The following is a 72089-nucleotide window of genomic DNA, read 5'->3' as shown; positions in this document are numbered from 1 at the left end:
GAGTCCAATCATAAATGGCCTGAACTTTAACAGGGTCCATCTCGATAGTAGAAAATAAAGCCTACCTTGCCTCAGAGAAATTCCCCAAAGGAATAGGCAGCCCCCCACATATAATGACTTTGAGTAAAGATGAAAGTCACAAACGCAGAAATGAAACAGGTTTCAGCAAAGGGAGGCCAGACTAACTAAATAGACAGAGGATAGGAAAGGTAACTTTGCGATCAGCACAAAAACCTACAAAAGACCACGCAGAGTGTGCAAAAAAGACCTCCGCACCGACTCACGGTGCGGAGGGGCCACTCTGCATCCCAGAGCTTCCAGCTAGCAAGACAAAATCATGATAACCAGCTGGACAAGAAAACCGTGAACAAATAATGACTATCAGGAACTTAGCTTCTGCAGGAGAAGGCAGATCACCAGAGAGATCCAGGAGCGAACTGAACCAATGCAAAAACATTGACAGCTGGCATGGAGTAACGATCTGAGAGGAGTTAAATAGAGCAGCCAACCAAAGGATAACCCACGTCACCTGTGTAAGGAACCTCAGAAGCAGCAGCTTCACTCATAGCCACCAGAGGGAGCCCATGGACAGAACTCGCCAAAGTACCGTTCACGACCACAGGAGGGAGTTCGACAACAGAATTCACAACAGCTGCCCACACTCTGCGTCCACCTTCATTGGCTGAGAAATGGCGCTTTTCACGTCATTGAAACGCGACTTTGGCGCGAAAGTCGCGTACCGCATGGTCGACCCCACACAGGGATCGGGTCGAGTTTCATGAAACCCGACTTTGCCAAAAGTCGGCGACTTATGAAAACGAACGATCCGTTTCGCTCAACCCTATTAACAAGTACTTAACGAGAGCCTGAAGATCGAAGTTCAGGACAGGAAAGCAGGAGAACAGCAAGGAGCGGCAGACACCGTTAGTATGCCCCAACCCAACTAGTAGGCCAAATGTAGTGTAATATTAATAATTACTTAACGAGAGCCTGAAAATGGAAGTTCAGGACAGGAAACAAGGAGAACAGCAAGGAGCGGCAGACACCGTTAGTAGGCCCCAACCCAACTAGTAGGCCAAATGCAGTGTAATATTAACAACTACTTAACGAGAGCCTGAAAATGGAAGTTCAGTACAGGAAACCAGGAGAACAGCAAGGAGCAGCAGACACCGTTAGTAGGCCCCAACCAAACTAGTAGGCCAAATGCAGTGTAATATTAACAACTACTTAACGAGAGCCTGAAAATGGAAGTTCAGAACAGGAAACCAGGAGAACAGCAAGGAGCGGCAGACAAAGGTTAGTAGGCCCCAACCTAACTAGTAGGCCAAATGCAGTGTTATATTAACAACTACTTAATGAGAGCCTGAAAATGGAAGCTCAGGAAAGGCAACCAGGAGAACACCTTGGAGTGGCAGAAACTGTTAGTAGGCCCCAACCAAACTAGTAGCCCCACTGCAGTTGTTACATTTAACAACTATTTAACAAGAGCCTGAAGATAGAAGCTCTGGAAGGGCAACCAGGAGAACACCTTGGAGTGGCAGACACTGTTAGTAGGCCCCAACCAAACTAGTAGCCCCACTACAGTTGTTCCATTTAACAACTATTTAACAAGAGCCTGAAGATAGAAGCTCAGGAAAGGCAACCAGGAGAACACCTTGGAGCGGCAGACACTGTTAGTAGGCCCCAAACAAACTAGTAGCCCCATTGCAGTTGTTCCATTTAACAACTATTTAACAAGAGCCTGAAGATAGAAGCTCAGGAAAGGCAACCAGGAGAACACCTTGGAGCGGCAGAGACTGTTAGTAGGCCCCAACCAAACTAGTAGCCCCACTGCAGTTGTTCCATTTAAAAACTGCTTAATGAGAGCCTGAAAATGGAAGCTCAGGAAAGGCAACCAGGATAACACCTTGGAGCGGCAAACACAGTTAGTAGGCCCCAACCAAACTAGTAGCCCCACTGCAGTTGTTCCATTTAACAACTATTTAACAAGAGCCTGAAGATAGAAGCTCAGGAAAGGCAACCAGGAGAAAACCTTGGAGAGGCAGACACTGTTAGTAGGCCCCCAAAAAACTAGTAGCCCCACTGCATTTGTTCCATTTAACAACTATTTAACAAGAGCCAGAAGATAGAAGCTCAGGAAAGGCAACCAGGAGAACACCTTGGAGCAGCAGACACTGTTAGTAGGCCCCAACCAAACTAGTAACCCCACTGTGCAGTTGTTCCATTTAACAACTATTTAACAAGAGCCTGAAGATAGAAGCTCAGGAAAGCAACCAGGAGAACACCTTGGAGCGGCAGACACTGTTAGTAGGCCTCTAAAAAACTAGTGACCCCACTGCATTTCTTCCATTTAACAACTATTAAACAAGAGCCTGAAGATAGAAGCTCAGGAAAGGCAACCAGGAGAACACCTTGGAGCGGCAGACACTGTTAGTAGGCCCCAACCAAACTAGTAGCCCCACTGCAGTTGTTCCATTTAACAACTATTTAACAGGAGCCTGAAGATGGAAGCTCAGGAAAGGCAACCAGGAGAACACCTTGGAGTGGCAGACACTGTTAGTAGGCCCCAAAAAAACTCATAGCCCCACTGCATTTGTTCCATTTAACAACTAAACAACTATTTAACAAGAGCCTGAAGATAGAAGCTCAGGAAAGGCAACCAGGAGAACACCTTGGAGCGGCAGACACTGTTAGTAGGCCCCAACTAAACTAGTAGCCCCACTGCAGTTTTAAAATTCCGATAGGCTGAAAACCTGATAATTGCAGGTCCTTTTTGTTAAGAGGACAGCTGTATTGAGTGGCGCAGCCAGACACTGCTAGTAGGCCTTACATCACAAAGTTGGCTCTATGCAGGTTTAAAAAAGGTTACATTGGTACACGGTCAGCATTGGTGTGGTCAGTGGAGGACAATTGAAAGGAGGGACCGCATACAGACTTAGTAGGCCTAAAATAAAAAAAGTAGGCTCAATGCAGTTTGAATTATCTTGCAGGGGTACACAGGCAGCATTGGTGTTGTCAGTGGAGGACTATTGGAAAGAGGGACCGCAGACAGACTTAGTATGCCTAAAATAAAAAAGTAGGCTCAATGCAGTTTCAATTATCTTGCAGGGGTACAGAGGCAGCATTGGTGTGGTCAGTGGAGGACTATTGGAAGGAGGAACCGCAGACAGACTTAGTAGGCCTAAAATATAAAATTAGGCTTAATGCAGTTTCAATTATCTTGCAGGGGTACACAGGCAGCATTGGTGTGGTCAGTGGAGGACTATTGGAAGGAGGGACCGCAGACAGACTTAGTAGGCCTAACATAAAAAAGTAGGCTCAATGCAGTTTCAATTATCTTGCAGGTGTACACAGGCAGCATTGGTGTGGTCAGCGGAGGACTATTGGAAGGAGGGACCGCAGACAGACTTAGTAGGCCTAAAATAAAAAAAGGTGGCTCTATGCACTTTTAAATAGGTTCCAGGGGTACACAGGCAGCATTGGTGTGGTCAGTGGAGGACTATTGGAAGGAGGGACCGCAGACAGACTTAATAGACCTAAAATAAAAAATTTGGCTCTATTCACTTTTAAATAGGTTCCAGGGGTACACAGGCAGCATTGGTGTGGTCAGCGGAGGACTATTGGAAGGAGGGACCGCAGACAGACTTAGTAGGCCTAACATAAAAAAGTAGGCTCAATGCAGTTTCAATTATCTTGCAGGGGTACACAGGCAGCATTGGTGTGGTCAGTGGAGGACTATTGGAAGGAGGGACAGCAGACAGACTTAGTAGGCCTAAAATAAAAAAGGAGGCTCTATGCACTTTTAAATAGGTTCCAGGGGTAAACAGGCAGTATTGGTGTGGTCAGCGGAGGACAATTGGAAGGAGTGTCTGACACAGTTAGTACTCCAAAATAATACATAGATGTTTATGTCTCGCAAAAAATAAAACAAACAAAAAAAAAGGGTGGCATACTTAGGTACAGGGGTGGGCTCTTCTGCTGACTTTCAGACATTGTTATTTGGTGCAAAGTATTTACTGATGTAAATGAAGGACAGGGCCACTGAATATTTTAAGTAGCATCATACATGTCAAAATATTGGTATTGTCAGTGCCAGGCATTGAAGGATTTCACCGCATAGACTAAACAGCGGTGGAGCAGTGGCAGATAATTTTGCAAGTGGTAGAGCACAGTTTGCGCTGGGGGGTGGGGGGCACTCTCTCATAGGAAAGAGAAGGAGATCCAGCTCAACGAAATAGTGAAAAATCCATAGTTTATTTCACTTAAAATATAGTGAAAGGACAAAACATCAGCATACAAAAAAATATTTTAAAACCAAGGTCAACGCGTTTCCGGTGACTAAGCACCCTTAATCATGATTAAGGGTGCTTAGTCACCGGAAACGCGTTGACCTTGGTTTTAAAATATTTTTTTGTATGCTGATGTTTTGTCCTTTCACTATATTTTAAGTGAAATAAACTATGGATTTTTCACTATTTCGTTGAGCTGGATCTCCTTCTCTTTCCTGTTCGTCTACGCCCTGACACAGCGGTTCCGTGCTCCGAGCTCTTGGGAATGTCGGTATGATGAGCTGGATTTTGTTTTTTCCGGCACTCTCTCATGCCCGGCGGTACTGGTCCATGGCCCCTAATGTTACATCGGTGTGTCTGACGTTGGGTGCGCACCACCACCGCCAGAGACACTTCATTGTACTATGAGGGACCCGATGCCAGTGCCGTCGACCAAAAGTGGGCACACCCACCTCTTCAGAAAAACGGCACTCTCACGGGTGCTTTCGCCAAGTGGTGAGACCACGGCCCCGGGGGGGGAGTCAGTCCATTTAGGGAGGTGTAAACATGTCGTATGCTGGACATACAGCAGCTGCAAAAGGAGAAATTGGAACACTCAGTAAGACCATTCCAAAAGCAAGACCTTTTTAAAGGAAAGCTAGGTGTCAGCCAGGAAAGGTGGGGCAAAATAATTAGAAATCCATGAGTGGTTCATTTTAATGAAGGTTAGATCATCAACATTTTGGGTAGCCAGACAAGTCCTTTTTTCGGTCAGTATTGAACCAGCAGCACTGAATACTTTTTCTGATAGCTCACTAGCTGCTGGGCAAGCAAGCTCCTGCAATGCATATTCTGCCAATTCAGGCCAGGTGTCTATTTTGGATGCCCAGTAATCAAATGGGAATGACGGATGAGGGAGAACATTGATAGGTGAGGAAAAATAGTTAGTAACCATACTGGACAAATATTGTCTCCTGTCACTTTGAACTGATGCTGCAGTACCTGTCCTGTCTGCTGTCATTGCAAAATCACTCCACAACCTGGTCAGAAAACCCCTCTGTCCAATGCCATTTCTGATTTGTGCACCTCTAACACCTCTGCCCTGTTGCCCTCTGCAGCTCGTGTGAGAACCAACACTGGTGCTGTGTGCTGGGAATGCCTGAATCAAACGGTCAACAAGAGTTGCTTGTTTGGTTGCCAATATTTGTTCAAGATTCTCATGTGGCATGATGTTTTGCAGTTTCCCCTCATAGCGTGGATCCAGGAGGCAGGCCAACCAGTAGTCGTCATCGGTCATCATTTTTATAATGCGGGGGTCCCTTTTTAGAATACGCAAGGCATAATCCGCCATGTGGGCCAATGTTCCAGTTGTCAATTCGCTGCTTGTGCTGGGTTGAGGAGCACTTTCGGGCAAATCAACATCACTTGTCTCCCTCAAAAACCCTGAACCTGGCCTTGCAATGCCACCAGTTTCTATTGCCCCCTGAGAAGCTTCCTCATCCAAAAAATACTCATCCCCATCATCCTCCTCGTCTTCCTCCTCTTCGCCCGCCACCTCGTCCATTAGACTTCCCTGACCAGACAATGGCTGACTGTCATCATGGCTTCCCTCGTCCTCGGCTGCAGACGCCTGCTCCTTTAAGTGTCTCAAACTTTGTATCAGCAGACGCATTAGGGGGATGCTAGTGCCAGGCAAACAGGATCATGAGGTGCATTAAAAGAGGTCTTGATACACATGATGAGAGCATTATACTGCCTCTGTACAAATCCCTTGTTAGACCGCACATGGAGTACTGTGTCCAGTTTTGGGCACCGGTGCTCAGGAAGGATATAATGGAACTAGAGAGAGTACAAAGGAGGGCAACAAAATTAATAAAGGGGATGGGAGAACTACAATACCTAGATAGATTAGCGAAATTAGGATTATTTAGTCTAGAAAAAAGATGACTGAGGGGCGATCTAACAACCATGTATAAGTATATAAGGGGACAATACAAATATCTCGCTGAGGATTTGTTTATACCAAGGAAGGTGACGGGCACAAGGGGGCATTCTTTGCGTCTGGAGGAGAGAAGGTTTTTCCACCAACATAGAAGAGGATTCTTTACTGTTAGGGCAGTGAGAATCTGGAATTGCTTGCCTGAGGAGGTGGTGATGGCGAACTCAGTCGAGGGGTTCAAGAGAGGCCTGGATGTCTTTCTGGAGCAGAACAATATTGTATCATACAATTATTAGGTTCTGTAGAAGGACATAAATCTGGGGATTTATTATGATGGAATATAGGCTGAACTTGATGGACAAATGTCTTTTTTCGGCCTTACTAACTATGTTACTATGTTCATGCTTATTATGGCGTTGTCTGCACTAACCAGCCGTGTGCATTCCTCAAAACACTGAAGGACTTGACAGAGGTCTTGTAGCTTCGAACACTGCACACCTGACAACTCCATGTCTGCCATCCAACTGCCTGCCCGTGTTTGTGTATCCTCCCACAAATACACACCTCTGTTTACACAGTCTCTGAAGCATGTGCAGTGTGGAGTTCCACCTTGTTGCAACGTCGATGATTAGGCGATGCTGGGGAAGGTTCAAAGATCACTGATGTTTCTGCATACGGCTGGAGTGTACGAGCGAACGGCGGATGTTCGAGCAAAGTCTGCGCACCTTCAGGAGCAGGTCGGGCAACCCCGGATAACTTTTCAGGAAGCACTGCACCACCAGGTTTAAGGTGTGAGCCAGGCAAGGAATGTGTTTCAGTTGTGAAAGGGCTATGGCAGCCATAAAATTACTTCCGTTATCACTCACTACCTTGCCTACCTCAAGATGTACACTGCCCAGCCATGACTGAGTTTCTTGCTGCAAGAACTCTGACAGAACTTCCGCGGTGTGTCTGTTGTCGCCCAAACACTTCATTGCCAACACAGCCTGCTGACGCTTGCCACTAGCTGTTCCATAATGGGACACCGTGTGCAACAGTGGCAGCTGCGGATGGAGTGGTCGTGCGACTGCGGTCTGTGGACAAGCTCTCGCTTCTGCTGGAGGATGAGGAGGAGGAGGAGGAGGGGGGCCAACGCCTCCAGCCAACTGTTTCCTAGACCGTGGGCTAGGCAGAACTGTCCCAATATGGTTGTCCCCTGTGGTCCCTGCATCCACCACATTAACCCAGTGTGCCGTGATGGACACGTAACGCCCCTTGCCATGCCTACTGGTCCATGCATCTGTTGTCAGGTGCACCTTTCTACTCACAGATTGCATGAGTGCATGGACAATGCCGTCTTTTACATGCTGGTGGAGGGCTGGGATGGCTTTTCTCGAAAAGAAGTGTCGACTGGGTAGCTCGTAGCATGGTACAGAATAGTCCATCAGGGCTTTGAAAGCTTCGCTTTCAACTAACCGGTAGGGCATCAACTCTAATGAGATTAGTCTAGCAATGTGGGCATTCAAACCCTGTGTACGCGGATGAGAGGATGAGTACTTCCTTTTCCTAACGAGAGTCTCATGTAGGGTGAGCTGGACTGGAGAGCTGCATATGGTGGAACTAGCAGGGGTGCCGGTGGACATGGCAGACTGAGAGAGGGTTGGTGATGGTATTCTTGCTGTTGGCCTACGTACAGTGTTTCCTACCAAGAACCTGGTGATTCCCTGACTGCTTTGGCCTTGCGACGAAACCTCCACATTTGCTGCAGGTGGTGTGGTAAACGGTGGGCTTACAGTGAGGGAAGGGATGTAGCGTTGCTGACTAGCTTCATTGTGAGAGGGTGTAACAACGTTAAGGGACATTTGGTAGTTAGTCCAGGCTTGCAAGTGCATGGTGTTTAAATGTCTACGCATGCAACTTGTATTTAGATTTTTAACATTCTGACCTCTGCTGAAGGTCCTTGAGCATTTCTTACAAATGACTTTGTACTGATCATTTGGATCTTGGTTAAAAAAATACCAGACTGCACTTTTCCTACTATCGGATACCTTTTCAGGCATTGCACACTGAGCTACTTTAACCAGATGGCCACGCTGTCCTACAACTGGTTTTGGTTTTGCCACATGTTTTTGGCCAGATACGGGCCTGCCAGATAGAACCTGTTGCAATGTTGATGCCTGCTGCGGCTCCTCCTCCGCTTCAGAGCTACTGCCTGCTGCACCCTGTTCCCCCAATGGCTGCCAATCGGGGTCAACAACTGGGTCATCTATGACCTCCTCTTCTATGTCCTGTGCACCTTCCTCTGTGTCACCGTGTAAGCCGGTGGTATAGCGTTCGTGACGGGGCACCATAGTCTCATCAGGGTCATATTCTGGATCAGTACACTGCGAGGGCAATGTTGTGATCTGAATCAAAGGAACAGCAGAATAATCTGGCTGTGGCTGTGCATCTGTGCACTCCATGTCCGATTCATCTTGTAATGGGCATGGCCTTTTAACAATTTTCCTTTCTAACCCAGGAACGGTATGTGTAAAGAGCTCCATGGAGTAACCCGACTGACACATCCTTCTCTGTTGTTCTGGGTGAAGAACGCAAGGAAGCGACTTGTCCCTGACCCGGAACATCCACTGACGACGCGCTGCTTTTACATTTTGCACTTTCCGAAGAGGAGGCAAAAGAGCTAGAGGCAGAGTCAGCAAGGAAAGCCACAACTTGTTCCTGCTGCTCAGGCTTTAAAAGCGGTTTTCCTACTCCCAGAAAAGGGAGCGTTCGAGTCCTTCTGTAGCCAGATGATGACGGTGGCTGAACAACTCGAGACTTAGGTGCTATATTGCTTTTTCCACGACCACTTGATGCTCCACCACCACTACCATCATTACCAGCTGGTAAAAAAAACCACCCACGGCCACGACCTCTTCCACCAGACTTCCTCATTCTTGGAAATATGTAACCAAGCTAACAAACGGTATTTGGTACTGTAAAACCAGTTACAAGGTGGACGCAAACTTGTTGTGAATTTAAATCTCCCTTTATAGGTGTGTGAGACTGCAGGGAAAATCAGACCCACTGTATTACAGTACACAGTTTCAGTGGCTGACAGCGGCTGACAGATATGCCACTAACAGGACTGACGCAGATGCACACACTGGAAATAAAAATCTCCCCTTCTTTTTTTTATATGGAAGACTAGTGAATAAATCTGGCCCAATGTATTACAGTATATTTTCTGTGGCAGAAAATGACAGAGAGATACCACAGACTGGACTGGCACAGATGCACTGATTTGCCAATATTAATCTCCCCTTTCTGTTTTTTTATGGAAGACTAGTGAATAAATCTGACCCACTGTTTTACACTATTGTTTCTGTGGCAGAAAATTACTGACAGATACAACAGACTGGACTGGCACAGATGCACTGATTGGCAATATAAATCTCCCTTTTTAGGGGTGGGACAGTGCAGAAAAATACAGGCCCACTGTTTCACACTACACAGTTTCAGGGGCAGAAAGTGGCTTGAAGAGATATATATATATATATAAGGACTGTACTACAATTACTATCTCCCTACAGTAATCTCAGAAAAGTATGGCAGGCAGCAATAACAAGGAGTGGACTGCTGCACACGAAAGTGTGGACAAACAAACAAGATAGCTGTGCAGAAAGGAAGGAGCAACAGGATTTGTGCTTTGAAAAAAGCAGTTGGTTTGCACAGCGGCGTACACACAGCAATGCAGCTATCAGGGAGCCTTTTAGGGCAGCCCAATGAGCTACAGCGCTGAGGGAAAAAAAATGTAGCCTCCACTGTCCCTGCAAACAAAGGTGGTGTTGGACAGTGCAAATCGCTACAGCACAAGCGGTTTGGGGGTTAATGGACCCTGCCTAACGCTATCCCTGCTTCTGACGAAGCGGCAGCAACCTCTTCCTATGCTCAGATCAGCAGCAGTAAGATGGAGGTCAGCGGGAACGCCTCTTTATAGCCCCTGTGACGCCGCAGACAGCAAGCCAATCACTGCAATGCCCTTCTGTAAGATGGTGGGGACCAGGACCTATGTCATCACGCTGCCCACACTCTGCGTCCACCTTCATTGGCTGAGAAATGGCGCTGAACGCGTCATTAAAACGCGACTTTGACGCGAAGGTCGCTGACCGCGTGGCCGACCCCGCACAGGGGTCGGGTCGGGTTTCATGAAACCCGACTGTGCCAAAAGTCGGCGACTTATGAAAATGACCGATCCGTTTCGCTCAACCCTAATTATTGGTAATTGCAGAATTGAAGATTATGAATAGCGAAAAACACAACAGACACAGTTAAATTGAAGAATAAAAAAACATCTGTAAAGCTCACAGAACTTCCGACACGTGCCCCCTCAACTCTTTTCAATAAAGTTACACTTAAATGTTATTTATGATAAACTGTATAACACATTTGATTTGTATTTTCTTACAAACAAGCTGTTAATTATAATTTTATATTTGTATTTGGAAAGAATAAAATAAAGAGAACTCATGAGACAGAGGCAAAAAAATCTCCCAAGACTCACGTCACCTGGCACCTTGCCGTTTATTACCATATAAATATCCGGCCATAAAACCATTGTGGTTCATATTAATCTTGTGTGACGACCACATAACGTGACGGTGATGATCACTTTTTCCTCTGGGACATTTCTACACAAGAGAACTAATATTCACAGATTCTGCACTAGATTTCCTGATGAATAATGATAAATATCTGCTGTAAGTATTAGCAGGAAATCTCCAGATATCATCCAGACTGACGGCGGCGGAAGATTCTTTTACTTCTGGGACTTGAAAAAATAAGTAAATGTCTTTTCGTTTTCTGATTGAAAATTGTATGAAGCTTCACACTTCACATATAATTCTGCTCTGATTGTTCATATTCTTGACCTTTCACAGTTACTTTGGTATTTTTCTAACCAATATACACAACATTGTATAATAAATGTTTTTGTTTTCATATTTCTCACCTTAAAAATTGCATCGTTTCGTAGCTTGTTCATTCTGAAATGCAGGAAAGCAATTTGACAGCGGTCACTGAGTTTTTTATTTTAGGATTTCAAGGCAGCCAAGGTTTCAGAATTTCACTGTTCTTTCTTTTCTTGGTGATTTACTGTGGGACGATATGTGGGAACCTCCTAATCATCACCCTGGTGTCCACCAGCAAGAACCTCCACACTCCAATGTACTTCTTCATCTCACAACTGTCCGTCAGTGACATTTTGGTCATCACCGATATTGTCCCCTACTTGCTCCACATTCTACTGAATAATGGGGGGAGCATTAGTCTTATTGAATGCATCACTCAGTTTTATTTTTTAGGCGCCTCTGAATCATCTGAATGTTTTCTTCTCGCTATGATGTCTTATGACCGATATGTGGCCATCTGTAATCCTCTACGTTACTCCAACATCATGACAGATAGACATTGTGGGATATTATCTGTTACCTGTTGGCTGTTTGGATTTTCTTTTCTTTTATAATACAAACCGCAAAACTCAATTTTTGTGGAGCAAATATCATTGACCATTTATTCTGTGACCTTGTCCCCTTACTTGAACTTGCCTGCTCTGATGTCTTCATTATTCACTTGGAAATGTATCTTTTGTCTATTTTAATTGTATTTGTCCCATCCACAATCATTGTAATATCTTATACTTATATTGTGTTAGCAGTGTTAAAGATCTCGTCCAGCACCGGTAGACAGAAAGCCTTCTCCACCTGTAGCTCCCACCTCATTGTGGTCTCCTTATATTATTGGACCATGTTCACTATTTATATAGTCCCAACAAAAGGCCGATCACTGACCGTGAGCAAGATCCTATCTCTGCTATATACTGTGTTTACTCCTTTGGTTAACCCCATTATATATAGTCTAAGAAATAGAGACATTCGGAAAGCCATACAGGAAACACGTGCTAAGCTCATGATATAGGGCATTTTTAATAGAACATTACGTATTATCAATAAGATAGATTGATAGATAATAGATAATTAGTACTAGATAGATAATAAATAGAGACAGGAGCTTCTCACAAAATTAGAATATCATCAAAAAGTGAATTTATTTCAGTTCTTCAGCACAAAAAGTGAAGCTCGTATATAATAGAGTCATTACAAACACAGTGATCTATTTCAATTGTTTATTTCTGTAAATGTTGATGATTATGGCTTACAGCCAATGAAAAACCAAAAGTTATTATCTCAGTAAATTAGAATACTTTATAACACCAGTTTGCAAAATGATTTTAAAATATGAAATGTTGGCCTACTGAAATGTATGTTCAGTAAATGCACTCGATACTTGGACAGGGAACGTTTGCATCAATTACTGCATCAATGCGGCGTGGCATGGAGGCGATCAGCCTGTGGCACTGCTGAGGTGTTACGGAGTCCCAGGCTGGTTTGATAGGATCCTTCAGATTATCTGCATTGTTGCGTCTGGTGTCTCTCTTCTTCCTCTTGACAATACCACATAGATTCTCTTTGGGGTTATGGCCAGGAAGTTTGCTGAAAATCAAGGACAGTGATACTGTTTTTTTAAGCCACATATTGGTACTTATTGCAGCGCTGATTGGTGCCAAGTCCTGCTGGACAGTTAAATTTCCATCTCTTGTGAGTTCATGGCAAATTAACTCACTTCACCCATGTGATGTCAGCGTGAGAGGCATTGGAAATTTTCCCACAGCGTAAGTGCTGACGTCAGAAAGGTGAAGTGAGTTCATTGGCTGTAAAATCGCAGGACCTGTCAGATGGCATCACGAGCAGTAGAACTTTCTCACACTCGCAGTGTCGTTAGATAGGAAATGGGAGTTCACAGAGAGACACTGAGCACACAGTGCTCAGTGTGTCTGCTGGATGACAGGCTGCATGGTCACATCATGTAACCATGCAGCCTGCCATTTAGATGTAGCAGAGCTGAACACATCATGGTACAAATTGATTAGCAGCATCCTTACGGAAAGGTGAGAAATATTGTGCTAGGTGTCAAGTTCCCGCCGCTGCACAGGGGAATCTCGAACCATGTCCTCAAACCATATCCATCCTCACCAGGAAAATTGGTCCCAGGTTCTTGCTCAAGCTGATGCTGACCGTCTGGTTACTGCTGCCGTCTCAGGTTCAGCTATTGTAACCAGTATTAATCAAAGGCGATCAGATTATCCCGGGACTAATTCCTGTTTTTTGTCAGCTGAGCATGCACATGGGATGACCTCTCATTGGAGATCAGGGGTCATATGCTCTGGTCTTGATGCAGCCCTGATTGGACCACTGGGAAAGTCCCGGAAGGACGTTGCTATAAAAGGTTTGCATGGCCACTCGCCTATGCGCTAGTATAAATCTAAAATTGTGTATGTGTGGATGTGTGTATGCAATCTGATGAAAGATCCTAATTGATCCCCTTCCTTAGCATTGTTGTCTGAGTGTGGGAGATTGGAGCTAACTAGCGCCAGATTCTGCCATCCAGCATGATGCACGACAGTACAGCGTCTGTAGCAGCACCCGTCTGAGCGGCACCGTGTGCAAATAGTGCACTTTCATGGCCCCAGCTTAGGGTGGTTAGTAGCATTCCCCAGAGCGGTGCTGTGCGCATGTACAGCATTAAATATTTTCTTTAGTTTCTCACTGGCACCGCAGTTGCAGAGCCGAACACTAATGGGTCTGGAGGAACTCTAAACCTGTGTCCTTGGGTCAGGGTCCTGTGACCAAAACAACAGAGTTCACTCTGCAGTATTGCAGCCCTGTGATGCAACAGGGTGCACCTTCTACATACCGAATGAAGTTAACCCGCGTATGTTCATGTTATGCCGCCATATACTGTCCATCATTACCAAGCAGCAGGTGTCATCTCTGCACAGTGGACCCCAGGCTGCGAACGCACCTTATACCCTTCTTTATATTGTTTGGTGCGTTCCACCAGCCCTAACATATTGTTGTTTGTTTCTTTAAGTCTTTTGCAGATGACGAGGGCATCGGAGGAATGGGTGAGGTCCTATGTATGGTTTAATTAAGATTATTAAAGGAGTCTGTGTCATTCTTTCAATTAAAGGACTTTTTTCTGGGTGTCTGTGTTTTCTTACAATGGTGATCAGTCTGTGGCACTGCTGAAGTGTTATGGAAGCCCAGGTTGGATCTGGTGTCTCACATTTTCCTCTTGACAATACCACATAGATTGTCTATGGGGTTAAGGTCAGGCAAATTTGCTGGCCAATCAAGCTCTGTGATGCTGCTGATTTTAAGCCAGGTTTTGGTACTTTTGGCAGTGTGGACAGGTGCCAAGTCCTCCTGGAAAATTAAATTTCCATCTTCAAATGACTTATCGGCAAAGGGAAACATGAAGTACTCTAAAATTTTCTTGGTAGACGGCTGTGCTGACTTTAGTCTTGATAAAACACAGTGGACCTACACCAGCAGATGACATGGCTCCCCAAACCATCACTGATTGTGAAAACTTCAAACTAGACCTCCAGCAGCTTGGATTGTGGCCTCTCCATTCTTCCTCCTGACTCTGGGACCTTGATTATCAAAATTTACTTTCACCAGAAAACAAGATCTTGGACCACTGACAACAGTCCAGTTCTTTTTCTCCTTGGCTCAGGTAAGATGCTTTAGGAATTGTCTATTGGTCATGAGCGGCCTGACACAAGGAATGCAACACTTGTAGCTCTTTTCCTGGATACGTCTGTGTGTGGTGGCTCCAGCAGCAGTTGTCTCCTTGTGATTCTCCTCCAATTTCTTGAATAGCCTTTTCTTAACAATCCTGTCAAGGCTGCTGTTATCCCGCTTGTTTGTGCACCTTTTTCGATGACACTTTTTCCTTCCACTCAACTTTCCAGTAATATACTTGGATACAGCACTCTGTGAACAGCCGGCTTCTTTACCAATGACCTTTTGTGGCTTACCCTCCTTGTGGAGTGTGTCAATTACTGCCTTCTGGACATCTGTCATGTCAGCGGGTTTCGCCATGATTGTGGAGTCTACTTAAAAAGAATAAGGGACCTTTTAAAATGCTTTGGAAGCCTTTGCAGGTTTTTTTTTTAATAATTATTCTAATTTACTGAGATAAGACTTACTGAGACTTGCATTAATAAAGCAGATCACTTCTGCCATATCAGTGGTGAGGTGACTTTTGAGTCACAAAAGCAAAACTTGACTCATATGGTTAAGAAAGCTTGCAACCTGTGTTTTGGCTGCAAAATAGGAAATCAGGACAAGATTTTGGCTCCACATACATGCTGTAGTCGATGTTCATCACATCTCACTGGGAAAACACAATCAACGCCTTTTGCAATTTCCGATGGTATGGAGAGAGCCAACTGACCATGCTACCAATTGTTACTTCTGCACGGTGCCTTAAAATGGGTAAGGAATTTCTAAGAAAAAGAAGTGGACTATGCATCCAGCACTTGTCGAACCACAGAAAATTCTGTTACCTCCATTGCAAATCAAGTTGGGTCTCATGGAGAACTTTGTAAAGGCAATGGACAAAATGCAGAGGCATTCAGGTATCTCATTTGTAAATTTCCAAGGTTGAGTGAAGCAAAGATAAAGGAAGGAGTCTTCATTGGTCCTCGGATTCATGAGCTTCTGCAAGATGAAGAGTTTCACCGTTTACTGCTTGGCAAGGAAAAGGCTGCATGGGTAGCATTCCAATTAGTGGCAACACATTTCCTTGGAAACACCAAGTCAGAAAACTATATAAAGCTGGTGGAAAATCTTCTTCAGGCATTTCATAATCTTATTAACAGTTTTCATATTTGAATTCAGCACTTCAAAATCTTTAAGAAATGGCTAATTTGATTTCTGAAACAGACAATTTTTGAAATGTTGTTGCCTAGTGTAATAGATAATACATACTAGATAGATAATAGAAAGATAGATAGATAATAAATAGATAATATATAATAAATGATAGATAGATAGATAGATAGATAATAGAAAGATAGATAGATAGATAGATAGATAGATAGATAGATAATAAATAGATAATATATAATAAATGATAGATAGATAGATAGATAATAGAAAGATAGATAGATAATAAATAGATAATATATAATAAATGATAGATAGATAGATAGATAATAGAAAGATAGATAGATAATAAATAGATAATATATAATAAATGATAGATAGATAGATAATATATAGATAGATAGATAGATAGATAATAGAAAGATAGATAGATAATAAATAGATAATATATAATAAATGATAGATAGATAGATAGATAATAGATAATAGAAAGATAGATAGATAATAAATAGATAATATATAATAAATGATAGATAGATAGGATAGATAGATAGATAGATAATAGATAATAGAAAGATAGATAGATGATAAATAGATAATATATAATAAATGATAGATAGATAGATAGATAGATAAATAATAGAAAGATAGATAGATAATAAATAGATAATATATAATAAATGATAGATAGATAGATAGATAGATAGATAGATAGATAGATAGATAGATAGATAGATAGATAGATAGATAGATAGATAGATGTGATAGATAAAAAAGGGACTGGAAGCAGCACACCAAAAATTGGTATATAAAGTGTTTTTTAATGGCTCATTAATGCAACATTTTTGTTCAGAAATGTGAACCTTTCTCCAGCTTGTTCACATTCCCGTACTGAAACGTCCCCGTAATGGACCATTAAAAACAATTTTTACGCTAATTTTTAGGTTATGTGCACACGTAAGGATTTCTGGCAGAAATTTTCCTGACAAAAACCAAACATTTCTGCCAGAAATCCACATGCGTTTTTTTTTTTTCGCGTTTTTGATGCGATTTTTGGGGGTTTTTTTGCGCGTTTTTGTTGCATTTTTTTTTCCGTTTTTTTCCAAATGCATAGAATAGCGAGTAAAATGCAAAAAAATGCAAAATTAATGAACATGCTGCTTTTTTTTTACCGCGATGCGTTTTTTTTTGCGGAAAAAAACGCATCATGTGCACAAAAATTGCAGAATGAATTCTGAATGATAGGGTGCATAATGCATGCATTTTTAATGAGTTTTTATAGCGATTTTCATCGCGAAAAAACGCGAAAAAACTGCAAAAAAACCTGAACGTGTGCACGTACCCCTAGTGTGCTGCTTCCAGTTGCTATTCTAATCTGGGTGGTTTGGTTGTTGCCAATTTAATTGCAGCCAATGAACATGCTGGGCTGGCTTGCCAATCACAGTAATAAGTAATGCCGACGCTATCTGTGGTGTGTTATCACTGTGCTGGCTGGCCTTCCAGCGTCATAGGGACTATTTAAAGGCTACCGGCGACATCTTGCACACATTGCAGCAAAGAGAGAGCGTAGTTTAAGCATAGTGAAAATAAAAGCAGTGTAGCGAGAGTGAGGCTATGAGCACACGTTCAGGATTTCTTGCAGAAATTTCCTGAGAAAAACCTGAAATTTTCTGCAAGAAATCTGCATGTGGCTTTTTTTGCATTTTTTTGTGCGTTTTTACAGTGTTATTGGTGCGTTTTTGGTGTGTGTTTTTTTGCGGATTTTTACGAACATTTCCCAATGCATTATATAGTGGGAAATCCGCAAAAAATCCGCAAAATTTATGAACATGCTGCGTTTTTTCCCGCGATGCGTTTTTTTTTGCGGAAAAAAACGCATCATGTGCACCAAAAATTGCGGAATTCATTCTAAATGATGGGATGCTTAATGTATGCTGTGTTTTTGTATATTTTTATAGCGAAAAATGCAAAAAAAAAAAACACGAAAAATCAGCAACGTGTGCACACAGCCTGATAGGAGTTTATACTGAGCATTTATTCATTTTAAAAAGCTCTTTTAAGAGCTAAAGACTAGCAAGATTACTTTTTTTGTTTGTTAGCTGGGGATTTAGTAGTGAGAGATTTAATAGCAGGGAGGGAAGGAGGGAAAGGGGGTGGGTGAAAGGCAGGTAACTGGGTGTTGTCATCCTTGGAAGCACATGCGGCAGTTCTCTGCTATTTTCCACTTAACATATCTAATATTTGTCTAATAGTTGTGCGACTGGCACAATACGGGTAGAGATAATCATAAGTAACAATTAAGCAGGGACAATAATCTTCATTACTCTGCATTTGCAATGTTATTACAAGCCGACTGAAAAAAATCTTAGTTTTTTATTGTTCTAAAAAATAGCATATCTTTATCTAACAGTTGTGGTGCGACTGGTGCAATACAGGTAGAGATAATTGGACCTGACAATTTTGCAAGGGCAAAATTCCTCATTATTCAGCATTAGCAGGGTAATAGCAAGTTGATTGAAAAAAAATGTAGTTTTTTTATTGTTTTAAAAAATAACGTATCTTTACCTACCAGCAAGATGATCTTTAAAAAAATAGAAACACATTGCTAGATACAGTGAATTTGTACATAAGACTTTTATAGGTAGTTGGGAAAAATAAATCCAGTATTTTTTGGTTTCATAAGAATAACGCAATCGAGATACGAAAGGGTGACGTTAAGGGACGTGAATGTGGTGGTGATCGCCAAGCTCGTGTGACACATCAGAAGGTGACTGTATCTCATTTTATGTTCCTGTTAAAATTTGGTCAGCACGCTACACTATTAACTAACCCTGTCAAGTGCGAAGATGGTGTGGGTTGGATAACAGGCAAAGGCTCCAGTGTGTTGACAAGAAGCACCGCAAAGTCTTCCACATGGTCCAGTCTCAGTAGCCAAGAGGCTGGACCTTTGAATCCTCAACCTGGTCTTTATTTCTCCTACCATCAAGAGTCCCAGGAGAAAAATGACCCCAATGCTGGCCACTCTGAGGAACTGTTTACGTTCCTCTGTAATTTGTCAGGCATCTCACCATGCACCATTAAAGTGGGTCATCAGGAGGTGGAGAGCAGTGATGCCCAAATAATTGAGCACTAACGGCCACGAGAAAGCCACGTTGGGTAAGGTCAATTCATGTCTGAAGATGTGGAGGATAATCATGATGCACGGTTGCCATCAGGTCAGCATCAAATCGCAGCTCAGAAGGAGGATCAGATTGAGGAATTGGAAGCCAATGTGGTTTATGATGAGGCCACTGATTCAACCTGGCATGGTGGAATGCCTAGCGAGCACAGCAGTGCAGAGATGGATGGATCCATAGCAAGAAACCAGTCAAGAAGAGGCAATGGTTTGCACAGAGGTAGAACTCGGTCAACTGTTCCACAGATCCCATCTACTCGGCTAGATAACAGGCCAAGGGTGCATTTTTCCCCTGTATGGCAGTTTTTTCTGAAAGCCCTTCAGATAAAACAACTGTAATTTTCAGCATCTGCCAAACCAAACTAAGAAGAGGCAAGAACACTGCCAAACTGAGCACCACCAGAATGAAAAGCACATGGCTGCCAAGTACCTCAGTAGGTGGGTGGAACGCCTGGGTACCAAATCTGTGTCTAAGGGTAAAACAACGGCTCCTTCCTCTTTGTTATGGCCTTTCCAATCTACTGAGCATGAAGCAGGCTCTGATGCTTAATGCCTACAAGCAGCAGTTGCACACACACAACAGTTAACAACTGCTTTCACTTCATTTGTCCCAGCGCAGCGTTCAGTTGTCCCCAGACATTTACTAGAAAGCAGAAATATCCAGCCTGTATTCTGCTCCATTTGCTTGTTGGCACTGCAGAATACAGCCAAAAACTTTTTGTATTTGAATGCTAAAAGTTCATCTATTTAAAACTTTTAATTGTCCGTCACATGGATCACAAATAATTGCCCTCAAAATTCTGCCATTTCTTTCCTCCATTTAAATTGTGTTGCAGTGTGTAAGTGAAGTTATTGACACCAGTTTGCTGGTAAAAAATAGTTACCTACAGGCCAGCTATTTAAAACTGTGGTTTGTCCGTCATATGGATCACAGTTAAGTTTGCTCCAAATTCAGCCATTTGTAGTGAACGTTGAAAATATTGTCTTCTATTTAAAATAAGCACGGCATGTGGCAAAGGATGGGAACTGGACATGATCGTGATGGTGCTGATGCATGCAGTGGCCGAGGCCATGGACAAGCTGAAATTGTGCCACAACAAACACCCACATCTTTTCACCCAACCTTAATGTCCCAATTACTAGGGGACTGCAGCACACCACTACTGAACCCAGAGTAGTGTCAAAATATTGTTGGTTGGATAGCGATAATGCTTCCAGTTACTTTGCCACCACCACCACCTTTCTTTCACATTGTCAATTTTCAGTAGCCGTAAGTCTGGACCGCATATTCCTCACGATAATCCTCCTTCTTCCACCATGCTGAGTTCCCAGAGACAACTGATCCAACACTTGGACACTCCGAAAAGCTGTACACTTTTTTTTTTCCTTTTGAGATTTGGGCCTCTTGCCCGGTCCACTTGAACTGAGGCAAGAGGAGATCGCATGTAGCGATGCCCAAATATTTGAGTAACCATGGTCGCATGAAGACAACGATGGGAAAGTGTCACAAGAGGTGTACGATGATGAGACACAACTGCCAGAAAAACAGGAGTTTGACAAGGGTGCAGATGTGGAAGTCGAGGTGGTGGATGATATAGTAACTGACCCAACCTGGCAGGAGGATATGCAGCATGAGGACAGCAGCACACAGGGGGAGGGAGGTGAAGCACCCCAACAGGCAGTAAGAAGCACTGTGCTGGCCGCAGACAGAAGGCAGGCAACCATTCCCCGTAACACCAACATGAAGGAAGTTGCCAGTTCAAGCGTTAGGTCTTAGGTTGTTTTTAAAGACTCTGACGATAACCCCAAAAAGGCCATTTGCACCACCTACCAGGCCAGCATCAGTAGGGCCAGCAAAACTACCAGCCTGACCACCACCAGCATGATCAGGCACATGGCAGAAAAGCACATGACTTTGTGGGCCAAAGCCCAGAGCCCATGAACAGTGTCTGTTGGTGACACCACTGCTTCTTCCGTTGTTGGGTGTGCAAGCCAATCCTCTGTCCATGGTACATGCAAAGATGCTTTCTGCCCTGCACCTGTCAGTGCATATACTCACCTAGCACCATGATCAAGCACGTCCACATCCTTGTCCCAGCACAGCGTTAAGTTGTCCATATCCCAGTCCTTGGAATACAAGCGCAAATACGCAGTCAACACCCCACAGGCACATTACTAAATTCCCTCATTTTGTGACTGCCTGCTCTCAAAATGATGCCTTTTAGGCTTGTGAAGATGGAAGCGTTCCAAAACCTGATGGTGGTTTCCATCCCTAGGTACTCGGTCTCCAGCCGCCACTATTTCTTTTGGTGTGTTGACCCAGCATTACACAAGCACATATCTCACAACGTTACCCGTGCCCTTAACAATGCAGTTAATGGGAAAGTCCACCTAACCATGGACACATAGACAAGTGCTTGTGGGCAGGGACTGTAAATCTCACTGATGAAACACATAGTACAAGCCAGGACCAAATTGGACCTTGGGATAGAACAAGTCGTCCCAACACAGATATTGCAGGCTGTAGGTTGCAACCACAGTTAACAGGTCCTGCACCTCCTCCTCCTCTTCATCCTCCATCTCTGAAATGACCACATCAGTCTCAAGATGGAAGCACTGCAGCACTGCCTCTGCCAAGCGGCAACAGGCTTTGCTGAAGATAATATGCTTAGGTGACAAACCACACAATGCTGAAGAGTTGTGAACAGCTCAGAAAGAGCAGGCAGATCTGTGTCTGACACTGCTGAACCTACAGCCAAGCATTGTCATGTGTGACAATGTCCGGAACCTGGTGGTGGCTCTGAGACGAGGCAAGCTCACACATGTACCAAACCTGGCCCATGAGCATTACCTCGTGGTTTAGCGGTTTCTCAAAAGCTACCCGGAGCTATTGGATCTGCTTGTCAAAGTACGCCGCCTGTGTGCCCATTTTAGAAAGTCAGCTGCAACTTCCGCCGCCCTTGCCGTGCTTCAGCAGCATATGTAGCTTCTGGCTCACCGACTGGTGTGTTAAGCGTTGGAACTCTATTCTGCGGATTATACTGCAGATGTTGGGAAGGATTTGTGAGCAGAAGAAGGCAGTTGTTGAATATCAGCATCAACAAGGCTGTCGGAATTCAGTTCAGACTCCACACATAAGACTTCAGGAGTGGCAATGGTTGTCAGGAAAATGTACCATCGTCCAAAACTTTGAGGACTCCACCAAGATGGTGAGCGGCGATGATGCCATAATTAGCGTTACCTTCTCACTTCTCTGTGTTCTGAAATGCTCACTGCTCACAATCAAAGAGGATGGATAGCAGGCAGAGCACAATGAGATGGAGCAAGTAACCATAGAGGGTGATTAAACACAGCCCAGCCTCATCTCATCCCAACATGGATTGGTGACAATGAAGAAGAGGAGGAAGAATAGGTGCTAGTTTCATGCACTATAGATGTAAATACCTGCACAGCTGTCATACCTTCTGTTCATTGTGGATGGCTTGCAGACTGGGATTAGGAGGAGTAGGAGTGTATGCTCAGTTGTCCTCTTGATGAGGACACGGAAGTCTTGCCTCTTAGGAGTCTGGCACGCATGACTGAGTTTATGTTATGCTGCCTTTCCTGTGACACTCGCATTATCAAAATTTTGGGTGACAGTCATTACTGATTGTTGACACTTTTAGAACCAAGTAGAACTTTCTATCTCTTTTTCCCAACACGGAGAGGTCTACCAAAATGGGGCAGTGCCAGAGGCGCCATGTTGGGGAATTTTTTTTAAAAATTCCCAATTGAAAACTCTGGCGGCAGAGGACACAGTTCATTGGACAACCAAGGAAAACAGGCGAGAAAGACACAACTCCAATCCAGCAGAGGTAGGGTAACACTGTCATAGTTTTCAAAAGTTTTCTCAGACTGTCCCATTACAGTGGCCCTGAGGTGCGGGGTACTCTCACAAAGAGTGCAAAGTTTGGGAAGATGTTGAGGGAGTACCTTGCTGGCCATACCAACGTCCTCCGTGATTCCTCTGTTCCAAATAATTATTGGGTATCCAAGCGGGACATGTGTCATTAACTGGGTATCTACGTCTTGGAGGTCCTGGCCTGCCCTGCCGTTCGTGTAATTATAACTGATAAGCGCATCCACCTGTCAACTGAAAATTCACCTGTCTCTTATAAAATTGAACAAGGGCTGGATTGGGCCAGATTTCTCAACACCACCAAATGATAGAAATGTAACATAAACTCAAATCCAGTGTCTTTTTTTGGAGGTCTGTTCCCATGCACCGCTTCACACTTACACATGGGTACACACTGCCTGATTTTGGCTATTTGCTGTTGTCCTCCTCCTTCTCCTTGTCCTCACCTTACACCACCATATCAAAAGTTAAAAGTTTTTTTATGATGCCCGTAAAAACAATTTTTATACTGTATGCTCATGTATATCCCCCAAGGGTAAATGTTTGTCAGCCTATGCACTTACTGCATGGGCATTACAAGTATAGGAGACCTGCTTCTTTCTAATGGGAACATTTTTGTCTGAAGCCCTCCACTATGTCTCTTCCAAGGGCATTAGAGTAACTCAAAATTTTTGGCAGCCCTTGCATTCAGCTGTTGCTTCACTGCATAGGCAAACACTATGGGAGACCTACTTCCTAATAATGGGAACATTTTTGTCATGAGGCCTTCCTCTATGTCTTTTCCAAGGGCATTGGAGTACCTCCAAATTTTTTGGCAGCCCTTGCATTCACTGCATAGGAAGATACTATGGGAGACCCACTTCCTAATAATGGGAATATTTTTTTCATGATGCCCTCCTCTACATCTCTTCCAAAGGGCATTGGAGTAGGTCCAAATTTTTGGCAGCCCTTGCATTCACTGCATGGCAAATTCTATGGGAGACTCATTTCCTAATAATGGGAACATTGTTTTCAGAAGGCCCTCCTGTACGTCTCTTCAAAGGGTTATTGTGGTGCGTCCAAATTTTGGGCAGTCCTGCACTCACTGCATGAGCAATAACAGTATAGGAAACTAACTGTTTAGTCATTTGAACAAAGCATAGCCTGCTGATGGCTATCTACGAATAGTGAGGGCCAAATGCTGGCCCTTTAAGAATAGTAAAGGCCGCTTGATGGCCCTATAAAAATAGGCCTTTTGACTTTCAGAATCCCTCCTTTATAAATGAAACAGGATGATGTGTCACACACCACATGGCTAGATGAGGTTGTAAAATGTTAAAAAGACATTTCCCAGTGAATGCATTTGTCTTGGTTGAAAGCAATGCTAAAGTTCAAACATGCATAAAAAAACTCTACGTGTGTTAGGTCTCGAGTTCCCGCTTCCGCACAGGGGGAATCTCGAGCCATCTCCGCTGCGGTCTCCCATTCTTATCCAGCCGCAGTGGAGTCTGCTCAGCAGGGACGTCGGTCCCAGCGTCTTGCTCGGTCTCACTCTGTACAGAGAGTTACTGCTGCTTCTTCAGCTTCTGCCATTAAAGTCAGTGCTGGTCAGCAGCGAGCGGACTACTCTGGGACTAAGTCCTTGTCTGCACACACTGAGCATGCCCAGGGCAAGATCTCCCGTTGGAGATCGAGGGTCATGTGCTCAGGCTCTGCAGCACATTCCATTGGTCCTCTTGGCAGGTCTTGGAAGGGCAAAGTTTCTGTGGCCACTTCCTGTGCTGCAACTATATAAACTGTGCATGACCGCACGGCCATGCGCTAGTGTACAATTGTTAATGTGTGTATGTTGTGAGTGCAAGTCGTCCTTGGATACCCCTACCCTATTGAATGTCTGTTCGCGGAAGGTATATGGTTGCTATCTAGCGCCCGACTTATCCTACAGCACTAATCACACATTACAGCGTCCAGTTGCTGTGACCGCCAGTACAGCGCCGTGCACTTGCTCTGCGCTTTCCTTACCCAAGCCTGGGTGGTTAGTGGCGTTCGTCAGTGCGGCACCGCATGCACTGTTGTGCCCTAATATTATTATTTAGTTTCCTTACACACCCAGTTGCGGTGTTATGCCAACAAGGGTCTAATCGGACTTCAATTCTAGTTGGGGTTGAGTTCGCTGACTACTTGCTCGCGCTCTATGTGCGGTACCGCGGTCCTGTGACGCAACAGGATCGCTTCCTTCATGCTGGGTGAAGTTTAACCCACGTGTGTATACTTATGAGTACCGCCATATAGTCCGTCATTACTTGGCAGCAGGTTCCATCTCTGCACGGTGGACCCTGGGCTGCGAACGCACCATAATCTATCTGTCTTATTTGGTGCGTTCCGCTAGCCCTAACATTACACTAGCGCCAGGGTCTGGCTAGTAATGACAGACAAACAGCAATCCTTGCGGGATATCCAGCAGCTGGAGGGTAGGTTGGCGGCTCTTGAGAGCGCAACCTCAGCTGTGGATGTTACCGCAGTTGCTGTACAGGCTGCTAGCGTGGCTGCAGCAACCCTGTCCATTGCCACCCCTGCTCCGAAATTTTCTCGCCTTCCGCTGCCAGAAAAATTTTCTGGTGATAGCAAATTTTGTAAGGGATTTGTGAGTCAGTGCTCTATTCACCTCGAGCTCCTGGCTGCACGTTTTCCCACAGAGCGGGCTAAGGTGGGATTTATAGTGTCTCTCTTGTCGGACAGGGCGTTGGAATGGGCTACGCCGCTGTGGGAGCGTGGCGATCATGTGGTGCAGAGTGCTCCACTGTTTCTGAGCACTCTGAAACAGGTCTTTTTAGGACCTCAAGTCACCCATGATACTGCGCTCCAACTGCTGGCATTAACTCAGGGTGAGTCCTTCGTCAGTCATTTTGCCGTCCAATTCCGCACTTTAGCTTCTGAGCTGGATTGGTCGGATAAAGCTCTTATCCCCATATTTTGGAGGGGCCTGGCTGACCACGTTAAGGATGCTCTGGCCACTAGGGAGATTCCTGCCACACTGGAGGAGTTAATAACTGTCTCCACTCGAATTGACCTCCGTTTTAACGAGTGGAGGTTAGAGCGAGCCCAGTGTAGGCAGAGGTTTCGGCTGGCTCCTACCTTCGCCAAACCTCTGGAATCTCCGGTCCTGGTTCCTGAGTCACATGAGGCCAGGGAAGTGTCAAAAGCGGGATCTAAGTCCCGGACCACTTGTGCACTCAAGGTCTGTCATGTTTGCCAGCAGTCAGGACATCTAGCCACCAGATGTTCTCAGCGGTCGAGGAAACGTCAGCGTCTAGTGGTAGTATGTGGAGGTGCACTAGACACGGCGACGTTTGCCTCTAAATTGTCCTTTAAGGGGACAATTACTATAGGCTCATTCTCCCACTCGGTAGAGCTCTGCGTGGATTCTGGGGCGGAGGGCAATTTTATGTCTTCTGCTTTCGCCCAACGTCATGCAATTCCCCTGGTTATGCTAGCTCAACCAGTAACGGTACGAATGGTGAATGGGTCGACACTGCCCTCACAGATAACACACCAGACCATCCCTTTTACTCTGTCCATGTCGCCATCTCATCAGGAGATTATATCTCTGCTCGTCATTCCTGAGGGAATTGATGAGGTCCTGTTGGGAATACCTTGGCTACGGTACCACTCTCCTCATATCGAGTGGTCCTCTGGCAGAATCCTGGGATGGGGTGAATCTTGTGGGGGTAGGTGTCAGAGGGAGTGCGTTCAGGTTTCTACTACTGAGGTACCCGCAGATCTTTCCTCTCTCCCCAAGCAGTATTGGTCTTATGCAGACGTGTTCTCCAAAAAGGCGGCGGAGACCCTTCCGCCCCATCGCCCCTATGACTGTCCTATTGATCTCTTGCCTGGTGCTGAGCCTCCCCGGGGTCGAGTCTATCAGCTATCTCTCCCGGAGATGGAGGCAATGTCACAGTACATCCAGGAAAATCTGGCAAGAGGATTCATTAGGAAGTCAGTGTCACCTGCTAGGGCAGGGTTCTTCTTCATGCAGAAGAAGAATGGGGAATTGCGTCCATGCATAGACTACAGGGGTCTTAATGCCATCACCATTAAAAATAAGTATCCTTTGCCCTTGATATCTGAGCTCTTCGATAGGCTTCGGGGAGCAAGGGTATTTACTAAACTAGATCTGCGGGGTGCTTACAACCTGATTCGCATCCGTGAGGGGGACGAATGGAAGACGGCTTTTAACACCAGGGATGGGCACTATGAATATCTGGTGATGCCCTTCGGGCTCTGTAATGCCCCAGCCGTTTTCCAAGACTTTGTGAACGATATCTTCCGGGATATGCTTTCCACCTCGGTCGTAGTCTATCTGGATGATATTCTCATCTACTCTCCAGATATTGACTTCCACCGGAGAGATGTTTGCAAAGTCTTCGACCTCCTACGGGCAAACTCCCTCTATGCCAAGTTGGAGAAGTGTATGTTTGAGCAGGAGTCCTTATCTTTCCTGGGCTACATCATCGCTGCCCAGGGATTGGCTATGGATCCTGCCAAACTACAGGCTGTGATGGACTGGCAGGAACCCCATTCTCTTAAAGCGGTGCAGCGCTTTATGGGGTTCATTAATTATTATCGCCAGTTCATTCCGCACTTCTCAACTTTGGTAGCTCCCTTGGTTGCCCTCACCAAGAAGGGGGCGAATCCCAAATTGTGGTCTGAGGAGGTCTCCAAGGCCTTTAACTCTATAAAGTCACACTTCGCTAGCGCTCCCATCCTACATCGCCCCGATGTTGATAAGCCATTTATCATGGAGGTGGATGCCTCTTCTGTTGGTGCTGGAGCAGTCCTCTTCCAAAAGGATGCTCAAGGTCGGAAGCATCCCTGCTTCTTTTTCTCCAAGACCTTCTCACCAGCAGAGAGGAATTATTCCATCGGGGACAGGGAGTTGCTAGCCATGAAGTTGGCTTTCTCGGAGTGGAGACATCTCTTGGAGGGAGCACGTTTTCCCTTCCAAGTCTTCACAGACCATAAAAATTTTGTGTACCTGCAGACAGCCCAGCGGTAGAATTCTCGCCAGGCCAGATGGTCCTTATTCTTCTCCCGGTTTCATTTCACCCTCCATTTTCTTTCTGGCGAGAAGAACATTCGGGCCGACGCTCTCTCTCGCTCCGTTGTGTCATCTGCGGAGGAGGAGGAGGAGCCTCGGCTTATTGTCCCCACCGAGAGCTTGAGAACTGTGGCCCCGGTTTCGCTAGAGTCTGTGCCCTCGGGCAAGACCTTTGTTCCATCCAGTTTGCGACCAGAGGTTCTCTCTTGGGCACACTCCTCCAGGGTGGGTGGACATTTTGGTACCAAAAGGACATCTGAGTTACTGGCGAGGACATACTTGTGGCCGCATATGGCTCGTGATGTCACAGAGTATGTTCGGGCGTGTGTCTCTTGCACCAAGAACAAGACTCCTCGGCAACGGCCAGCTGGTTTGCTTTATCCTCTGCCGGTGGCGGACAGGCCCTGGGAGATGGTCGGGATGGACTTTGTGGTGGGCTTACCCAAGTCTCGTAACTGCACCATTATCTGGGTGATCACCGACCATTTTTCCAAAATGGTGCACTTGGTGCCTCTTCCACGGCTACCTTCTGCACGGGCGTTGGCTGTCTTGTTCGTTAAGCATATCTTTCGCCTACACGGTATGCCAGACAAAATTGTTAGTGACCGGGGTCCCCAGTTTGCCTCTCGATTCTGGAGAGAGCTTTGTCGTCTACTCAGTATTGAGTTGAATCTCTTTTCGGCATATCATCCCGAGACGAATGGGTTGGTAGAGAGGGCCAACCAGACCTTGGTCACATATTTACGACATTTTGTTTCTGCCAGGCAGGATGACTGGGCATCCTTGCTACCGTGGGCAGAGTTTGCACTTAACAATGCCGTAGCCGACTCCACCGGTCAGACTCCATTCCTCCTAAATTACGGCCAGCATCCGCATGTTTCTGTGCCCATGCCTGTGTCTTCTGCTGACCCCAGGGTGGCAGACTGGGCTGTGGAGGCACGGGACATTTGGGACCGCACGCAGGATGCCATTCGGGCCTCCAAGGAGAGAATGAGGTCCTCCGCCGATGTTCATCGGCGCCCCGCTCCGACCTTTGCTCCTGGCGACTTGGTGTGGCTCTCCGCCCGTCACATCAGGCTGCGAGTTGAGTCCACTAAGTTTGCTCCTCGCTACTTGGGTCCCTTCAAGGTTCTCGAACAGGTTAATCCTGTGGTCTACCGTTTGGCTCTTCCTCCACGCTTGGGTATCACCGACAACTTTCATGTGTCCCTCTTGAAACCCGTATACATGTCCCGGTTTTCCGAGTCATCTGCCGGGACATCGGGTTCGTCTACGGACGATTACGAGGTGAACGCTATTTTGGGGTGCAAGGTGGTACGCGGCAAAAAGTTATATCTGGTGGATTGGAAGGGTTATGGCCCAGAGGACAGGTCATGGGAGCCTGCTGAAAACATTCGAGCCCCACAGCTCATTGCTGCCTTCGAGCGTACCGAGGCCCAAGGAGGGGGGGGGGGCCCTAGGAGGGGGGGTAATGTTAGGTCTCGAGTTCCCGCTTCTGCACAGGGGGAATCTCGAGCCATCTCCGCTGCGGTCTCCCATTCTTATCCAGCCGCAGTGGAGTCTGCTCAGCAGGGACGTCGGTCCCAGCGTCTTGCTCAGTCTCAATCTGTGCAGAGAGTTACTGGTGCTTCTTCAGCTTCTGCCATTAAAGCCAGTGCTGGTCAGCAGCGAGCGGACTTCTCTGGGACTAAGTCCTTGTCTACACAAACTGAGCATGCCCAGGGCAAGATCTCCCGTTGGAGGTCGAGGGTCATGTGCTCAGGCTCTGCAGCACATTCCATTGGTCCTCTTGGCAGGTCTTGGAAGGGCAAAGTTTCTGTGGCCACTTCCTGTGCTGCAACTATATAAACTGCGCATGACCGCACGGCCATGCGCTAGTGTACAATTGTTAATGTGTGTATGTTGTGAGTGCAAGTCGTCCTTGGATACCCCTACCCTATTGAATGTCTGTTCGCGGAAGGTGTATGGTTGCTATCTAGCGCCCGACTTATCCTACAGCACTAATCACACATTACAGCTACCAGTTGCTGTGACCGCCAGTACGGCGCCGTGCACTTCCTCTGTGATTTCCTTACCCAAGCCTGGGTGGTTAGTGGCGTTCGTCAGTGCGGCACCGCATGCACTCTTGTGCTTTAATATTATGATTTAGTTTCCTTACACACCCAGTTGCGGTGTGGTGCCAGCAAGGGTCTAATCGGACTTCAATCCTAGTTGGGGTTGAGTTCGCTGACTACTTGCTCGCGCTCTATGTGCGGTACCGCGGTCCTGTGACGCAACAGGATCGCTTCCTTCACGCTGGGTGAAGTTTAACCCACGTGTGTATACTTATGAGTACCGCCATATAGTCCGTCATTACTTGGCAGCAGGTTCCTTCTCTGCACGGTGGACCCCGGGCTGCGAACGCACCATACTCTATCTGTCTTATTATTTGGTGCGTTCCGCTAGCCCTAACAACGTGTGAACATAGCTCAAGGCGTTGAGGAGCTTGTTTGTTTTTGGTTATTTATTTTAATTTATATAAAAATCATTACCCTGGACCTTAACATATTTCACAGGAAAATCTATTTTAGTTTCATTTTTTTATGTTTTATCGTGAGTCTGTAAAAGTGGCGTTAGACTCTGACAACATTGTTCACAGCAGTGACCTGGGAGTTGGAAATGCGTCCAGGGTTCTTCCCCATGCTGTTCCCATTTCTTTTGAGCACTGTTCCCATTGATGTCCGCAATTTATAGTCCATCTGCAGTTCAGGGGGAACCACCGGAATTATGCTCGAGTTTCCCATAGATTAACAATGGGCTCGTTGCTCGGGTCGAGCACCTGATCATTCCAATTTGCTCATCTTAAGAAACAAGCACCCGAGCATTTTAGTTCTTGCCCATCACTACCATCCACCCATCCACAGGACCAAATGCTAAACACATTGACAGATTGCTAGCCCTGGAAATTTTGCCGTTTGATTATTGGGATCTGAGTCTTTCCATGACCTCTTGACTGTGGCAGCCCCACGATACTTGATTCAAAGCAAACACTATTTTTACCAGTGTGCTGTCCCCGTGTCACATAAGCACGTGTTACACAATATCAGCTGAGCTCTGGCCAACACAGTCACAGGTAAGGTCCACCTAACCACAGACACATGGACAAGTTCATGTGGACAGGAACGATACATTTCCCTGATGGGAACCATGGGCCACACTAAGAATAACTGCCCCATCTTCCATCGCATTCCACTTCTTGTCTCTCCTCCTCCTCATCCTCAGTGGAACTTGCCTCCCCATCACATCTCAGCTGGGAAATCTGCAGCACTGCCTTGGGGAAGCAGCAGCACGCTCTGCCGAAGCTCATCTGTTTAGGTGATAAAGCTCAGAATGCATCTGAGCTGTTGATATGGATATAAGAACAAAACAATCAGTGGCTCTTCCCGCTGAACCTCCAACCAGGTCTGGTTGTGTGCTATCTTGGGTGTAACTTGGTGGCGGCTTTAAAGATTGGCAAACTGGTATACATTCCGTGCATGGCATACGTGCTGAACTCCATTTTATAGCGGTACTTAAAAACATACCATGACTTGCATGACCTACTTGCCAAGGTACACCTTGTCAGGATACATTTCCCAAGGTAATCTCAGGCTTTCTCAGGTCTAGGTTTTCTGCAGCAATGCTTTAGTTTGTCATGCCACCGACTAATTTATGACCTGCCCACATGCTGGAATTCGACCTTCCATATGTTGGCAAGGCTTAGTGAATAGAGATGAGTGAATATTTCAATGTTCAGTTCAGATTATGATCACCAAATTTGCAATATTCGCCGATTAATTTGACAAATATGCTTCAAACATAACCAAACACCATTCCTATCATATAGCAGAAAAAGAAAAAAATATATACCAACTCACCTGTCGGCATGTGTTGTGGGTGGGGAAGCACGGATATCGTGTAGTCATCACGTGAGCAAGCAATCCAAAAAAGAGAAAAAAATCCAGCTTCCAAAAACTTACAAATTTATTAAGGATAAAAGGCAAAGTCCAGTCCAATCCAATAAATTACATAGTGAACAGTAGCAAGCAACGAGTTTCGAACAATGGTATGTTCTTTCTCAAAGCTAGCTTTGAGAAAGAACATACCATTGTTCGAAATGCGTTGCTTGCTACTCTTCACTATGTAATTTATTGGACTGGACTGGACTTTGCCTTTTATCCTTAATAAATTTGTAAGTTTTTGGAAGCTGGATTTTTTTCTCTTTTTTGGATTACCATTCCTGTCAGTGGGAGTCAAAAACAAATACATGTACAACACCTTATAAAGGCCTCAAATGCTGCCAAAACACATGAAATGAGGTAGACACCAGGAAATGGCCTCAATTCACCCACAGTACAAACTGTAGCATGGCACTGCAGCCATCAACCAGGTATGAGGCATCTGGGTCTGGGCCAGCATTAAAAGCTTTTAATTGAAAGCCTGCAACACCTTTACCTGCTTTCATGCTGAGCCACACTCATACGGCACAAATATCAATTTTGTAGACTACCATTGTCAGAAAAAATTAACGAGAGAAACACGAGGTGTTGAGTCCAAGGAAGTGGAGGCCTGATGGTCTTGGAGGCCTACTGCTGCAGTCAACACGCATGAAGGAGACCCAACCAGGAGGCAAAGTTTTCAGTTTAAATAAGAAGGGTGAGAAGGTGTTGGGAACAGAGGAGAGCATTGAAAGTGTTGAACAGCTGCTTAGCTTTAGGAGATAGGGAGTGTATGAGAGATGAGATATAGGTTTGTTTTGCTGCAGTGAGTGTGGACTTGAAAAAGGGGGGACTGTTAGAATGTGAAAAAATGCTCTTTAGAATGGAAACTTTTCCATCTCCGCTCACCAACCCTGCAAGGCCCCCTAAGTTCTTTAGTCAGGATGGGGTGCCAGGGTTGCCTGTTGATTGTGCAAGCTTTGCTATGTGGAAGGGGGCAACCGATTCAAGATCTGCAGCTGCTGTTATGTTATATGAGGTGGCAGCAGCATATGCATCCTGTGAGGAACCTATGTGGAAGAATGGACAGAAAGTGAGTGGAAATCAAAGTGTTTGAAATTTCTGCGAGGGTGTGCAAGTTTGTAGAATGAAAATTGCACACTTGGAAAGGAGAGGGGAGAGAATGTGAGTAGGTAATTGCCTGATGGGGAGAGGTGGGTTAGAAAGGTTAGATAGAGAACAGATGCAGGTGAATATGAGGTCCAGTATGTGGCAAACTGGTGAGTTGCTGCGGAGGATCATTGAGCACGGCCCAAGAAGGAAGTGAGTATAAGAAGCTTATAGACAGCTGAGTGGGAAGTGTTAATGGGGATGTTATAGTTCTGTCAGCAGAAAGGCAGTAAAGTAGCCAGGTGATGAAGTGGTTAAAAAAGGGGGTGGATGGCTCTGAGGGATGGTAAATGGCAGCCATTTGGATGTTGGAGGGGGAGTAGATGTGGACAGAATGCACTTCGAAAAGAATGAGCGTAACGGAGGGTGAAGGTGGAATTGTGGTGAAGGAGCAGTTATGTGACCTTTTTGCTGGGGAGCTGGTTATGAGAAAAATGGAATCCACCATAAGAAAGTGCAGCTGGAAAGGCTATGTCAGAGGGGATGAGCCAGGCCTCGATGATGCCAAAGAAGGAAAGTTTGTTAGTGATGAAAAGATCATGGATGTATGAATGTTTTCTGCAGACTAGGCAGTCTGTTAGAGGGACTGTGGGAGTGGGGGCAGGATGAATGGGTACAAAGCTAGAAAGGTTACAGAAATGAATGATTGTGGATGGGAGGTAGAAGTGAAGAGGACAAACTTTTGGAGAGATATCACTGAAAGTGAGGAGAGAGAGTGTTAGTAAGTGGGAGCAGGACAGAGCATGAGTAGAATGTGTTCAGAGACAAAGGATTTCATGTTGAGGAACAGGTCTGAGGAGGAGGTGAGATTAATGCGGAGGATGCTGGGCTGGAAGACCAGTTCATCACTATATGGAGGAATTATTACAAAGGAATAAAGGAACATCAAGATTTCTGGAGATGGACATGTAATCTTGGATTGTTGTTATTGTCAACAATTTTCGTTCTCAAGTCTTCAGACAGTTCTCTTCTCTTTCTGCATTCTTAGAGTGGCACGTGCAGACACGCAGTGCAAATACTGAGTCAACTACTCTTTGTATTTGGTTTTAGGTGTGATTTTTATATTTACCAAACCTGTTACCACGGGTGAGTTTGAAAGAGCATCGCCTGCTTGAAACAAGGTTTTTTACCCACAACTAATGGAAAGATGCCAACAGTGAAACGATTACCAATCTGTCTTTTTTACTCTTTTATTTTGTGTGTTTCTCCAATGCACACAATGGAAATAAATATATGTATAACAAAATATGTGTAATTGCAATAATTTTCCAGGAAAAATCCTTTGTTCTCTGAAACAATTTCAATGATGTCAACACTTTTGGCCATGACTTTTGACCGGTATCTATATATATCTACAGTATTGGTCAAAAGTAAGGTCGCATCTTTTAAGGAAGAGTTTTATCATTGTTAATGAAATGTGCACCTTCTAAATTCAGACTGAAGGCAACAAAACCACAACGAAACATAGTCATGCCTATATATATATATATATATATATATATATATATATATACATACACATATATGTATAGCTCATGCATACAATCAATTAAAGCAGTGCTACTCAGACTTTTAGATGAAAACATTACATAAATAATTGTAAATATTTGTACCTAACCATACCTCAAAAGACAATAACACAAGAGACAAGGGAGCAATTAACAAACAGTTCATAGATTTATTATCCATAGCCCCTTGGCTCCATATTGTATATATAATGTTGATCCTTCATAGGTTTATTTGGAACATAGCTGCTGACTGCATTGGGCGTCATTCTGCTGTACATACAAATTATTGAACTTTTCAATGAACATTGTTGAAAATCACAAAAAGACCATTGGTTTTGTTCAATAACAAATATATAAGCAATAACATGGAAACACCTGATGTAAGTACAGAAGGATGAACAGCTTAGGAAAATTCATGTCTACTGTCAATGGGAAATGGATTGTCGACTGGGTAGCTCGTAGCGTGGTACAGCGTAGTCCATCAGGGCTTTGAAAGCTTCGCTTTCAACTAATCGGTAGGGCATCATCTCTAAGGAGATTAGTTAATATATAGGGGAACAACCTGACTGCGGCCACAGATTTCAATAGACATGCATACAGGTTGAATTCTCTCATTTTATAGCTATTAGATATTTTTGTTTATCCTCCTATTAACATTAACAAAAAGCATTTTATGGTCAATAGACCTAAAAATGTCTGTCTGTAGTCTATAAGGAAGGAAGAAAGTCAGAGAATCCCATGCGTCAGAATCATAAGGACCAACACATAATTGAACGATACAAATCTGCATTTTTGTAAGTTTGCTTATGTTATTATCTCCAATTTACTTTATAAACTTTATGTCTGTGCTTAATATACAGGGGAACAACCTGACTGCGGCCACAGATTTTTTCCTCTTAGGGTTCCAAGGCAGCCCATCTATCAGAATATTCTTGTTCTGCTTTTTCCTGGTGGTTTACTGTGGGACGATATGTGGGAACCTCCTGATCATCACCCTGGTGTCCACCAGCAAGAACCTCCGCACTCCAATGTACTTCTTCATCTCACAACTGTCTATGAATGACATCTTCTTAAGTACGCACATTGCCCCCAACATGCTTCATATTCTAATAAATAATGGTGGGACCATTACTATTTCTGGTTGCATTTGTCAGTTTTATTTCTTCAGTACTGCAGAAGCCTCTGAATGTTTCCTCCTCACGGTGATGTCCTATGACAGATACGTGGCCATCTGTAATCCCCTCCGTTATACCTCTATAATGACAGCTGAATATTGTGCTAAATTATCTGCTACTTGTTGGTTGATCGGTTTTTCAATTATATTATTCGACATTTTTACAATATCAAAGCTGAAGTTCTGTGGACCCAACACCATAGACCATTTCTTCTGTGACCTTCTTCCCTTACAAGAAATGTCCTGCTCCGACATTTTTATTCTTCGATTAGAAATTTTCTTCCTTAGCATAATATCAGTTATCATACCAACAATAATAATCATTTTATCATATTTTAATATTATTGTCACAATCTTAAGGACCCCGTCCAGCACCGGTAGACAGAAAGCCTTCTCCACCTGTAGCTCCCACCTCACTGTGGTCTCCATATATTACTGGACCATGTTCGGTGTTTATGTGTTTCCAGTGAAAGTGGAAACCTTGAGCATCAGTAAGGTCCTATCTCTGGTATACACGGTGTTTACTCCATTGATCAATCCTATGATATACAGTCTAAGAAATAAAGACATTCATAAAGCTTTGAAAAATACAATTCGAAAACTTAAACATGTAGTGACCAGGCTAGGCGCTGGCCACTCTGTTTAGACAAGTCTCAGAGGCTCCTTGGTTTTAACTCTTCCAACCTTATGCTTGGATCTCGCTTTGCTGCCGGTGCCCGAAAACTGCGTCTGTGGAACATGAGAATAGCACTCCAGATAGACGACCAAAGCTCAGCAGAAAAATCATATATCTTCCACAGAGGAAAGGTATTAAAAACAACGTTTAGGAAGTTTCTTAACCATTGACATCTTTTACATGAATTAAAACACTGTTTATGATCAATTTAAAAAATATTATTTTTTCATTGTTATTATTTTTTTCTCTTTAACAAAATAGATGATAATTGAGAAATACATTTTGTGCATTTTTTAATTTTGAGTCCAGTAATTTCACCCCATATAGTTTTAAAAAAATGAAGAAAATAAACAATTTAATTATCTGTCTGTGACATAATGTATGTCTCATTATGTGTAGGGATTTGTTTCCTATTGGTGTAATTTGTCGTATGTTTACATCACGATCTATTAACATATTTCTAGGAAAAAGTACATATTTACTGTATAAATTGATTTATATATATATATATATATATATATATGCTGTATATGCATACTTTTTTATAAAGAAAAAAAAATATATATATATAAGTATTAAAAAAGTATGTTACTCTCATAGTAACATAGTTAGTAAGGTTGAAAAAAGACATCCAGTTCAGCCTATATTCCATCATAATAAATCCCCAGATCTACGTCCTTCTACAGAACCTAATAATTGTATGATACAATATTGTTCTGCTCCAGGAAGACATCCAGGCCTCTCTTGAACCCCTCGACTGAGTTCGCCATCACCACCTCCTCAGGCAAGCAATTCCAGATTCTCACTGCCCTAACAGTAAAGAATCCTCTTCTATGTTGGTGGAAAAACCTTCTCTCCTCCAGACGCAAAGAATGCCCCCTTGTGCCCGTCACCTTCCTTGGTATAAACAAATCCTCAGCGAGATATTTGTATTGTCCCCTTATATACTTATACATGGTTATTAGATCGCCCCTCAGTCGTCTTTTTTCTAGACTAAATAATCCTAATTTCGCTAATCTATCTGGGTATTGTAGTTCTCCCATCCCCTTTATTAATTTTGTTGCCCTCCTTTGTACTCTCTCTAGTTCCATTATATCCTTCCTGAGCACCGGTGCCCAAAACTGGACACAGTACTCCATGTGCGGTCTAACTAGGGATTTGTACAGAGGCAGTATAATGCTCTCATCATGTGTATCCAGACCTCTTTTAATGCACCCCATGATCCTGTTTGCCTTGGCAGCTGCTGCCTGGCACTGGCTGCTCCAGGTAAGTTTATCATTAACTAGGATCCCCAAGTCCTTCTCCCTGTCAGATTTACCCAGTCGTTTCCCGTTCAGTGTGTAATGGTACTCTCGTGCTGGAAATTGTGCTGACAGAACTTTTTTGTTGTAATTTTGCATACACGACCTCAATCTAATATATAAAGCTGAATGTGTGTGTGTGTGTGTGTATGTATGTATGTATGTCCGGGATTGGCATCTGCACCGTCGCAGCTACAGCCACAAAATTTTGCACAGTCACACGTCTGGACCCCGAGAGCGTCATAGGCTATGTTGTGAGGTGAAATTTTAACCCCGCGCTTTCCAATTCACCAAACAATTTTGCCCTTATCTACATAATGGGGAAAAAGTGAAACGAAAAGTGTTGGAGGCGTCGCAGCTACAGCCACAAAATTTTGCACAGTCACACGTCTGGACCCCGAGATCATTATAGGCTATGTTGTGAGATGAAATTTTAACCCCGCGCTTTCCAATTCACCAAACAATTTTGCCCCTATCTACATAATGGGAAAAAGTGAAAGGAAAAGTGTTGGAGGCAAACTGACAGCTGCCAGATGTGAACAAGGGGGACTTAAAGAATGAGAGCGATGGCGCCAAAGAGTATATACCGTACAGTTGCTAAGGTGGGGCCCCGACATGGGATACTCACCACACACAGGGATATGAACACACACAAAATGCGCCACACACTACCACGTGCTTGAACACATATCACCCTCAGCACACATTTCACCACACATACACCAACCTCGCCACATAAAAGTCGAAACACAAAAGTCGCCGCTCAAAACTCGCCACGTGCAAAACTCACCACATGCAAAACTAGGCTCACGCAAAACTCGCCACACGTGCAAAACTCACCTCATGGGAAAACTCGCCACTCGCAAAACTTGCACCTGCGGAAAAATTGCCACATGCACAAAATTTGCAACACGTGCAAAAGTTGCCTCACACAAAACTTGCACATACTCAAAAGGCACCACACATAAAACTCACCACGCGCAAAACTTGCCATGCGCAAAATTTGCTGCACACAACTTGCTACACTAACCTGTCACATGCAACTCGACACACAAAAAGTTGCTACACGCATGTCGCCACACGAAACTCATCTCACAAAAGTCGCTACATGCATGTCTCCACACGCAACTCAACACACACAACTTGACACACGAAACTCGCCCTAAAACACACACAAGTCTGGTATTATCCTTCAAAAATAAAAATCTGATTAACCCCTTCACCCCAAAGCCTGTTTTCACCTAAGTGACAGGGCCAATTTTTACAATTCTGACCACTGTCAATTTATGAGGTCATAACTCTGAAACGCTTCAAAGGATCCTGGTGATTCTGACACTGTTTTCTCGTGACATATTGTACTTCATGATAGTGGTAAAACTTCTTCGATATGACTTGCATTTATTTGTGAAAAAAACAAAAATTTGTCGGAAATTATGAAAATTTAGCAATTTTCAAACTCTTAGTTTTTATGCCCTTAAAGTAGAGAGTTATATCACATAATATAGTTAATAAGCAACATTTCCCACATGTCTGCTTTACATCAGCACAATTTTGGAAACATAATATTTTTTGGTTACGGAGTTATAAGGGTTAAAAGTTGACCAACGATTTCTCATTTTTGCAACAAAATATGCAAAACAATTTTTTTTACGGACCACCTCACACTTGAAGTGACTTTGAGGGGTCTATATGACAGAAAATGCCCAAAAGTGACACCATTCTAAAAACTGCACCCCTCAAGGTACTCAAAACCACATTCAAAAAGTTTATTAACCCTTCAGGTGCTTCACAGGAATTTTTTGAATGTTTAAAAAAATTGAACATTTAACTTTTTTTTCACAAAATTTTTACTTCAGGTCCAATTTGTTTCATTTTACCAAGGGTAACCGGAGAAATTGGACCACAAAAGTCGTTGTACAATTTGTCTTGAGTACGCGGATATCCCATATGTGGGGGTAAACCACTGTTTGGGCACATGGCAGAGCTCGGAAGGGAAGGAGCGCCATTTGACTTTTCAATGCAAGATTTGCTGGAATTGAGATTGGAGCCCATGTCACGATTGGAGAGCCCCTGACGTGCCTAAACAGTGGAAACCCCCACAAGTGACACCATTTTGGAAAGCAGACCCCCTAAGGAACTAATCTAGATGTGTGGTGAGCACTTTGAACCTCCAAGTGCTTCACAGAAGTTTATAATGTAGAGCCGTAAAAAAAAATTCATATTAATTTTCACAAAAAATGATCTTTTTGCCCCAAATTTTTTATTTTCCCAAGGGTAACAGGATAAATTGGACCCTGTTGTGAATTCTGTGGCAGAGCTCCCTCCTGTGGTCACAAGTGGTACTTCGGCTGGTTCTCTCTGTGAGCTTCCGTTGGTGGAGGAAAGTGGTACTGCGGCTTCTGAGTTTCCTTCCTCAGGTGATGTGGTGAAGTCGTTAGGTGCTGCTCTATTTAACTCCACCTAGTGCTTTGATCCTGGCCTCCAGTCAATGTTCTAGTATTGGACCTGTTTCCTCCTGGATCGTTCCTGTGGCCTGCTGCTCTGCATAGCTAAGTTCCTCTTTGCTATTTGTTTGCTGTTTTTTTCTGTCCAGCTTGTCTATTTGTTTTTTACTGCTTGCTGGAAGCTCTGGGACGCAGAGGGTGTACCTCCGTGCCGTTAGTTCGGTACGGAGGGTCTTTTTGCCCCCTTTGCGTGGTTTTTGTAGGGTTTTGTGTTGACCGCAAAGTTACCTTTCCTATCCTCGCTCTGTTCAGAAAGTTATTTCTCTGAGGCAAGGTAGGCTTATTTTCTATCTTCAGGCTAGCTAGTTTCTCAGGCCGTGCCGAGTTGCATAGGGAGCGTTAGGTGCAATCATTTAGTGTGGTTGGAGAGGATTAGGGATTGCGGTCAACAGAGTTCCCACTTCTCAGAGCTCGTTCTTGTTTTTTGGGTTATTGCCAGGTCACTGTATGTGCGCTGACCTCTATGTCCATTGTGGTACTGAATTACCTTTCATAACAGTACTGGAGGCCAGAAGTACTAATGATTCCCAATAGAGGGAAAAAAGAAGTTCTGAGACCATTTTTTCTTCTTTGCACTGTGTTTTGCCTTTTTTTTCCCCTAGACATTTGGGTGGTTCAGGACACAGGTGTAGCAATGGACATTAAAGGTCTGTCTTCATGTGTGGATCAGCTCACGGCAAGAGTACAAAGTATTCAAGACTTTGTGGTTCAGAATTCTATGTTAGAACTGAGAATTCCTATTCCTGATTTGTTTTTTGGAGATAGAACTAAATTTCTTGGTTTCAAAAATAATTGTAAACTATTTCTGGCTTTGAAACCTCGTTCCTCTGGTGACCCAGTTCAACAAGTTAGGATCATTATTTCTTTTTTGCGTGGCGACCCTCAGGACTGGGCATTTTCTCTTGCGTCAGGAGATCCTGCATTAAGTAATATCGATGCATTTTTCCTGGCGCTCGGATTGCTGTACGATGAGCCTAATTCTGTGGATCAGGCAGAAAAGAATTTGCTGGCTCTGTGTCAGGGTCAGGATGAAATAGAGGTATATTGTCAGAAATTTAGAAAGTGGTCCGTACTCACTCAATGGAATGAAGGTGCGCTCGCAGCAATTTTCAGAAAGGGTCTCTCTGAAGCCCTTAAGGATGTCATGGTGGGAATTCCTATGCCTGCTGGTCTGAATGAGTCTATGTCTTTGGCCATTCAGATCGGTCGACGCTTGCGTGAGCGTAAATCTGTGCACCATTTGGCGGTATTACCTGAGCTTAAACCTGAGCCTATGCAGTGCGATAGGACTTTGACCAGAGTTGAACGGCAAGAACACAGACGTCTGAATGGGCTGTGTTTCTACTGTGGTGATTCCACTCATGCTATCTCCGATTGTCCTAAGCGCACTAAGCGGTTCGCTAGGTCTGCCACCATTGGTACGGTACAGTCAAAATTTCTTCTGTCTGTTACCTTGATCTGCTCTTTGTCATCGTATTCTGTCATGGCATTTGTGGACTCAGGCGCTGCTCTGAATTTGATGGACTTGGAGTATGCTAGGCGTTGTGGGTTTTTCTTGGAGCCCTTGCAGTGTCCTATTCCATTGAGAGGAATTGATGCTACGCCTTTGGCCAAGAATAAGCCTCAATACTGGACCCAGCTGACCATGTGCATGGCTCCTGCACATCAGGAGGTTATTCGCTTTCTGGTGTTGCATAATCTGCATGATGAGGTCGTGTTGGGGTTGCCATGGCTACAAGTCCATAATCCAGTATTAGATTGGAAATCCATGTCTGTGTCCAGCTGTGGTTGTCAGGAAGTACATGGTGATGTCCCATTTCTGACTATTTCATCATCCACCCCTTCTGAGGTTCCTGAGTTCTTGTCTGATTACCGGGATTTATTTGATGAGTCCAAGTCCGATACCCTACCTCCGCATAGGGATTGTGATTGTGCTATCGATTTGATTCCTGGTAGTAAATTCCCAAAAGGTCGACTGTTTAATTTATCTGTGCCTGAGCACGCCGCTATGCGGAGTTATGTGAAGGATTCTTTGGAGAAGGGGCATATTCGCCCGTCATCGTCGCTATTAGGAGCAGGGTTCTTTTTTGTAGCCAAGAAGGATGGTTCACTGAGACCTTGTATAGATTACCGCCTTCTAAATAAGATCACGGTTAAATTTCAGTACCCCTTGCCATTGTTATCTGATTTGTTTGCTCGCATTAAGGGGGCTAGTTGGTTCACCAAGATAGATCTTCGTGGTGCGTATAATCTTGTGCGTATTAAGCGAGGCGATGAGTGGAAAACTGCATTTAATACGCCCGAGGGCCATTTTGAGTATCTAGTAATGCCATTCGGACTTGCCAATGCTCCATCAGTGTTTCAGTCCTTTATGCATGACATCTTCCGAGAGTACCTGGATAAATTCCTGATTGTGTACTTGGATGACATTTTGATCTTCTCAGATGATTGGGAGTCTCATGTGAAGCAGGTCAGAACGGTGTTTCAGGTCCTGCGTGCTAATTCTTTGTTTGTGAAGGGATCAAAGTGTCTCTTTGGTGTTCAGAAGGTTTCATTTTTGGGGTTCATCTTTTCCCCTTCTACTATCGAGATGGACCCTGTTAAGGTCCAAGCCATCCATAATTGGACTCAGCCGACATCTCTGAAAAGTCTGCAAAAGTTCCTGGGCTTTGCTAATTTTTATCGTTGCTTCATCTGCAATTTTTCTAGTATTGCTAAACCATTGACCGATTTGACCAAGAAAGGTGCTGATTTGGTCAATTGTATAAGAAGCGTGGTGTGTTTATCCAAAGAAATATATATTGTATAATAGCAAATGGATAAAATTTAACCTTTATTAGGTATATATTAAAAACATGCCTGTGTAGGCACTCTTGACGAACCAGATAAATACTACCAAGACAAACACAAAAATGAGAACCAAACGTGATGTGTGCCCTATTACCCACACAGAATGGGAAACCGACAAAAAACAGACAGATACAAATAACAAAAGTACTCTTAAGCACTGACTGTGCTGGCAATGTATTACTAATTCACAATAATCCTTAACGGCTCACAAAAAGTAGGCCAGCTACTATACAAACCAGCTGGACGTAACCATATAGACACTAGATACTCCACTGTATCAAAATATGTGTCTGTTTAATTATAAAAAATGTCCACTTTTCAAAGCTGGTATCTAAATAATAGAGGATATATGTAACGTGTGCCTGGTAAGGAGCTCAAATATATAATTACTCTACCAGGATATGCACATGTCCCTATATGGGATTAGATTAATGTCAGTGCCGAGTAGCAGACCACATATGCAGCATTATAGGATGTCCAACAGTTGAAAAACCCCCTTCAATATAACTCTTGGGATACATATTAACTCATTTCAACATGCTATGAGCGTTCCCTGATGGGTTCAGTTGTGACATCCTACAGGGTTAACGAAGGTGGGATATAAACATGGGAGCGCTGTGATGCACGAGATCAGATATACACCAACCATATGTATTGGTTAGGTCTCACCACATGTTCGGCTTATCACCAGCTGATCCACTTGAAATTTTGTTAAAGGCCCTTGAATTTAGTTTGACCCGAAATGTTTTTTTGTTTGACCGTAAGTACTTCCACCAGCTCAGGGGCACTGCGATGGGCAGCCCTTGTGCGCCTTCGTATGCAAATCTGCTCCTGGGCTGGTGGGAGGAAACGGTAGTTTTTGGAGACGCACTCACCCATCCTGAGGAGAGGATAATTTTGTGGCTAAGGTATATTGATGATGTGTTTGTGATTTGGAAAGGTGAAGCCACTGACTTTGGTAATTTTGTGGAGGGATTGAACATCAATGATCTGGGCCTGCGCTTCACCTATGAAGCCAGTGACACAAGCCTGGCATTTTTGGACATACGCATTGAAAAATGTCCCAGTGGTGAACTTATCACAAAAACACACAGAAAAGATACGGCTACAAATTCTCTCCTCAGATGGGAGAGCAGCCACCCTGCTTCATTAAAAAGAGGTATCCCTAAGGGACAATATTTCAGGGTGCGCAGAAACTGCTCAAATAAGGATGCGTTCCAGGAACAGGCCATGGATTTTAAACACTGGTTCTTGGAAAGGGGGTGTCCGGAGGGGGTACTCAATAGAGCCTACAAAGAATCTCTGAGAAAAGAAAGAAAAGACTTATTGACACCTAAGCCCAAGTCAGATGAGGATAATATCATACGCTTCATCACTAGATATTCTAATGGATCAGACTATGTCAGAAAAATTCTTCTAAAACATTGGCCTATCTTGCAGATGGACATAGACATAAAAAACATGTCCCACCGGTACCTCAGATTACCTATAAAAAAGGTAAATCTCTGCACGACAGATTGGTTTACAGCCATTTTGACCCTGGTAACAGCTTGGGTTTGACAACAAACCTGATTAAGGGTTGCTACAGATGTGGTGGCTGCAAAAGTTGCGCTTCTATCAGACCCTCTAAAAATTTCAAAAGCAATGTCACAAATACCACATATACGATCCGACATTTTATCAACTGCCGGACTAATGGAGTTATATATAAGGCCACATGTGATTGTGGCCTAGAATACGTTAGTAAAACAAAGAGGGAGTTCCGCAAGAGGATTGGCGAGAACCTCCGTGACATTGCTAAAAAAGAGAAACCCCTGTAGCCACTCACATGAATCAGTTTCATCAGGGCAACCCTAGTAAGATCTATTTTGTAGGGATTGACAGGATAGTGCCTCCACACAGGGGTGGTGATTGGGACAAACAAATACTTCAGAAAGAGGCCAGATGGATATTTATGTTAAAAACGGTACAACCATCAGGACTGAACGAGACACAGTCATACAGCTGCTTTCTGTAGTCTGTGATTGGGTAGTCTCTGACATCATTTGTTGGTACTCTGTTGTGGTCCAATCGATTAGGGTTTGTGAGCAGGGCTAGTCGTCGTGGAGTGGGGGCGCCACATGCGAAGGTTTGTAGGGTGCCAACCCCCGCGACAGGTAGGGTCAGGATCTTAGGGACTAAGTGTATCCCCTAGAAACGGATCTGACCCTCATATACACTTGTAATAGCCTACATAATCCCACAGATGAATTCCTCTTTGCCCCATTTTTTCTTTTTTTCCCTTTTTCTAGCTTTCCTTTGAAGACATGTGGGTGCTATAGGGATAGGTAGACTTGGGAGAGCCTACGTTGAGTGGGGGCGCCATTTGCGCAGGGTTCTTTTAGGGTGCCAACCTCCGCGATAGGTAGGGACAGGAGAGTAGGGATATAAAGATAGGGCATTTTTTTAGGGTCACCTTTTCCCTCCTTTGGTTTTTGGTGATGGGGGTGGTGTTCCGCGCATGGGAATTCTTTCCCTATATTAATTGTTGAGACCATGGCAGTCAAGGAGCCATGAGTTCCCTCTCGTCCTTGCTCTCTCTCTAAATGCTATAGTTAATGAGTGGATCATCCTCCTTTGTCCTCCGTAGCTTGATTGCCAAGATGATTTGCTGAACATTTCCTGAATCATGCCATTTGGTGAACAGGATTAATTTTCTGTGGTATATCCTGTTTATAGGGTGCCAATTAGAATTGGCGGCGTATTGAATGGATTAATAACTCCATGCCGTTATATACATAGGCACCTTAGGGAGCTAAGTGGATGAACATATGCATTTTCGCTCCTTTTTTTGCATTTTCAGCTAGAAACAGGCTGCTCACATATCCAGGGATGTATATGTCCCGGCTATGGGGGCGCGCATGCGCCGCTGAGCCGGGATTCCCTGTGCTCAATGAAGTCGGTGAGCGGCTGGAGCTGTCTGGACAAGCTCGATGAGCGCGTCACACGCCAGGTGGGCGGGCCTAATGTCAGCGTGGCACGAGCTGAAATTATAAAAGACACAGAAAGGGGAGACCCGTAATGGCAGCAGCACTCTCCCCTGATGACTCCGCAAGGAAGAAACGCGTCGGGAGACGCTTTCTGCAGTACCACGCTGTAAACATTCAAGGGCCAGGACAGGAGGTGGATGATGAAAGTGGATCAGCTGGTGATAAGCCGAACATGTGGTGAGATCTAACCAATACATATGGTTGGTGTATATCTGATCTCGTGCATCACAGCGTACCCATGTTTATATCCCACCTTCGTTAACCCTGTAGGATGTCACAACTGAACCCATCAGGGAACGCTCATAGCATGTTGAAATGAGTTAATATGTATCCCAAGAGTTATATTGAAGGGGGTTTTTCAACTGTTGGACATCCTATAATGCTGCATATGTGGTCTGCTACTCGGCACTGACATTAATCTAATCCCATATAGGGACATGTGCATATCCTGGTAGAGTAATTATATATTTGAGCTCCTTACCAGGCACACGTTACATATATCCTCTATTATTTAGATACCAGCTTTGAAAAGTGGACATTTTTTATAATTAAACAGACACATATTTTGATACAGTGGAGTATCTAGTGTCTATATGGTTACGTCCAGCTGGTTTGTATAGTAGCTGGCCTACTTTTTGTGAGCTGTTAAGGATTATTGTGAATTAGTGATACATTGCCAGCACAGTCAGTGCTTAAGAGTACTTTTGTTATTTGTATCTGTCTGTTTTTTGTCGGTTTCCCATTCTGTGTGGGTAATAGGGCACACATCACGTTTGGTTCTCATTTTTGTGTTTGCCTTGGTAGTATTTATCTGATTTGGTCAATTGGTCTTCTGCTGCGGTGGAAGCTTTTCAAGAGTTGAAGCATCGTTTTTCTTCTGCCCCTGTGTTGTGTCAACCAGATGTTTCGCTTCCGTTCCAGGTCGAGGTTGATGCTTCTGAGATTGGAGCAGGGGCTGTTTTGTCGCAGAGAAGTTCTGATTGCTCGGCGATGAAACCATGCGCCTTCTTTTCCAGGAAGTTTTCGCCTGCTGAGCGAAATTATGATGTGGGCAATCGAGAGTTGCTGGCCATGAAGTGGGCATTCGAGGAGTGGCGTCATTGGCTTGAAGGAGCTAAGCATCGCGTGGTGGTCTTGACTGATCATAAGAACTTGACTTATCTCGAGTCCGCCAAGCGGTTGAATCCTAGACAAGCTTGTTGGTCGTTGTCTTTTGCCCTTTTGACTTTGTGATTTCATACCTTCCGGGCTCTAAAAATGTGAAGGCGGATGCTCTGTCTAGGAGTTTTGTGCCCGACTCTTCGGGTGTATCAGAGACGGCGGGTATCCTCAAAGAGGGAGTAATTGTGTCTGCAATCTCCCCTGATTTGCGGCGGGTGCTGCAAAAATTTCAGGCTAATAAACCTAATCGTTGCCCAGCGGAGAAACTGTTTGTCCCTGATAGGTGGACGAATAAAGTTGTCTCTGAGGTTCATTGTTCGGTGTTGGCTGGTCATCCTGGAATCTTTGGTACCAGAGAGTTAGTGGCTAGATCCTTTTGGTGGCCATCTCTGTCGTGGGATGTGCGTACTTTTGTGCAGTCCTGTGGGATTTGTGCTCGGCCTAAGCCCTGCTGTTCTCGTGCCAGTGGGTTGCTTTTGCCCTTGCCGGTCCCGAAGAGGCCTTGGACACATATCTCTATGGATTTTATTTCAGATCTTCCCGTCTCTCAAAAGATGTCAGTCATTTGGGTGGTCTGTGATCGCTTCTCTAATATGGTCCATTTGGTACCCTTGTCTAAATTGCCTTCCTCCTCTGATTTGGTGCCATTGTTTTTCCAGCATGTGGTTCGTTTACATGGCATTCCAGAGAATATCGTTTCTGACAGAGGTTCCCAGTTTGTTTCGAGGTTTTGGCGAGCCTTTTGTGGTAGGATGGGCATTGACTTGTCTTTTTCGTCGGCTTTCCATCCTCAGACTAATGGCCAGACTGAACGAACCAATCAGACCTTGGAAACATATCTGAGATGCTTTGTTTCTGCTGATCAGGATGACTGGGTGTCCTTTTTGCCTTTGGCTGAGTTCGCCCTTAATAATCGGGCCAGCTCGGCTACCTTGGTTTCACCGTTTTTCTGCAACTCTGGGTTCCATCCTCGTTTCTCTTCAGGGCAGGTTGAGTCTTCGGACTGTCCTGGTGTGGATACTGTGGTGGACAGGTTGCAGCAGATTTGGACTCAGGTAGTGGACAATTTGACTTTGTCCCAGGAGAAGGCTCAACGTTTCGCTAATCGCAGACGCTGTGTGGGTCCCCGACTTCGGGTTGGGGACTTGGTTTGGTTATCTTCTCATCATATTCCTATGAAGGTTTCCTCTCCTAAGTTTAAACCTCGTTTTATTGGTCCGTATACGATTTCTGAGGTTCTTAATCCTGTGTCTTTTCGTCTGACCCTTCCAGATTCTTTTTCCATACATAACGTATTCCATAGGTCATTGTTGCGGAGATACATGGCACCTATGGTTCCATCTGTTGATCCTCCTGCCCCGGTTTTGGTGGAGGGGGAGTTGGAGTATAATGTGGAGAAGATTTTGGATTCTCGTGTTTCAAGGCGGAAACTCCAGTATCTGGTTAAGTGGAAGGGTTATGCTCAGGAAGATAATTCCTGGGTCTTTGCCTCTGATGTCCATGCTCCCGATCTTGTTCGTGCCTTTCATATGGCTCATCCTGGTCGTCCTGGGAGCTCTGGTGAGGGTTCGGTGACCCCTCCTCAAGGGGGGGTACTGTTGTGAATTCTGTGGCAGAGCTCCCTCCTGTGGTCACAAGTGGTACTTCAGCTGGTTCTCTCTGTGAGCTTCCGTTGGTGGAGGAAAGTGGTACTGCGGCTTCTGAGTTTCCTTCCTCAGGTGATGTGGTGAAGTCGTTAGGTGCTGCTCTATTTAACTCCACCTAGTGCTTTGATCCTGGCCTCCAGTCAATGTTCTAGTATTGGACCTGTTTCCTCCTGGATCGTTCCTGTGGCCTGCTGCTCTGCATAGCTAAGTTCCTCTTTGCTATTTGTTTGCTGTTTTTTTCTGTCCAGCTTGTCTATTTGTTTTTTACTGCTTGCTGGAAGCTCTGGGACGCAGAGGGTGTACCTCCGTGCCGTTAGTTCGGTACGGAGGGTCTTTTTGCCCCCTTTGCGTGGTTTTTGTAGGGTTTTGTGTTGACCGCAAAGTTACCTTTCCTATCCTCGCTCTGTTCAGAAAGTTATTTCTCTGAGGCAAGGTAGGCTTATTTTCTATCTTCAGGCTAGCTAGTTTCTCAGGCCGTGCCGAGTTGCATAGGGAGCGTTAGGCGCAATCCACGGCTGCCTTTAGTGTGGTTGGAGAGGATTAGGGATTGCGGTCAACAGAGTTCCCACGTCTCAGAGCTCGTTCTTGTTTTTTGGGTTATTGCCAGGTCACTGTATCTGCGCTGACCTCTATGTCCATTGTGGTACTGAATTACCTTTCATAACAGGACCCCAAAAGTTGTTGTGCAATTTGTCGTGAGTACGCTGATACTTCATATATGGGGATAAACCACTGTTTGAGTGCATGGCAGAGCTCGGAAGGGAAGGAGTGCCATTTGACTTTTCAATGCAAAATTGGCTGGAATTGAGATCGGACGCCATGTCGCATTTGGAGAGCCCCTGACGTGCCTTAACAGTTGAAACCCCCCACAAGTGGCCCCATTTTGGAAAGAAGACCCCCTAAGGAACTTATCTAGATGTGTGGTGAGCACTTTTAACCCCCAATTGTTTCACTAAAGTTTAGAATGTAGCATTGTGAAAATTAAAAAATCATTTTTTCTTTCCACAAAATGATGTTTTAGCCCGCAATTTTTTTTTTCCCAAGGGTAACAGGAGAAATTGGACCACAAATGTTATTGTCCAATTTGTCCTGAGTACGCTGATACCCCATATGTGGGGGGGAACCACTGTTTGAGTGCATGGCAGAGCTCGGAAGGAAAGGAGCACCGTTTGAAATGCAGACTTAGATGGAATGGTCTGCAGGTGTCATGTTGCATTTGCAGAGCCCCTGATGTACCTAAACAGTAGAAACCCACCACAAGTGACCCCATATTGGAAACTAGACCCCCCAAGGAACTTATCTAGATGTGTTGTGAGAGCTTTGAACCAACAAGTGTTTCACTACAGTTTATAACTTGTCCTGAGAACGCTGATACCCCATATGTTGGGGGGAACCACTGTTTGGGCGCACAGGAGAACTCGGAAGGGAAGGAGCACTGTTTTACTTTTTCAAAGCAGAATTGGCTGGAATTGAGATCGGACGCCATGTCGCGTTTGGAGACCCCCTGATGTGCCTAAACAGTGGAAACCCCCAAATCTAACTGAAACCCTAACCCCAACCCTAACCCTAGCCCCAACCCCAACCCTAACCCCAACCCTAGCCCTAACCCTAGCCCTAACCCTAGCCCTAACCCCAACACTAACCCTAGCCCTAACCCTAGCCCTAACCCTAACCCTAATGGGAAAGTGGAAATAAATACATTTTTTTACATTTTATTATTTTTCCCTAACTAATGGGATGAAGGGGGGTTTGATTTACTTTTATAGCGTTTTTTTGGCGGATTTTTTTGGTTGGCACCTGTCACACACTAAAAGACGCTTTTTATTGCAAAAAATAGTTTTTGCATCACCACATTTTGAGAGCTATAATTTATTATTATTATTATTATTATCTATTTATATAGCACCATTGATTCCATGGTGCTGTACATGAGAAGGGGTTACATACAAGTTACAAATATCACATACAGTAAACAAACTAACAATGACGGACTGATACAGAGGGGCGAGGACCCTGCCCTTGCGGGCTTACATTCTACATATCCATATTTTGGCCCACAGAGTCATGTGAGATCTTGTTTTTTGCGGGACGAGTTAACGTTTTTATTGGTAACATTTTCGGGCAGATGACATTTTTTGATCGCTTTTTATTCCGATTTTTGGGAGGCGGAATGAACAAAAACCAGCAATTCCTGATTTTCTTTTAGGGGGGGCATTTATACCGTTCCACGTGTGGTAAAATGGATAAAGCAGTTTTATTCTTCAGGTCAGTACGATTACAGCGACACCTCATTTATGTAATTTTTTTTATTTTTTGGCGCTTTTACACAATAAAAACTATTTTATATAAAAAAATAATTGTTTTGGCATCGCTTTATTCTGAGAGCTATAACTTTTTTATTTTTCTGCTGATGATGCTGTATGGTGGCTTTTTTTTTGCGGGACAAGATGACGTTTTCAGCGGTACCATGTGTTAGGTCTCGAGTTCCCGCTTCTGCACAGGGGGAATCTCGAGCCATCTCCGCTGCAGTCTCCCATTCTTATCCAGCCGCAGTGGAGTCTGCTCAGCAGGGACGTCGGTCCCAGCATCTTGCTCACTCTCACTCTGTACAGAGAGTTACTGCTGCTTCTTCAGCTTCTGCCATTAAAGCCAGTGCTGGTCAGCAGCGAGCGGACTTCTCTGGGACTAAGTCCTTGTTTGCACACACTGAGCATGCCCAGGGCAAGATCTCCCGTTGGAGATCGAGGGTCATGTGCTCAGGCCCTGCAGCACATTCCATTGGTCCTCTTGGCAGGTCTTGGAAGGGCAAAGTTTCTGTGGCCACTTCCTGTGCTGCAGCTATATAAACTGCGCATGACCGCACGGCCATGCGCTAGTGTACAATTGTTAATGTGTGTATGTTGTGAGTTCAAGTCGTCCTTGGATACCCCTACCCTATTGAATGTCTGTTCGCGGAAGGTGTATGGTTGCTATCTAGCGCCCGACTTAGACTACTGCACGAATCACACATTACAGCGTCCAGTTGCTGTGACCGCCAGTACGGCGCCATGCACTTCCTCTGTGCTTTCCTTACCCAAGACTGGGTGGTTAGTGGCGTTCGTCAGTGCGGCACCGCACGCACTCTTGTGCCTTAATATTGTTATATAGTTTCCTTACACACCCAGTTGCGGTGTTGTGCCAGCAAGGGTCTAATCGGACTTCAATCCTAGTTGGGGTTGAGTTCGCTGACTACTTGCTCGCGCTCTATGTGCGGTACCGCGGTCCTGTGACGCAACAGGATCGCTTCCTTCACGCTGGGTGAAGTTTAACCCACATGTGTATACTTATGAGTACCGCCATATAGTCCGTCATTACTTGGCAGCAGGTTCCTTCTCTGCACGGTGGACCCCGGGCTGCGAACGCACCATACTCTATCTGTCTTATTATTTGGTGCGTTCCGCTAGCCCTAACACCATGGTTATTTATATCCGTTGTTTTGATCGCGTGTTATTCCACTTTTTGTTCGCCTGTATGATAATAAAGCAATGTTTTTTGCCTTGTTTTTTATTTATTTTTTTTGCAGTGTTCACTGAAGGGGTTAACTAGTGGGATAGTTTTATAGAGCTGGTCGTTACGGACGCGGCGATACCAAATATGTGTACTTTTATTGTTTTTTTTTAATTTACATGAATAAATGGATTTACTGGGAAATGTTTTTTTTTTTTTTAATTTGGGGATTTTTTTTTTTTTTATACATTCTATTTTTTTTTTTTTAAACTTTCTACCATTGTCCCAGGGTGGGACATCTCTGTATTAGATCAGATCGTTGATCTGACACTGTGCATAGCACACTGTCAGATCAACGATCTGACAGGCAGTTTAGCTGGCTTTCCGGCGCCTGCTCTCAGCAGGCGCCGGCTAGCCAGGTCATTTCATGACCCGGAAGGAGTCCGGCGGCCATCTTGGATCCGGGGACTCCTTCCGGGTCACCGGAGCAACACGATCTCATTGCGTTGCTCTGGTGGGAGAGCGCAGGGAGCCCCCGTCCCTGCGCGATCCCCCTCTATGCCGCTGTCACTGCTGACAGCGGCATCAGAGGGGTTAAATGCCTGCGATCGGCGATAGTGCCGATCGTGGGCATTGCTGCGGGGTGTCAGCTGTCATATACAGCTGACACCCGCACCCGATCACCGCGGCGCTCAGCGCGAGACCGCGGTGATCGGTGCGCCGTACTAGTACTGCTGCTGGCACAAATGCAGTGCCGGCAGCGTAGTACTAGTACGGCGCGTGGTGCGAAGGGGTTAATAAGCAGACAAACTACAAGAGCAACAAATGTACCATATAGGAAATCCGGCAGCTGTCAGTCACATGACCTGTCTATTATGTGTATGTGTGAGCTAATATATACTGCCAAGGGGGAGGGCTTCCTGTTGGCTGGGGATTTATCAGGCTGCCAATTTAGCTTACAAATACTGAGGAAAAAATATTGGCCAAATAACGTGTGAACGAGGTCTAATACAGGAGGAGATGACATACAGATATATACTATGTACAGGGGAGATAACACACAGGTATATACTACAGTTAGGGCCAGAAATATTTGGACAGTGACACAATTTTCGCGAGTTGGGCTCTGCATGCCACCACATTGGATTTGAAATGAAATCTCTACAACAGAATTCAAGTGCAGATTGTAACGTTTAATTTGAAGGGTTGAACAAAAATATCTGATAGAAAATGTAGGAATTGTACACATTTCTTTACAAACACTCCACATTTTAGGAGGTCAAAAGTAATTGGACAAATAAACATAACCAAAACAAAATATTTTTATAGAAGATCGTTGGGTACAGCCGGGACCAGCTGCTTCGAAAGCATCACCAAACCAGGGATTCAAGCTTCAGGAGGCTAATTTGCATATTCCAGGTGCCTTCTGGGAGAAGCGAAGTCTCCCTAAGCTAGAAGATCGTTGGGTACAGCCGGGATCAGCTGCTTCGAAAGCATCACCAAACCAGGGATTCAAGCTTCAGGAGGCTAATTTGCATATTCCAGGTGCCTTCTGGGAGAAGCGAAGTCTCCCTAAGCTAGAAGATCGTTGGGTACAGCCGGGACCAGCTGCTTCGAAAGCATCACCAAACCAGGGATTCAAGCTTCAGGAGGCTAATTTGCATATTCCAGGTGCCTTCTGGGAGAAGCGAAGTCTCCCTAAGCTAGAAGATCGTTGGGTACAGCCGGGACCAGCTGCTTCGAAAGCATCACCAAACCAGGGATTCAAGCTTCAGGAGGCTAATTTGCATATTCCAGGTGCCTTCTGGGAGAAGCGAAGTCTCCTTAAGCTAGAAGATCGTTGGGTACAGCCGGGACCAGCTGCTTCGAAAGCATCACCAAACCAGGGATTCAAGCTTCAGGAGGCTAATTTGCATATTCCAGGTGCCTTCTGGGAGAAGCGAAGTCTCCCTAAGCTAGAAGATCGTTGGGTACAGCCGGGACCAGCTGCTTCGAAAGCATCACCAAACCAGGGATTCAAGCTTCAGGAGGCTAATTTGCATATTCCAGGTGCCTTCTGGGAGAAGCGAAGTCTCCCTAAGCTAGAAGATCGTTGGGTACAGCCGGGACCAGCTGCTTCGAAAGCATCACCAAACCAGGGATTCAAGCTTCAGGAGGCTAATTTGCATATTCCAGGTGCCTTCTGCGAGAAGCGAAGTCTCCCTAAGCTAGAAGATCGTTGGGTACAGCCGGGACCAGCTGCTTCGAAAGCATCACCAAACCAGGGATTCAAGCTTCAGGAGGCTAATTTGCATGTTCCAGGTGCCTTCTGGGAGAAGCGAAGTCTCCCTAAGCTAGAAGATCGTTGGGTACAGCCGGGACCAGCTGCTTCGAAAGCATCACCAAACCAGGGATTCAAGCTTCAGGAGGCTAATTTGCATGTTCCAGGTGCCTTCTGGGAGAAGCGAAGTCTCCCTAAGCTAGAAGATCGTTGGGTACAGCCGGGACCAGCTGCTTCGAAAGCATCACCAAACCAGGGATTCAAGCTTCAGGAGGCTAATTTGCATGTTCCAGGTGCCTTCTGGGAGAAGCGAAGTCTCCCTAAGCTAGAAGATCGTTGGGTACAGCCGGGACCAGCTGCTTCGAAAGCATCACCAAACCAGGGATTCAAGCTTCAGGAGGCTAATTTGCATGTTCCAGGTGCCTTCTGGGAGAAGCGAAGTCTCCCTAAGCTAGAAGATCGTTGGGTACAGCCGGGACCAGCTGCTTCGAAAGCATCACCAAACCAGGGATTCAAGCTTCAGGAGGCTAATTTGCATGTTCCAGGTGCCTTCTGGGAGAAGCGAAGTCTCCCTAAGCTAGAAGATCGTTGGGTACAGCCGGGACCAGCTGCTTCGAAAGCATCACCAAACCAGGGATTCAAGCTTCAGGAGGCTAATTTGCATGTTCCAGGTGCCTTCTGGGAGAAGCGAAGTCTCCCTAAGCTAGAAGATCGTTGGGTACAGCCGGGACCAGCTGCTTCGAAAGCATCACCAAACCAGGGATTCAAGCTTCAGGAGGCTAATTTGCATGTTCCAGGTGCCTTCTGGGAGAAGCGAAGTCTCCCTAAGCTAGAAGATCGTTGGGTACAGCCGGGACCAGCTGCTTCGAAAGCATCACCAAACCAGGGATTCAAGCTTCAGGAGGCTAATTTGCATGTTCCAGGTGCCTTCTGGGAGAAGCGAAGTCTCCCTAAGCTAGAAGATCGTTGGGTACAGCCGGGACCAGCTGCTTCGAAAGCATCACCAAACCAGGGATTCAAGCTTCAGGAGGCTAATTTGCATGTTCCAGGTGCCTTCTGGGAGAAGCGAAGTCTCCCTAAGCTAGAAGATCGTTGGGTACAGCCGGGACCAGCTGCTTCGAAAGCATCACCAAACCAGGGATTCAAGCTTCAGGAGGCTAATTTGCATGTTCCAGGTGCCTTCTGGGAGAAGCGAAGTCTCCCTAAGCTAGAAGATCGTTGGGTACAGCCGGGACCAGCTGCTTCGAAAGCATCACCAAACCAGGGATTCAAGCTTCAGGAGGCTAATTTGCATGTTCCAGGTGCCTTCTGGGAGAAGCGAAGTCTCCCTAAGCTAGAAGATCGTTGGGTACAGCCGGGACCAGCTGCTTCGAAAGCATCACCAAACCAGGGATTCAAGCTTCAGGAGGCTAATTTGCATGTTCCAGGTGCCTTCTGGGAGAAGCGAAGTCTCCCTAAGCTAGAAGATCGTTGGGTACAGCCGGGACCAGCTGCTTCGAAAGCATCACCAAACCAGGGATTCAAGCTTCAGGAGGCTAATTTGCATGTTCCAGGTGCCTTCTGGGAGAAGCGAAGTCTCCCTAAGCTAGAAGATCGTTGGGTACAGCCGGGACCAGCTGCTTCGAAAGCATCACCAAACCAGGGATTCAAGCTTCAGGAGGCTAATTTGCATGTTCCAGGTGCCTTCTGGGAGAAGCGAAGTCTCCCTAAGCTAGAAGATCGTTGGGTACAGCCGGGACCAGCTGCTTCGAAAGCATCACCAAACCAGGGATTCAAGCTTCAGGAGGCTAATTTGCATGTTCCAGGTGCCTTCTGGGAGAAGCGAAGTCTCCCTAAGCTAGAAGATCGTTGGGTACAGCCGGGACCAGCTGCTTCGAAAGCATCACCAAACCAGGGATTCAAGCTTCAGGAGGCTAATTTGCATGTTCCAGGTGCCTTCTGGGAGAAGCGAAGTCTCCCTAAGCTAGAAGATCGTTGGGTACAGCCGGGACCAGCTGCTTCGAAAGCATCACCAAACCAGGGATTCAAGCTTCAGGAGGCTAATTTGCATGTTCCAGGTGCCTTCTGGGAGAAGCGAAGTCTCCCTAAGCTAGAAGATCGTTGGGTACAGCCGGGACCAGCTGCTTCGAAAGCATCACCAAACCAGGGATTCAAGCTTCAGGAGGCTAATTTGCATGTTCCAGGTGCCTTCTGGGAGAAGCGAAGTCTCCCTAAGCTAGAAGATCGTTGGGTACAGCCGGGACCAGCTGCTTCGAAAGCATCACCAAACCAGGGATTCAAGCTTCAGGAGGCTAATTTGCATGTTCCAGGTGCCTTCTGGGAGAAGCGAAGTCTCCCTAAGCTAGAAGATCGTTGGGTACAGCCGGGACCAGCTGCTTCGAAAGCATCACCAAACCAGGGATTCAAGCTTCAGGAGGCTAATTTGCATGTTCCAGGTGCCTTCTGGGAGAAGCGAAGTCTCCCTAAGCTAGAAGATCGTTGGGTACAGCCGGGACCAGCTGCTTCGAAAGCATCACCAAACCAGGGATTCAAGCTTCAGGAGGCTAATTTGCATGTTCCAGGTGCCTTCTGGGAGAAGCGAAGTCTCCCTAAGCTAGAAGATCGTTGGGTACAGCCGGGACCAGCTGCTTCGAAAGCATCACCAAACCAGGGATTCAAGCTTCAGGAGGCTAATTTGCATATTCCAGGTGCCTTCTGGGAGAAGCGAAGTCTCCCTAAGCTAGAAGATCGTTGGGTACAGCCGGGACCAGCTGCTTCGAAAGCATCACCAAACCAGGGATTCAAGCTTCAGGAGGCTAATTTGCATATTCCAGGTGCCTTCTGGGAGAAGCGAAGTCTCCCTAAGCTAGAAGATCGCTGGGTACAGCCGGGACCAGCTGCTTCGAAAGCATCACCAAACCAGGGATTCAAGCTTCAGGAGGCTAATTTGCATATTCCAGGTGCCTTCTGGGAGAAGCGAAGTCTCCCTAAGCTAGAAGATCGCTGGGTACAGCCGGGACCAGCTGCTTCGAAAGCATCACCAAACCAGGGATTCAAGCTTCAGGAGGCTAATTTGCATATTCCAGGTGCCTTCTGGGAGAAGCGAAGTCTCCCTAAGCTAGAAGATCGCTGGGTACAGCCGGGACCAGCTGCTTCGAAAGCATCACCAAACCAGGGATTCAAGCTTCAGGAGGCTAATTTGCATATTCCAGGTGCCTTCTGGGAGAAGCGAAGTCTCCCTAAGCTAGAAGATCGCTGGGTACAGCCGGGACCAGCTGCTTCGAAAGCATCACCAAACCAGGGATTCAAGCTTCAGGAGGCTAATTTGCATATTCCAGGTGCCTTCTGGGAGAAGCGAAGTCTCCCTAAGCTAGAAGATCGCTGGGTACAGCCGGGACCAGCTGCTTCGAAAGCATCACCAAACCAGGGATTCAAGCTTCAGGAGGCTAATTTGCATATTCCAGGTGCCTTCTGGGAGAAGCGAAGTCTCCCTAAGCTAGAAGATCGCTGGGTACAGCCGGGACCAGCTGCTTCGAAAGCATCACCAAACCAGGGATTCAAGCTTCAGGAGGCTAATTTGCATATTCCAGGTGCCTTCTGGGAGAAGCGAAGTCTCCCTAAGCTAGAAGATCGCTGGGTACAGCCGGGACCAGCTGCTTCGAAAGCATCACCAAACCAGGGATTCAAGCTTCAGGAGGCTAATTTGCATATTCCAGGTGCCTTCTGGGAGAAGCGAAGTCTCCCTAAGCTAGAAGATCGCTGGGTACAGCCGGGACCAGCTGCTTCGAAAGCATCACCAAACCAGGGATTCAAGCTTCAGGAGGCTAATTTGCATATTCCAGGTGCCTTCTGGGAGAAGCGAAGTCTCCCTAAGCTAGAAGATCGCTGGGTACAGCCGGGACCAGCTGCTTCGAAAGCATCACCAAACCAGGGATTCAAGCTTCAGGAGGCTAATTTGCATATTCCAGGTGCCTTCTGGGAGAAGCGAAGTCTCCCTAAGCTAGAAGATCGCTGGGTACAGCCGGGACCAGCTGCTTCGAAAGCATCACCAAACCAGGGATTCAAGCTTCAGGAGGCTAATTTGCATATTCCAGGTGCCTTCTGGGAGAAGCGAAGTCTCCCTAAGCTAGAAGATCGCTGGGTACAGCCGGGACCAGCTGCTTCGAAAGCATCACCAAACCAGGGATTCAAGCTTCAGGAGGCTAATTTGCATATTCCAGGTGCCTTCTGGGAGAAGCGAAGTCTCCCTAAGCTAGAAGATCGTTGGGTACAGCCGGGACCAGCTGCGCTTCGAAAGCATCACCAAACCAGGGATTCAAGCTTCAGGAGGCTAATTTGCATATTCCAGGTGCCTTCTGGGAGAAGCGAAGTCTCCCTAAGCTAGAAGATCGTTGGGTACAGCCGGGACCAGCTGCTTCGAAAGCATCACCAAACCAGGGATTCAAGCTTCAGGAGGCTAATTTGCATATTCCAGGTGCCTTCTGGGAGAAGCGAAGTCTCCCTAAGCTAGAAGATCGTTGGGTACAGCCGGGACCAGCTGCTTCGAAAGCATCACCAAACCAGGGATTCAAGCTTCAGGAGGCTAATTTGCATATTCCAGGTGCCTTCTGGGAGAAGCGAAGTCTCCCTAAGCTAGAAGATCGTTGGGTACAGCCGGGACCAGCTGCTTCGAAAGCATCACCAAACCAGGGATTCAAGCTTCAGGAGGCTAATTTGCATATTCCAGGTGCCTTCTGGGAGAAGCGAAGTCTCCCTAAGCTAGAAGATCGTTGGGTACAGCCGGGACCAGCTGCTTCGAAAGCATCACCAAACCAGGGATTCAAGCTTCAGGAGGCTAATTTGCATATTCCAGGTGCCTTCTGGGAGAAGCGAAGTCTCCCTAAGCTAGAAGATCGTTGGGTACAGCCGGGACCAGCTGCTTCGAAAGCATCACCAAACCAGGGATTCAAGCTTCAGGAGGCTAATTTGCATATTCCAGGTGCCTTCTGGGAGAAGCGAAGTCTCCCTAAGCTAGAAGATCGTTGGGTACAGCCGGGACCAGCTGCTTCGAAAGCATCACCAAACCAGGGATTCAAGCTTCAGGAGGCTAATTTGCATATTCCAGGTGCCTTCTGGGAGAAGCGAAGTCTCCCTAAGCTAGAAGATCGTTGGGTACAGCCGGGACCAGCTGCTTCGAAAGCATCACCAAACCAGGGATTCAAGCTTCAGGAGGCTAATTTGCATATTCCAGGTGCCTTCTGGGAGAAGCGAAGTCTCCCTAAGCTAGAAGATCGTTGGGTACAGCCGGGACCAGCTGCTTCGAAAGCATCACCAAACCAGGGATTCAAGCTTCAGGAGGCTAATTTGCATATTCCAGGTGCCTTCTGGGAGAAGCGAAGTCTCCCTAAGCTAGAAGATCGTTGGGTACAGCCGGGACCAGCTGCTTCGAAAGCATCACCAAACCAGGGATTCAAGCTTCAGGAGGCTAATTTGCATATTCCAGGTGCCTTCTGGGAGAAGCGAAGTCTCCCTAAGCTAGAAGATCGTTGGGTACAGCCGGGACCAGCTGCTTCGAAAGCATCACCAAACCAGGGATTCAAGCTTCAGGAGGCTAATTTGCATATTCCAGGTGCCTTCTGGGAGAAGCGAAGTCTCCCTAAGCTAGAAGATCGTTGGGTACAGCCGGGACCAGCTGCTTCGAAAGCATCACCAAACCAGGGATTCAAGCTTCAGGAGGCTAATTTGCATATTCCAGGTGCCTTCTGGGAGAAGCGAAGTCTCCCTAAGCTAGAAGATCGTTGGGTACAGCCGGGACCAGCTGCTTCGAAAGCATCACCAAACCAGGGATTCAAGCTTCAGGAGGCTAATTTGCATATTCCAGGTGCCTTCTGGGAGAAGCGAAGTCTCCCTAAGCTAGAAGATCGTTGGGTACAGCCGGGACCAGCTGCTTCGAAAGCATCACCAAACCAGGGATTCAAGCTTCAGGAGGCTAATTTGCATATTCCAGGTGCCTTCTGGGAGAAGCGAAGTCTCCCTAAGCTAGAAGATCGTTGGGTACAGCCGGGACCAGCTGCTTCGAAAGCATCACCAAACCAGGGATTCAAGCTTCAGGAGGCTAATTTGCATATTCCAGGTGCCTTCTGGGAGAAGCGAAGTCTCCCTAAGCTAGAAGATCGTTGGGTACAGCCGGGACCAGCTGCTTCGAAAGCATCACCAAACCAGGGATTCAAGCTTCAGGAGGCTAATTTGCATATTCCAGGTGCCTTCTGGGAGAAGCGAAGTCTCCCTAAGCTAGAAGATCGTTGGGTACAGCCGGGACCAGCTGCTTCGAAAGCATCACCAAACCAGGGATTCAAGCTTCAGGAGGCTAATTTGCATATTCCAGGTGCCTTCTGGGAGAAGCGAAGTCTCCCTAAGCTAGAAGATCGTTGGGTACAGCCGGGACCAGCTGCTTCGAAAGCATCACCAAACCAGGGATTCAAGCTTCAGGAGGCTAATTTGCATATTCCAGGTGCCTTCTGGGAGAAGCGAAGTCTCCCTAAGCTAGAAGATCGTTGGGTACAGCCGGGACCAGCTGCTTCGAAAGCATCACCAAACCAGGGATTCAAGCTTCAGGAGGCTAATTTGCATATTCCAGGTGCCTTCTGGGAGAAGCGAAGTCTCCCTAAGCTAGAAGATCGTTGGGTACAGCCGGGACCAGCTGCTTCGAAAGCATCACCAAACCAGGGATTCAAGCTTCAGGAGGCTAATTTGCATATTCCAGGTGCCTTCTGGAGAAGCGAAGTCTCCCTAAGCTAGAAGATCGTTGGGTACAGCCGGGACCAGCTGCTTCGAAAGCATCACCAAACCAGGGATTCAAGCTTCAGGAGGCTAATTTGCATATTCCAGGTGCCTTCTGGGAGAAAAGCGAAGTCTCCCTAAGCTAGAAGATCGTTGGGTACAGCCGGGACCAGCTGCTTCGAAAGCATCACCAAACCAGGGATTCAAGCTTCAGGAGGCTAATTTGCATATTCCAGGTGCCTTCTGGGAGAAGCGAAGTCTCCCTAAGCTAGAAGATCGTTGGGTACAGCCGGGACCAGCTGCTTCGAAAGCATCACCAAACCAGGGATTCAAGCTTCAGGAGGCTAATTTGCATATTCCAGGTGCCTTCTGGGAGAAGCGAAGTCTCCCTAAGCTAGAAGATCGTTGGGTACAGCCGGGACCAGCTGCTTCGAAAGCATCACCAAACCAGGGATTCAAGCTTCAGGAGGCTAATTTGCATATTCCAGGTGCCTTCTGGGAGAAGCGAAGTCTCCCTAAGCTAGAAGATCGTTGGGTACAGCCGGGACCAGCTGCTTCGAAAGCATCACCAAACCAGGGATTCAAGCTTCAGGAGGCTAATTTGCATATTCCAGGTGCCTTCTGGGAGAAGCGAAGTCTCCCTAAGCTAGAAGATCGTTGGGTACAGCCGGGACCAGCTGCTTCGAAAGCATCACCAAACCAGGGATTCAAGCTTCAGGAGGCTAATTTGCATATTCCAGGTGCCTTCTGGGAGAAGCGAAGTCTCCCTAAGCTAGAAGATCGTTGGGTACAGCCGGGACCAGCTGCTTCGAAAGCATCACCAAACCAGGGATTCAAGCTTCAGGAGGCTAATTTGCATATTCCAGGTGCCTTCTGGGAGAAGCGAAGTCTCCCTAAGCTAGAAGATCGTTGGGTACAGCCGGGACCAGCTGCTTCGAAAGCATCACCAAACCAGGGATTCAAGCTTCAGGAGGCTAATTTGCATATTCCAGGTGCCTTCTGGGAGAAGCGAAGTCTCCCTAAGCTAGAAGATCGTTGGGTACAGCCGGGACCAGCTGCTTCGAAAGCATCACCAAACCAGGGATTCAAGCTTCAGGAGGCTAATTTGCATATTCCAGGTGCCTTCTGGGAGAAGCGAAGTCTCCCTAAGCTAGAAGATCGTTGGGTACAGCCGGGACCAGCTGCTTCGAAAGCATCACCAAACCAGGGATTCAAGCTTCAGGAGGCTAATTTGCATATTCCAGGTGCCTTCTGGGAGAAGCGAAGTCTCCCTAAGCTAGAAGATCGTTGGGTACAGCCGGGACCAGCTGCTTCGAAAGCATCACCAAACCAGGGATTCAAGCTTCAGGAGGCTAATTTGCATATTCCAGGTGCCTTCTGGGAGAAGCGAAGTCTCCCTAAGCTAGAAGATCGTTGGGTACAGCCGGGACCAGCTGCTTCGAAAGCATCACCAAACCAGGGATTCAAGCTTCAGGAGGCTAATTTGCATATTCCAGGTGCCTTCTGGGAGAAGCGAAGTCTCCCTAAGCTAGAAGATCGTTGGGTACAGCCGGGACCAGCTGCTTCGAAAGCATCACCAAACCAGGGATTCAAGCTTCAGGAGGCTAATTTGCATATTCCAGGTGCCTTCTGGGAGAAGCGAAGTCTCCCTAAGCTAGAAGATCGTTGGGTACAGCCGGGACCAGCTGCTTCGAAAGCATCACCAAACCAGGGATTCAAGCTTCAGGAGGCTAATTTGCATATTCCAGGTGCCTTCTGGGAGAAGCGAAGTCTCCCTAAGCTAGAAGATCGTTGGGTACAGCCGGGACCAGCTGCTTCGAAAGCATCACCAAACCAGGGATTCAAGCTTCAGGAGGCTAATTTGCATATTCCAGGTGCCTTCTGGGAGAAGCGAAGTCTCCCTAAGCTAGAAGATCGTTGGGTACAGCCGGGACCAGCTGCTTCGAAAGCATCACCAAACCAGGGATTCAAGCTTCAGGAGGCTAATTTGCATATTCCAGGTGCCTTCTGGGAGAAGCGAAGTCTCCCTAAGCTAGAAGATCGTTGGGTACAGCCGGGACCAGCTGCTTCGAAAGCATCACCAAACCAGGGATTCAAGCTTCAGGAGGCTAATTTGCATATTCCAGGTGCCTTCTGGGAGAAGCGAAGTCTCCCTAAGCTAGAAGATCGTTGGGTACAGCCGGGACCAGCTGCTTCGAAAGCATCACCAAACCAGGGATTCAAGCTTCAGGAGGCTAATTTGCATATTCCAGGTGCCTTCTGGGAGAAGCGAAGTCTCCCTAAGCTAGAAGATCGTTGGGTACAGCCGGGACCAGCTGCTTCGAAAGCATCACCAAACCAGGGATTCAAGCTTCAGGAGGCTAATTTGCATATTCCAGGTGCCTTCTGGGAGAAGCGAAGTCTCCCTAAGCTAGAAGATCGTTGGGTACAGCCGGGACCAGCTGCTTCGAAAGCATCACCAAACCAGGGATTCAAGCTTCAGGAGGCTAATTTGCATATTCCAGGTGCCTTCTGGGAGAAGCGAAGTCTCCCTAAGCTAGAAGATCGTTGGGTACAGCCGGGACCAGCTGCTTCGAAAGCATCACCAAACCAGGGATTCAAGCTTCAGGAGGCTAATTTGCATATTCCAGGTGCCTTCTGGGAGAAGCGAAGTCTCCCTAAGCTAGAAGATCGTTGGGTACAGCCGGGACCAGCTGCTTCGAAAGCATCACCAAACCAGGGATTCAAGCTTCAGGAGGCTAATTTGCATATTCCAGGTGCCTTCTGGGAGAAGCGAAGTCTCCCTAAGCTAGAAGATCGTTGGGTACAGCCGGGACCAGCTGCTTCGAAAGCATCACCAAACCAGGGATTCAAGCTTCAGGAGGCTAATTTGCATATTCCAGGTGCCTTCTGGGAGAAGCGAAGTCTCCCTAAGCTAGAAGATCGTTGGGTACAGCCGGGACCAGCTGCTTCGAAAGCATCACCAAACCAGGGATTCAAGCTTCAGGAGGCTAATTTGCATATTCCAGGTGCCTTCTGGGAGAAGCGAAGTCTCCCTAAGCTAGAAGATCGTTGGGTACAGCCGGGACCAGCTGCTTCGAAAGCATCACCAAACCTTCAAGCTTCAGGAGGCTAATTTGCATATTCCAGGTGCCTTCTGGGAGAAGCAAAGTCTCCCTAAGCTAGAAGATCGTTGGTACAGCCGGGACCAGCTGCTTCGAAAGCATCACCAAACCAGGGATTCAAGCTTCAGGAGGCTAATTTGCATATTCCAGGTGCCTTCTGGGAGAAGCGAAGTCTCCCTAAGCTAGAAGATCGTTGGGTACAGCCGGGACCAGCTGCTTCGAAAGCATCACCAAACTAGGGATTCAAGCTTCAGGAGGCTAATTTGCATATTCCAGGTGCCTTCTGGGAGAAGCGAAGTCTCCCTAAGCTAGAAGATCGTTGGGTACAGCCGGGACCAGCTGCTTCGAAAGCATCACCAAACCAGGGATTCAAGCTTCAGGAGGCTAATTTGCATATTCCAGGTGCCTTCTGGGAGAAGCGAAGTCTCCCTAAGCTAGAAGATCGTTGGGTACAGCCGGGACCAGCTGCTTCGAAAGCATCACCAAACTAGGGATTCAAGCTTCAGGAGGCTAATTTGCATATTCCAGGTGCCTTCTGGGAGAAGCGAAGTCTCCCTAAGCTAGAAGATCGTTGGGTACAGCCGGGACCAGCTGCTTCGAAAGCATCACCAAACCAGGGATTCAAGCTTCAGGAGGCTAATTTGCATATTCCAGGTGCCTTCTGGGAGAAGCGAAGTCTCCCTAAGCTAGAAGATCGTTGGGTACAGCTGGGACCAGCTGCTTCGAAAGCATCACCAAACTAGGGATTCAAGCTTCAGGAGGCTAATTTGCATATTCCAGGTGCCTTCTGGGAGAAGCGAAGTCTCCCTAAGCTAGAAGATCGTTGGGTACAGCCGGGACCAGCTGCTTCGAAAGCATCACCAAACCAGGGATTCAAGCTTCAGGAGGCTAATTTGCATATTCCAGGTGCCTTCTGGGAGAAGCGAAGTCTCCCTAAGCTAGAAGATCGTTGGGTACAGCCGGGACCAGCTGCTTCGAAAGCATCACCAAACCAGGGATTCAAGCTTCAGGAGGCTAATTTGCATATTCCAGGTGCCTTCTGGGAGAAGCGAAGTCTCCCTAAGCTAGAAGATCGTTGGGTACAGCCGGGACCAGCTGCTTCGAAAGCATCACCAAACTAGGGATTCAAGCTTCAGGAGGCTAATTTGCATATTCCAGGTGCCTTCTGGGAGAAGCGAAGTCTCCCTAAGCTAGAAGATCGTTGGGTACAGCCGGGACCAGCTGCTTCGAAAGCATCACCAAACCAGGGATTCAAGCTTCAGGAGGCTAATTTGCATATTCCAGGTGCCTTCTGGGAGAAGCGAAGTCTCCCTAAGCTAGAAGATCGTTGGGTACAGCCGGGACCAGCTGCTTCGAAAGCATCACCAAACTAGGGATTCAAGCTTCAGGAGGCTAATTTGCATATTCCAGGTGCCTTCTGGGAGAAGCGAAGTCTCCCTAAGCTAGAAGATCGTTGGGTACAGCCGGGACCAGCTGCTTCGAAAGCATCACCAAACCAGGGATTCAAGCTTCAGGAGGCTAATTTGCATATTCCAGGTGCCTTCTGGGAGAAGCGAAGTCTCCCTAAGCTAGAAGATCGTTGGGTACAGCCGGGACCAGCTGCTTCGAAAGCATCACCAAACCAGGGATTCAAGCTTCAGGAGGCTAATTTGCATATTCCAGGTGCCTTCTGGGAGAAGCGAAGTCTCCCTAAGCTAGAAGATCGTTGGGTACAGCCGGGACCAGCTGCTTCGAAAGCATCACCAAACTAGGGATTCAAGCTTCAGGAGGCTAATTTGCATATTCCAGGTGCCTTCTGGGAGAAGCGAAGTCTCCCTAAGCTAGAAGATCGTTGGGTACAGCCGGGACCAGCTGCTTCGAAAGCATCACCAAACCAGGGATTCAAGCTTCAGGAGGCTAATTTGCATATTCCAGGTGCCTTCTGGGAGAAGCGAAGTCTCCCTAAGCTAGAAGATCGTTGGGTACAGCCGGGACCAGCTGCTTCGAAAGCATCACCAAACCAGGGATTCAAGCTTCAGGAGGCTAATTTGCATATTCCAGGTGCCTTCTGGGAGAAGCGAAGTCTCCCTAAGCTAGAAGATCGTTGGGTACAGCCGGGACCAGCTGCTTCGAAAGCATCACCAAACTAGGGATTCAAGCTTCAGGAGGCTAATTTGCATATTCCAGGTGCCTTCTGGGAGAAGCGAAGTCTCCCTAAGCTAGAAGATCGTTGGGTACAGCCGGGACCAGCTGCTTCGAAAGCATCACCAAACCAGGGATTCAAGCTTCAGGAGGCTAATTTGCATATTCCAGGTGCCTTCTGGGAGAAGCGAAGTCTCCCTAAGCTAGAAGATCGTTGGGTACAGCCGGGACCAGCTGCTTCGAAAGCATCACCAAACTAGGGATTCAAGCTTCAGGAGGCTAATTTGCATATTCCAGGTGCCTTCTGGGAGAAGCGAAGTCTCCCTAAGCTAGAAGATCGTTGGGTACAGCCGGGACCAGCTGCTTCGAAAGCATCACCAAACCAGGGATTCAAGCTTCAGGAGGCTAATTTGCATATTCCAGGTGCCTTCTGGGAGAAGCGAAGTCTCCCTAAGCTAGAAGATCGTTGGGTACAGCCGGGACCAGCTGCTTCGAAAGCATCACCAAACCAGGGATTCAAGCTTCAGGAGGCTAATTTGCATATTCCAGGTGCCTTCTGGGAGAAGCGAAGTCTCCCTAAGCTAGAAGATCGTTGGGTACAGCCGGGACCAGCTGCTTCGAAAGCATCACCAAACTAGGGATTCAAGCTTCAGGAGGCTAATTTGCATATTCCAGGTGCCTTCTGGGAGAAGCGAAGTCTCCCTAAGCTAGAAGATCGTTGGGTACAGCCGGGACCAGCTGCTTCGAAAGCATCACCAAACTAGGGATTCAAGCTTCAGGAGGCTAATTTGCATATTCCAGGTGCCTTCTGGGAGAAGCGAAGTCTCCCTAAGCTAGAAGATCGTTGGGTACAGCCGGGACCAGCTGCTTCGAAAGCATCACCAAACTAGGGATTCAAGCTTCAGGAGGCTAATTTGCATATTCCAGGTGCCTTCTGGGAGAAGCGAAGTCTCCCTAAGCTAGAAGATCATTGGGTACAGCCGGGACCAGCTGCTTCGAAAGCATCACCAAACCGCGCGCCTTAAGGCGCGCGAATTTTTGCCTGTAGGACATTATTGCAAGAGAGCTTGGCTGAGTAGATTACACAAGAAGGAAAACACACAGCAAGTCAGCAGGATCTAGGAGCAACATGGCAGATGTGACAACCTACATGGTGAGCTGCAGCATGTGCTACATGTTCACAGATCGACCAGAAGAAGAATCCAATTTCACCTGTCAGAAGTGTAGACTAGTGGCCCTTTTAGAAGAAAAGGTGCGGGGTCTGGAAGAAAGAATAGCAACTTTGAAACTCATCAAAGAGAATGAAGACTTTCTAGACAGAACAGAAGCATCTCTACTGGTCACAGAAGGTGAAAAAAGTGTCAGAGAACCTCCAAAAGCAGATGAGTGGAAGCATGTGACCAAAAGAAGCAAGAAGACCATGGAGAAATCACCAACCACACAACTGAAGAACCGATATCAAATCTTTGTAGAGGATGAAGATGGCACACCTAAGAATGAAGCAATACCAGCAAGCAAAAAAGAAAAGGGCACACAGCAACAAGTGACAGAAAAAAGTACAGCCAAGAAGCAACGAAGAGTGGTGGTGGTGGGAGACTCACTACTGAGAGGCACAGAAGCAGCCATCTGCAGACCGGACATAACTGCAAGAGAAGTATGCTGCCTTCCAGGTGCGATGATCAAGGATGTGACCGATAGGATACCAAAGCTCTTCAGCTCCAAGGACGTCCACCCATTTCTTCTGATACATGTTGGCACCAATGACACGGCAAGGAAGGACCTACCGACAATCTGCAAGGACTTTGAAGAGTTGGGGAAGAAAGTAAAGGAACTGGATGCACAGGTAGTTTTTTCTTCTATCCTTCCAGTAGACGGGCATGGCACCAGGAGATGGAACAGGATCCTTGATGCAAACAACTGGCTAAGACGATGGTGCAGACAACAAGGATTCGGATTCCTGGACCACGGTGTGAATTACTGGTATGATGGACTCCTCGCCAGAGACGGACTACACCTCAACAAACCTGGGAAACACACATTCGCCAGAAGACTCGCTACACTCATCAGGAGGGCGTTAAACTAGAAGAAGAGGGGACGGGAAGAAAAACATTAGACTCAAACAAAGACGACCCAGGAAAACATACTCTGAAGGGAGGTAAGAACATTTCTAAAACAATCCACAGTGAGGAGATTGGAACAAAACAAAATCCTCTAAACTGCATGCTCGCAAACGCCAGAAGCCTGACAATCAAGATGGAAGAACTAGAAGCAGAAATATCTACAGGTAACTTTGACATAGTGGGAATAACCGAGACATGGTTAGATGAAAGCTATGACTGGGCAGTCAACTTACAGGGTTACAGTCTGTTTAGAAAGGATCGTAAAAATCGGAGAGGAGGAGGGGTTTGTCTCTATGTAAAGTCTTGTCTAAAGTCCACTTTAAGGGAGGATATTAGCGAAGGGAATGAGGATGTCGAGTCCATATGGGTTGAAATTCATGGAGGGAAAAATGGTAACAAAATTCTCATTGGGGTCTGTTACAAACCCCCAAATATAACAGAAAGCATGGAAAGTCTACTTCTAAAGCAGATAGATGAAGCTGCAACCCATAATGAGGTCCTGGTTATGGGGGACTTTAACTACCCGGATATTAACTGGGAAACAGAAACCTGTGAAACCCATAAAGGCAACAGGTTTCTGCTAATAACCAAGAAAAATTATCTTTCACAATTGGTGCAGAATCCAACCAGAGGAGCAGCACTTTTAGACCTAATACTATCTAATAGACCTGACAGAATAACAAATCTGCAGGCGGTCGGGCATTTAGGAAATAGCGACCACAATATTGTGCAGTTTCACCTGTCTTTCACTAGGGGGACTTGTCAGGGAGTCACAAAAACATTGAACTTTAGGAAGGCAAAGTTTGAACAGCTTAGAGATGCCCTTAATCTGGTAGACTGGGACAGTATCCTCAGAAATAAGAATACAGATAATAAATGGGAAATGTTTAAGAACATCCTAAATAGGCAGTGTAAGCGGTTTATACCTTGTGGGAATAAAAGGACTAGAAATAGGAAAAACCCAATGTGGCTAAACAAAGAAGTAAGACAGGCAATTAACAGTAAAAAGAAAGCATTTGCACTACTAAAGCAGGATGGCACCATTGAAGCTCTAAAAAACTATAGGGAGAAAAATACTTTATCTAAAAAACTAATTAAAGCTGCCAAAAAGGAAACAGAGAAGCACATTGCTAAGGAGAGTAAAACTAATCCCAAACTGTTCTTCAACTATATCAATAGTAAAAGAATAAAAACTGAAAATGTAGGCCCCTTAAAAAATAGTGAGGAAAGAATGGTTGTAGATGACGAGGAAAAAGCTAACATATTAAACACCTTCTTCTCCACGGTATTCACGGTGGAAAATGAAATGCTAGGTGAAATCCCAAGAAACAATGAAAACCCTATATTAAGGGTCACCAATCTAACCCAAGAAGAGGTGCGAAACCGGCTAAATAAGATTAAAATAGATAAATCTCCGGGTCCGGATGGCATACACCCACGAGTACTAAGAGAACTAAGTAATGTAATAGATAAACCATTATTTCTTATTTTTAGGGACTCTATAGCGACAGGGTCTGTTCCGCAGGATTGGCGCATAGCAAATGTGGTGCCAATATTCAAAAAGGGCTCTAAAAGTGAACCTGGAAATTATAGGCCAGTAAGTCTAACCTCTATTGTTGGTAAAATATTTGAAGGGTTTCTGAGGGATGTTATTCTGGATTATCTCAATGAGAATAACTGTTTAACTCCATATCAGCATGGGTTTATGAGAAATCGCTCCTGTCAAACCAATCTAATCAGTTTTTATGAAGAGGTAAGCTATAGGCTGGACCACGGTGAGTCATTGGACGTGGTATATCTCGATTTTTCCAAAGCGTTTGATACCGTGCCGCACAAGAGGTTGGTACACAAAATGAGAATGCTTGGTCTGGGGGAAAATGTGTGTAAATGGGTTAGTAACTGGCTTAGTGATAGAAAGCAGAGGGTGGTTATAAATGGTATAGTCTCTAACTGGGTCGCTGTGACCAGTGGGGTACCGCAGGGGTCAGTATTGGGACCTGTTCTCTTCAACATATTCATTAATGATCTGGTAAAAGGTTTACACAGTAAAATATCGATATTTGCAGATGATACAAAACTATGTAAAGCAGTTAATACAAGAGAAGATAGTATTCTGCTACAGATGGATCTGGATAAGTTGGAAACTTGGGCTGAAAGGTGGCAGATGAGGTTTAACAATGATAAATGTAAGGTTATACACATGGGAAGAGGGAATCAATATCACCATTACACACTGAACGGGAAACCACTGGGTAAATCTGACAGGGAGAAGGACTTGGGGATCCTAGTTAATGATAAACTTACCTGGAGCAGCCAGTGCCAGGCAGCAGCTGCCAAGGCAAACAGGATCATGGGGTGCATTAAAAGAGGTCTGGATACACATGATGAGAGCATTATACTGCCTCTGTACAAATCCCTAGTTAGACCGCACATGGAGTACTGTGTCCAGTTTTGGGCACCGGTGCTCAGGAAGGATATAATGGAACTAGAGAGAGTACAAAGGAGGGCAACAAAATTAATAAAGGGGATGGGAGAACTACAATACCCAGATAGATTAGCGAAATTAGGATTATTTAGTCTAGAAAAAAGACGACTGAGGGGCGATCTAATAACCATGTATAAGTATATAAGGGGACAATACAAATATCTCGCTGAGGATCTGTTTATACCAAGGAAGGTGACGGGCACAAGGGGGCATTCTTTGCGTCTGGAGGAGAGAAGGTTTTTCCACCAACATAGAAGAGGATTCTTTACTGTTAGGGCAGTGAGAATCTGGAATTGCTTGCCTGAGGAGGTGGTGATGGCGAACTCAGTCGAGGGGTTCAAGAGAGGCCTGGATGTCTTCCTGGAGCAGAACAATATTGTATCATACAATTATTAGGTTCTGTAGAAGGACGTAGATCTGGGTATTTATTATGATGGAATATAGGCTGAACTGGATGGACAAATGTCTTTTTTCGGCCTTACTAACTATGTTACTATGTTACTATGTTACCTATACGACTGGGAAGCCCTGGGGATATACTTCACCTGTGGGAAGGTATACCATCTAGCTGCCATAACACCACCCCAGTGGGCCCCAAGCAGCGTCGGTCACCCTGACCGAACACCACAGGTGGTGTCACGAAACATTGACAAACTCGCATAACCTTTCATTGGACGCCCCTTAGCAGGGT

General features: G+C 45.8%; 1 protein-coding gene and 1 pseudogene across 1 annotated transcript; both read left to right on the top strand.

The window, feature by feature from the left end:
* Nucleotides 1–11215: 11215 nt before the first annotated feature.
* LOC138667885 (olfactory receptor 11L1-like) lies at nucleotides 11216–12141 on the top strand (annotated as a pseudogene).
* A 21444-nt stretch (nucleotides 12142–33585) lies between these two features.
* Nucleotides 33586–41201, top strand: LOC138666717 (olfactory receptor 6N1-like; the record flags this gene model as incomplete). The annotated part of the gene is made up of 3 exons (XM_069754903.1): nucleotides 33586–33780; nucleotides 35604–36507; nucleotides 41173–41201. Coding segments are annotated over exons 1-3 (1128 nt in total), but the record flags the coding sequence as incomplete, so codon positions are not given.
* Nucleotides 41202–72089: the final 30888 nt, after the last annotated feature.

The sequence above is a fragment of the Ranitomeya imitator genome, chromosome 2, assembly GCF_032444005.1.
Source record: "Ranitomeya imitator isolate aRanImi1 chromosome 2, aRanImi1.pri, whole genome shotgun sequence".
Classification (NCBI taxonomy): Eukaryota; Metazoa; Chordata; class Amphibia; order Anura; family Dendrobatidae; genus Ranitomeya; species Ranitomeya imitator.
The sequence above is the reverse complement of the archived record's forward strand: the minus strand, read 5'-3'. Positions and strand labels throughout refer to the sequence as shown.